The sequence below is a fragment of the Amblyomma maculatum genome, chromosome 3 (assembly GCF_055883805.1).
Source record: "Amblyomma maculatum isolate TAMU_Amacu chromosome 3, ASM5588380v1, whole genome shotgun sequence".
NCBI classification, from domain to species: domain Eukaryota; kingdom Metazoa; phylum Arthropoda; class Arachnida; order Ixodida; family Ixodidae; genus Amblyomma; species Amblyomma maculatum.
The window spans coordinates 159,237,334-159,309,422 of record NC_139346.1 but is presented as its reverse complement, the minus strand read 5'-3'; the positions used below and the strand labels follow the sequence as shown (position 1 = coordinate 159,309,422).

Here is a 72,089-nt window from a genome sequence, read left to right as displayed (position 1 = left end):
TTTAGTGGTTGTCTTTCTTCACCGCGAAGACTCGGATCCCATTTTCCTCCTTGTCTCTGTCTTTGTAAAGTGGGCTTCCTCTCGAGCTCTTGTGCAAATGCGGCTGCCAGCTTGGAGGTGAAGGACGCTAAGAGTGGAGTGCTGTGTTTTTTTCTTTCCCGGCTATTTATGCACCAGAACCTAAAAGTCTATGAAGGACGCGATTTTTTGTTTAATGTTTTATTCGTTATATTGTTGGTAAATGACTCAGTGGTGACCCCTTTAGCGTCACCTTTCGTGCCGCTGTTTTAAAGTCGGCCATCGCGTTTAGTGTAAGCCAGTATACTGGTAGCACACTAGCTTTTGTGAGTTTCCTATGCAGTCTAGCTGTCAGGAACGTGGAATGTGTATTTTCTAGTAATAGGAAGTGCTTTGACCAGCTTTTCCTATTTCACGTTTGCTGTCTTTCATCTGCTGTTCCTTTTGTCTTTCTTTGGTTCTTTTTTGTTGTTGTTCTTATGAATCGATTGAAGATATGAGCATTCCCATATTAAATAGGGGTCTAGTGGGCGCCAACAAGGTCAGCATTTAATTACATCAATATCGCTGGTAACAGCACACCTAGCTGTATTGCAGAGTTGGCGATAGAGCAACCAAATCGCACTGATTGGTCAGAATTAAATCCCCTGAAAGATTGAACCTGCTGTGAGTGAGTGAGTGAGTGAGTGAGTGAGTGAGTGAGTGAGTGAGTGAGTGAGTGAGTGAGTGAGTGAGTGAGTGAGTGAGTGAGTGAGTGAGTGAGTGAGTGAGTGAGTGAGTGAGTGAGTGAGTGAGTGAGTGAGTGAGTGAGTGAGTGAGTGAGTGAGTGAGTGAGTGAGTGAGTGAGTGAGTGAGCGAGCGAGCGAGTGAAATAAAAAGAGAGAGAGAGAGAGATGGGTTTGTGAGGTGGTGATCAAGTGACAGGATGGGTTTAGTAGTGACTGAGTAAGCGGATGAGCGAGTGAGGGCGTAACGCCCAAAGGCGCTCTTCTCATCTTGTCTAACTTTGTTGCACGCCCCGGCTATCGCAAGAACGGACAGTGCTCTCAATATTAACATTGCATTCTACAAACGCGTTCTGCTACTTACATGGCTGTGGGCTTCTTGAGAATTGAGTGTCAACGGGTTTATTCCTAACTCGGTTCCTTTTGCTTCTCTGTAAAGTTCTCCACATTTAGCTGCACTTCTTTGACACGACATTTCGAGCAGTTGCGAAGCGAGATTGAACCTGCTGTGCAAAAAGTTGAGCGTGGCTTAACTTGCGCTAACCCTGGTTAGTCATGCGTAATCACTAATGCTCTTTATCATACAGTCGTATTATGCGATGGTTTAGCATCTTATGCGAAAGACCACCGAAATAGATAAAAAGCCGACCACCAGTCTGTGCCGGCCCATGCCAGGTGACAGCTGCCACCTCCCGGAGTCCCACCGACGCTTGGCGTCACGGCCGTAATCAATCAATCAATCAATCAATCAAATAATAATAATAATAATAATAATAATAATAATAATAATAATAATAATAATAATAATAATAATAATAATAATAATAATAATAATAAACTAGACAAGAAGTATGGCTGATGAGTGCTTTAATTTGTGCCAATATGCTTAACGTCTCTCGTGAGTTCATCGTATTTCAGGCCGCCAACTTGGTTCATCTCACTTCCTGCACGTTGAAATACCTACGCGAAAGTTATAAACTCGCCGCAAAGTCTTCCTATAACACCAAAGCAGGCGTTGGTTTTTCCACATAATCTAGGGCTGTGTGCCACGGACAGTGAAAATCAGGGACAATACACATCATGATATTAAGGAAAACGCTGGCACTATCAGCAGGAGCGGGTTTATATGTGGCTTTGGGAAGGCGCGGCCGAGAGATAGTTCCCGAACTGAATCACGGATTTCTATTTTGCTTCTCTACAACTAGCTATTGAGGGCGGCAAGCGGTTCATTACCCCCCCCCCCCCCCCCCGCCCTTCCTCCTCCACCACCGTCTGACACGAAGGTGGCAGGAGGGGAGGGGGAGCTGCAGGCGTATGTAGCAATTAAAGAACGATGCTTATATATATCCAGTTCCATATTTTTAAACGCTATGAACTCTCCTAATCGAAAGCCAAGCTGAGGCCCCTCACTCTCGTAGAGCTATAATAATATCGTGTCCGCTGCCTTACTTACAGGCTGCACCGTTCAGTCACTCATACTTTCTTTTGCTCGTTTGCATCTCGCCACGGCGAGCCCAAATTGTGCGTGCGCTGAAACACATTACCGCTCGTTGCTACGTGGAAAACTGTCAACGAAGGCAATAGCTAAAGAAGAAATCCCGTCGCACGACCGATGAAAATGCGAAACAAGAAAAGTAGTAAGGGAAAACGTAATGAAAGATGCAAGCCGTTTTAGCGTCTTAGCCGACGGGAAATAAGGGAAAGAGAATGGGGAAGGAAGGCGAGTTATAGGAGATGCGCGTGCTCTTGTACTAAACTATGACGGGGATGACGCGGACGCCGCGACGACGAGCGTTTTTCTCTCTTGTCGCTTACGATAACTTTTAGCGCTTCTAGCGCTCTTAGTTTCTCATCTCTTTCTTTCGCCCCCCCCCCCCCCGCCCCCCTCTTTTCCTTTTTTTTTTTATTTTTTTGCTCGTGTAGTCGTTGCCGAGGGCTAGAGCGTTCGAGCTCTGAGAGACAGCGTCAGCAGCGTCGGCTGCCTTTAATGAAAAGCGCGGAGACCACTCTGTGGAAGCCGGCGCGAGCTCGGCGCAAAGCTGCGTTTCGCTCACGCTCGTCACCCTGTTCACCCATTACTACCCCCCTCCAGTTCCTCCTCCAAGCCAGCGTCGTCGGCGGCGTTTGAAAAGCAACCGCTCGCCGGTCGCTCGCGCGTTAGCCTCGGCTTGCGTGCTGCCTCTACCAGAGGCGAGCGCAGAACGAACCAAGCAAGGCTGCAGAACAGCAACAACAATCAAGAGAAAAGTTCCTCATCTTGTGGCTTTTTTTCCAGCTTATTTTCTTATTTTCTCTCGTTTTTTTTTCCCTCGCGTCTTTTGCTTAGCATCGTCGTTGCCGTGGTAGAGTCGCGCAGCAGCCGCAGCAAAGGCAACAGCAGCGGTGGCTCTGCAACCACCGACGCTGTCGCAATCAGAGCGGAACCCCTTTCGTTGCTTTAGTTTTTCTAATTTTTTTTTTTTTTTTTGTACTTCCCCGCCTCGACGTTATTTTCGTTTTCGTCTGGGTGAGCCGCTGCTCTTCCTCTCTGTCGCTCTCTCTTCTTTTCTTGCATCTTTTCGTCACCGTTCGCCTTCTTGCCTTTTTTTTTTCTTCTTTTTTCTTCGTTTGTCCTTGGTGTCGTTACGGCGTGGAATCAACATTTCTACTACGTTCCGCATTCTGTTTGTCTTTTTCTCCCTAGAAACTTGGCCGCGTAGCCCTCTCTCGCCCTTGCTAGCCCCCTCATTCAACGCCCCTCAACCCGCCATCCCAGTCCCTTTGAGCGCTGTTTTAGTCTAGTTGAGTCGGGTGATAGTTTAGCTCACGCGTTGTTCTAGAAACGACGCCAGAGGAAAGGCTGGAAGCGTTCAGGAGAAAGGAGCGCGGGCGAAAGTTTGTGTAGGCAACATTCGTCGCTTTCGTCAATCTTCTATTCTTTTGTCGTCGTTGTTTTCGGGACCTGTATGCGCATGCGTGTCTGCATCCATGTTCACAACGCTTAGGTGAAGCGAGGAAAAGATAACAATAATTCCGGTGCGGATATATATATTTTTTTTACTCATGCACAAGCGAGCGTGATGTGTCACTGGCTGAGGCACGCTAGTAAAGAGAGAGAGAGAGAGAGAGAGAGAGAGAGGGGGGGGGGGGGGGGGGGGGGGAGGATAAGGTTATGAACGACAGCGCTGGCGCGGAAAATTTGTTTCTGAGCTTCGCGTTCTCTCGTCGTCATTGACGCGCTGAACAAGTGTCGTCCGACAAACTGCAAGCGCCTTGTTTAAAGTCTTTCTACCTCGTGCGCGAACAAACTTAAATGAAGCAAATGTATCACAGCATAAACAGGCAGGGTATGCGAATGAGTCTACCTGGTGTCCTTGTCCAAAAAAGGAGGAAAAGGAAAATTAGGCAGAAAGGTTCACTTGTGAAAACGCAGCTGATGGGGCTGGGACAGGTAGGTCACCGCTGCTTGCGGCGGGGGTTAGCCTGTCCGAATTTTTATCTGTTGTAGGCCGTCATTGCACCCGCCACCGCTTCGGTGGTGGAAGACGGCTGTTGCTGCAGCGCGCACCTTTCTTTCCCTCTTTCTATTCTTTCTTCTCTGTTTTCTGTTCTGTCTGCTCGAGGTAGCGGAGGTGGCTCAGCTACAGAGCCAGTAGCAGGCCCGTGTATTTTCTTTTCCTTCTTCTTACAGCCACAACAACAACAACAACAACAAGCGCAGTTTGTGCGCGCGTAAGATAGCGCGTGTGTGTATCTAAAATAGATTTGGTGGTGATCACAAAACTACCTTTATAGAACTGCCGAGTCACTTTCCAATGGCTTCCAGGACACAGCGGCATAGCGGGCAATCTTCGGGCGGACGAGGTCGCACGAATAGCTCACCAAGACGGCGATTGTGTGTTGATTCCCTTTTCCAGGGCAGACGCAGAGGGCAGGCTTCGCGCACTTGCGCGGGAACACACGCTCTCCTTGTGGAATTTTGGCCAGTTTGCGAACTGCCGCTTAAAATTCCTCGACCCTGACCTGAAGCTCCGGCTTCCACCTGGCCTACCCCGACGCGAAGAAACTTTGCTGTGCCGCCTGTGGGTTGGTGTAGCATTCACAAACTCGTATTCTTTTATGATAGGCATGGCAAACAGCCCTGCATGTACAAACTGTGGATGTGACGAGTCTATAGGCCACATTCTTTGTGAGTGCTCCATATACAGTGAGGAAAGACAGTGTCTGTGCCGTACGCTGGAGCATCTAGATGGACGCCCATTGACTGAAATTAGGATTTTAGGTCCATGGCCACGGCGATCGTCTCAGTCTGTGTTGAAGGCCTTCCAGGCACTGCTCCGCTTTATGAAAAGAACAGGCCTAATCGAAAGACTATGAGTTTGCTGTTATGTTACGTGATATGACTGTGACGTGATGTGGCATGTCTGTGATGTGACTGTACTAACTTCAACCGTCCCTCCCTCACAACTTTTATATCCACTCACCTCCTTCCCCCAGTGCAGGGTAGCAAACCGGTTGCTTTTACGAGTTAACCTCCCTGCCTTTTCTCCTCGTCTTCCTCCTTCCACCTTTTTTACACGATTAAATTTTCGTGTCTGCAGGTGACGGACCGAACCTGGTGAAGACAGGCTTGCTTGTTCATGTCCAAAACATGTGCGGTCCAACGTCGCGATGGCCGAGAATGCGCAGTCACCAGTATGAAAGCGTGCCTTCTCTGTAGCAGAGATCAGACATCTTTAGGATGTCGGCAAGATATTGACGCAATTGACAGTGAAGCAGATAAAACTCAAGTCTGCTGCTAATATTTGAATCCCCACTCGTAACTCCTTCAATCCCAGCAGAACTGCTGAGTGTTGGCTTTGCCAGCGTAGAGAACGCACAGGCGTTTCCTCTATTACAGCTTCGTGTATAGCTCGGCAAAGAGCAAAATAGTTTCCTCAATTTCGATACTAGTCCCACCAATACGCCACTTCATAAATAGCGCGCGAATGCAGCGAGGAACAGCGTACGTCCCAGCCACGCCAACATACACTCTACAACTGAGCGGCACACAAACTTTTGTCTGTGTTTGCGTCCACCTAAAGAAACTGGTATAGAAACAGGAGGTAAGCGTGTACAGACAACCGAGCACAAAAATTTGACCGTGCTTGTCGTCGCCTGCGAAGAAAAAAATGCGAAGAGAGATTGGGAGAGAGGAAAGCGCTTCGTTTCCCATTGGACTGCAAAAAGTCCTCCGAGTTTCCCCTGTCTAGCCGTGGCGAGTGTCGTTTCTTCTGTATGCCTTATCACCGCACAGCGGCGTGCAGGGCAGATCTCGCGCTCGCACCGCAAGGCCCCGGCGCTTGCGAGCGTTCCAAAGTCCATTTGATAAAGAAAGAAAACTGCCCAAAAACTAAAGATACAAAAAAAAAAATAACAATAACGCACATCAGGAGAGTACGTGTGTGTGAGCGCGCCGATGGTGGCAGCAAAACTTGTAAGAAAACCCTCTCAAACTTTTTCGATCTCGGAAGCATCTCATGGAGCCGCCTCGGGCTACATTACTGGACGCCCAATACTCCTTCAATCCTGAGGCTTTTCGCTTTTTTCCACATTACTTTTTCCGTTCGGCCCTTTGGAAGTATATATCTGTATAAATATAACTGGGAAAAGGCGATACGAGAAAAGAAGTAGTGAAAAAAAAAAAAAAAAAAAAAAAACCTTCGCCGGAAAGTAAAGAGGGTGAGTTGGTGGGCAGGATGAACACAGGTGTTTCGCTGTGTGTTTCGTATCCCGGCGCCTCTAGCTGACTGGCTGGCCCGCTGGCTGAGGGTAGGACGCTCGGAAAACAGATAAAACTCCTAGCGAAAAGACACAGCGGACGAAAAAAAAAAATTCTATAAACTGAAAAAAAAAACAAAACAAAAAAAGTGAGATAGGTCTCCTTCGGCCGAAGCAGGGCGTCCATTTTTCCAGGAGCGCTGCTTGCGCAGCGTTCCACCGGTTATTTTCCTCGTCCGTCTCCAGCGGCGGGGGGATAAGCGAAATAGGGAGACGCCAGCCGAGAGAGGGTCACTCGGCCTACGACGCCGTCCCCTGCTAGAAAAGAGCGCGCCTCCTCGGAAGCGGGGCGATGCAAGCTTGAAAATAAAAATAAAATGACGCCATGAAAGAGACAGAAAGTTGAAAAAAGTAAGAATAGGTAAAGAAAGAGAAAGGCTCGCGCGACAAGCGCGCGGTGCGGGAGGACGGGGATGGCGGCAGCACGGCGGTGGCGACCAGCGACAGCGGGTCTGCAGAGAACCGAGGGACGTTGAGGCGGGGAAAAGAAGAAAGAAAAAAATGGGAGCCAAGTACCGCAGCTTTGAAAAGATTGCCGGCGCGCAAGGTAGGGTGACACCAACGCCGTCGAGAGGACAGTACAGAGAGTAGAAGGAAGGAAAAAGAAAAACGCGAGTCTTGGGAAGAAGGCAAAGCTGCCACGGGGACCTTTCGCTTCCCACTTTCCCCCTTCTCGGTGCCCGAAACTTCCCTGCAAGAAGGAGAATAAAGGAAAGAACGAAAAAAGAATGCCATGATGAAACGAGCTGCGGGCCAGCATCGTCGGAGCAACACTAGAGCACCGCACGGAGGATCGCGACGAGAAAAAGACGTAAGAAAAAAAGAACTTGCCACGAACAACGAAGCAGTATCCCCTCTCTCGCACCACGTTCGCCGCCTCTACCGTTGCATGGGGTCCGTAGATATTTTCTTCCCCTATTTTTCCTCAACGCAGGCCAGGCACATAGCGCGTCCCTTCGTGTTCACCCCTCCTCTTTCTCCCGCCGCAACCCCCGGTTCCTACGACCAGCTAGCGAGAGCGCGCGCCTTTCTTTTCCCGGGCGCCCCGCCGCCGACGACGACCGCTCTTTCGCGCGCGCGGGCGCGCGCGCGCGCGCTTTGTTACGCTTGTGTTTTTTTGGCGCGTGCGACGGCGGCGGGCGCCGAGCGAGCGAAACGCGGCGGCGCGCCCGCCTGTGTGTGCGTGCGAGAGCGCGCGCGCGCGCGCGCCTCTTTTTATTTTTCCTTTGCTGCCGCGCTGCTCTCCCCTCCCTTCCGCTGGCGGCGGCGGTCTAATCCGCGCGCGTGACCTCCTCGCCCTCGAAGTCTCTCGGTCCCTCGCTTCCTCCTCCGCCATGGAGCTGCGCGTCGGGTCTCGCCTCCTCTCCAGCGCATGGCAGCGGGAGGAGGAGGTGACGCCGAGCGCGCCCTCGGAACTCGGACCCTCCGCCGGCGGCGAGGAACGAACGCAGCAAGGCCGGGGCTGCCAGAGCGCGGCGTGCTATACACGAACGGACCGACCCAACCAACGCGCTGGCACCAGGCGCCGCGTGGCTCGGCGGCGCTTTTCACCCCACCTCTTCTTCTTCCCCCCGGGTTCGAGCGAGAGTGCCTCGAACGGCCAGCCACCGCCGTCGACGCCGACGCCGCCGTGGTCCCGCCGCCCCACAGAGATGCGTCGTCGTGTCGCCTGAAGGGACGTGCGGCGACGAGCTCGCGCGGCCCGCACGAATTTACCTCTTCCATCCCTTCCTTATTCGCGATCCCGAGCTCTCATCTCGCTCTTCCCGACTCCCGATAAACGTGTCCTTCTGTGTGCGTGTGTGGAGAGCGAGTGTCATCGTCGTGATTTCTGTTTAGCTTTGTAAACGGTGCTCGGAAGAGACGACGAAGCTGCCGGCAATCACTGCCACCCACTCTTTTCCGTCGTCGTGAGTGCGGTTTCAACGGTGGTGGCCGTGATTTTGTTTTGGCGAACAGAGATTGTGCTGTTCTGTGTTAGATGTGAACAAGCGCGCGTCGCGACAATTTGTAAAGCCGTGTCATCCGACGTATTTCCGTGTTCTCGCTGGACGCGAGAACGGCTGTGACGGACCTTTGTACGCCTGTGGAGACAACTCGAGGGAAGTGCCGCGTTAAGTTCCCGTCTCGGTGGTGAGGTGTCATCTCGCTTCACGTTCAGTCACCCATTAGAGCAATAGGACGTCGGCAGTATTAAGATCTTATCGTCAACGGCGACCACGTGACGCGAAGGAAACGCTGTGTTCGTTCCGAAACTTCTCAAGAACGTGGTCGCCCTTCAAGTACGTCCACTTCGGATTTCTCGGGGCTGTCTCCTAAAAGAGAGGGTGATGTGCGGCGTTCATTAAGGAAAGTCGCGGGCAACGACGCGCAATAAGTCGCGCCTCTTGCCGTGCTTGTAACGAAGGGGCAGCCAGCAAGCGTATTGGCGGCGCGTGATCGCGACAACACGCGAGTACGACGTTAAAGTGACAGCAGGCAAACGCGATGTATCGGGACGGCGAAGTGATCCTCGAAGTGGAATGTGGCGGCAACAAGGGACTGCTGTACCTGTCGCGCCTATGCCAGGGATCCAAGGGGCCCTGCATTCTCTTCAGGGATACCTGGCTGACCCCGAACGAGTTCCAATACGTGAGCGGACGTGAAACGGCCAAGGACTGGAAGCGCAGTATTCGCCACCACGGCAAGTCGATGAAGTTGCTGCTCGCCAAAGGCGTGCTGTCGGTGCACCCGCCCGTCTGCGACTGCTCGGGCTGCAGAATCGGATCACCCCTGGTGAGTAGAACCTTCCTTTTTTTGCCTTTTTTTTTTTTGTTTTTACTGCGCAGCTGACGTGCACGGCGTAGTCGATGCGACGCGCTGCTTTGCGAATCTGAATCGAGCCGACGCGATGCGTCTAAACGCCGTGCGGGGATGATTGCGAAGTTGGGCCCCATCGTTGTGAATGATGTGGACGGGATGCGCGAACGCGCTCAACGAGCCTGTTTTCGAGATATGTTTGGAGAACACGAATCGTGTGACTGCTACACTCAGCCGACGCGTTTCGAGGCAAAGACCACGTTGTTTTTACCAGCGCAAGTCTGAATCAACCCTACACGTTTTGTGCATAGCTGCGAAGATTGCTTAGTGAATCGCATTCGAGTGAATACGACACGTCGTCCTGTGTAAAACTTAGACGACAAGCTTGTTCCACTTTCTGGTAAGTAAGCTTCGTTGCCGGGTTGCACCATGAGTAAAGACAAGACGTGTGAAGATCTAGATGAGGATTTCAGCTCATTAGCATTACTATTCGACGTCTTGCGTAGTCCACAATCGAGTGTTTGCACTCTAACTTTAGAAGAAGCGCGAGACAAAGCTGAAATTTGCTACGCCAATTAGGATGTAATTGTTGTACGGCTTCTTATGCCTCCTGTGAGGTGTGACATTGCTCACTCGACTTTTACTTCATGAATAAAATACGAGAGCATCCAGGAACCTCGGTTGAAGTCAGGTAAGGTAACTAGTCTGAAAACTGTAATGATTTACCGCTATTCTTAACTGCTACGAGCACTGAACATGCTTTAGCCATATTTACAGGCACCCTTGGAACAATGAAATTTGTTTATTTCATTCGACGTTTCCTACTGAAAACCCGTGATTGCAGTGGAGAACATAAAGGAGCCAAAATCCACAGCGTTATTTTCCGCATACATATTGACTGTGCGTTCCACCATGCTTCAAGTAACTGCGTCTCTGAATTAACTGTCTAAAGAGAGCAGTTTTGGTACAAAGCGATCACAACAGGCGCGACCACATGCGGCGTTAAAGAAAACGCATCACTCTAGCTTGGAGCGCGTTCCTCTCGCACATGTCGGACGAGCTCGAGAACGCAAGATGCCACATCGTCTCCCGCGCCGCTGCTCTCCACGTGGTCTGAAGGGAGGTGTTTTCATTTTTAGAAATCTCCCGCCTAAATCGACGATTCTCTTTTCCTTTCTCTTTCCCTTTCCAAACTGCGCGCGCAAGCGTCCGACATCCCATAGTCGGCGCTCAGTTCGGGCGAGAGAACGTGCACTCTTGCCTCTGCGCGGAAACGCACTGGAACCCCTTTCTTTTCGCGCGCAAACGAATGATGACGTCACTGATTTCGATTCTCTTACCCGAGGGGTGTGGTGGAAGTGGGCATAACTAAGTGGTCGAAAGAAAGCGGTGGCTGCAGCGGCACGACTTCACTCATTCGCCCATCGACACAAAGGCAGGCGCAGTCTTCGACGCTGCGCGCGGAGAAAAAAAAAAAAAAAAAAAAAGTGGGGAGAAAAATCCCCGTGCACTTTTCGCCTTTCTGTAGCGAACTTTGTCGTCCCGGCCCGTCTGTCGCCGTCGGCCCTGCTACTCCCTCCCCTTCTCCGTTTCGCTTTATTGTTATTTCTTCTTTGCGTCGCGCGCTCCGTGACGCAGTTGCGCTGTATATCGACGGCTAGGTGCGTTGCTTATGCGTGCCTCCCTCCCGTGCCGAAGATCCGTCTTTCTTTTTTTTTTTTTTTTTTTATTTTCCTTCCCGCCTCGAAAGGCTGTTGCTGTCGTCGCTGTGCGCTGCCACGAGCCGATACGTTTTCGACCCTTTTCTAAGCCACGGCAGCGTCACACCGTGGGGCTCTCTCTCCGAGAGCTAGGATAACTTCGGGGCGTCACCTTTCCTGCGCCGTCGGGCTGGCATGCTGCCTTCGTGCGCGGCTGTTGCAGGCGTCCGCCAACTCGCCGTTACATTGAGAAGAGCGGCTGTCACCGAGAAAGCGGTGACGGAAAGGATAGCCTCTCCGTCCCCGTCGCCTGTGCTCTGCTCTCGAGTTGTTGTGATTGTTTGTACTTCAATGAGAGAAGCTGTATCTGATTTTGACTGCAGGAATGGATCGCCTCAAGCAGGCCAAGTAGACGCGTGGGGGGATATTTTATTGCGTCATCTGCACTTGGCGGGGGTGTTTCGTTTCAATGCGGGGCCCAAGAGAGTGAGTCTGCGAAAAAAATAAATGGAAGGAAGGAAGGAAGGAAGGAAGGAAGGAAGGAAGGAAGGAAGGAAGGAAGGAAGGAAGGAAGGAAGGAAGGAAGGAAGGAAGGAAGGAAGGAAGGAAGGAAGGAAGGAAGGAAAGAAAGAAAGAAAGAAAGAAAAACAAATATTTGGGTATGCTTTTCGGGGCCTAAATTTTAGCACTTCCATGAACAACGAGTCTCGAGGACTGGGAACTGACGCCTTTCAAGGAGCACGGTTCGAGCCTTTTGTCCCTTTTCGTCGGCATCGCGACTAACTACAAATTGGAGTCGTAACTAATGTAACATATACCAAGATGTCCTAGTGAACGCCGATTCACGGATTCCTGTTGGCCATTAAACTCATGAGGACGCATATGGTACAAAGTTCATAATTCGCGACGGCAACGTGAAAACGGTCGCACCACAAACGGATTAAAATTCAGTCTTTAACGATGACCTCTCGAGAGGAGGTCATTTTTGTGCTGGAAAGATGGCCTCTTTCTATATGAAGCTGCAGGTGTTCAGACACCGTCAATGCATCTGATTCTCTCCCGCCATCGCCTCTTCTATCACTGATTTGACAGACCATCCTTGGTTATTTCCATATACAAAACGTATATAAACCCCACTCCCCTCTCTCAAAACCTTCAATGCTTTTTTTCGCAATTAGTGCATGTTACTCGCGTTTTATCCTCACGGTTGCCCCCGTTAATTCCCAAATAGTTCACTGTGCGATGCTATAATCAAGAAACTTCGTAGTACAGGTAAACGCGATTACCTTGCCAGGTGCGGACATGGTTGGCGACTCGGCCGTAAAAAGTGCAATTCAGAGCAACATTCACCAGCGTGCTTTTCTCGGTCCTTCGTTCAGGCGTAGCTCAATTTCTCATTTAACCATTCGATCAAACATTGCTCCACTGACTACGCTCTACCAATTCGACTCCTGAACGCCCTGCCACACTGTGGCTCAGTTTTTACGGCGCTCGACTGCTCAACACAAGGACGCGCGCGGGATCTATTCGTGTCCTCGGCGGCCGTTTTTCGATGGCGGCGAAAAGCAAGGCGCCCGTGTACTGCGCGATGTCAGTGCACGTTAAAGAACCCGAGGCCGTCGAAATTTTCGGAGCCCTCCACTATGCGGCGTACTTCATAGGCTGATACATTTTGGGACATCGAAACCTGTATAATCCAAACCAAATCGACTCATGAATCTTTTCTGTATTTCGCGAAGACAAAAAAAAAAAAAAAAAAGACATGAGGCCATCGTTTTAATTTTGGTTGATCGGCTCAAAAACTCGCATTTGAACGAAATTATTTCTGCGCCAAGGAGACGGTAGAGAGTTTTAGAATAGGGTGACCCTATCGGTTATGGGAGTAAGGTAATAACGGAGCGCGAGTGCGCATGCTCAAAGTAATTGCCGCACGCCTTGCTCATTCATGCTGCATTCTACGCATTGCCGCCCCGCTATTGCCCTATCCCCCTAATTGTTTGGGCGCCTCTATTCTATAGTTTCTGGTGCTTGACGTCACAAAACAACGCGCAATGACGGTGTCTGTAGGAAATGATGACACCACCGAAACTTGCCGTTTTGATGATTTCCCTGGTTCTAAGCATGTAATAGAGTTATATATATATATATATATATATATATATATATATATATATATATATATATATATATATATATATATATATATATATATATATATATATATATATATAAACAAGGCTATAGCGAGGCAGCGGCCGATAAATTAAAGAGCACTGAGGGCGAACTGAATTTGTCTTGTATCGATAGACTACGGGATTTCAACGAAGAGACTACACTGTTGCTGAAAACAAATGTTCGAAGGGGAAATTCGAGCGTCCCCACTACCGTGCGTTTTCACAAGCTAATAGCGGGACGTCAAATCACTTTTTCATCACGGGTGTTCGAGGCTAGCCCATTCCGGCAATCGCATCAAATTTTTAATCGAATTTTCTGAGTGATAGATGTTTTCTTTCCTTCCAAAAAAACACCATCTCTATTAGAAAGAGCCATTGAATCGATTTTTTTACCACCGCTCTACGGAGTTGTCCTTACCATCCCTTTTACCTTTTCCTTATCGTAGTGCTGAAAAGCGCTTGGCGGTGTCTCCCGCGGTTCTTCGCGCTGGCTGTATTTTGTCACGCCAAAGATTCGATTCGTTGCTAAAATCGGCGAATGCCTTGAAATCTGGGCCCTCTGTATGTCGCAGTTGTCGGAACAGGTTCAGTGAAAGTAGCAAAGCTGTGGCAGCTTCTTCAAATGGTCTGAGCAGCAGTGTGGCGTAATACAACGATGTTGTTTTGATTACGTTAAATTCCATTTCTTTTTATTTATTTTTCTGTACAAGCGACACCACGCCTTCAGTGTGCTTTAAACACTGAGAAATAGGGGGAAAATGTGGCATAAATTACTTGGGCCTCGCACAAATATACAAAATAGCACGGAGTAGTTGAAAATGAATCTCTATATGCATATACTATAGACTCGGTTCAATAGGCGTATCTCGCAGACCAAGACAAATCGCTTGTCCTGTCTTCTCAGGATGCGCTGAGTTGTCCAGTGACGTCCCGCCGCGCTACAAGGTTTCAATTCTTTGAAACAAAGATGCATATCTACTCTGTCCCATTCTTACTCTGAATAACGAAACAAGCATACAGCCTAATGGGCTATAATATATGTAATACGTCTTGCACTCCTGAGCATATCTGTCAAGTTAAGCAACTAGGCTTTTCGTGCAGAAATGGTGTCTAACCAATTTACCGCTCTTAAAGCTGCCTTTGGTTTGTCGGCGGCATTGCAGAGGTGGTAATGGTTATCTGTATTAAAATAATTGAGAAGGAAGATATTTGAGGGCCAGGTAGAACGAAATAAAGACAGGGCACTTCGCTAAGAACAGTAGCGGTAAAGAAAGCTGCTTATACAGACCAAAAGACCAGGTTTTCTAATTTAATTCCCAAAAAGTAATGCACAGTGGGAGGAGAAAATCGGATCTGCGGCGAGTGCGGAGGAGCTTGCTCCAAGCTGCATGTAAAAATGGTACTGTCGAGATTTTCTTTATGCAAACCAACTTCTTATCAATGCAAATTGTACTCAGTTTCTGATGCATTTATACGTTAAAAGCCGCAATATTTCTGTTAGGGGCATTTTTGTAGTTATGGAAATCAAGTTGTTGCTTTGTTGATCAGATCGTTTTTACAGTGCGTTGCCGATTTTTACTTATTCCTCTTTCGTCCAAATATCTTTGTTTTTTTTCTCTCTGTCTGTGCCTTCATATTACATAACTCGACAAAACAAATAATGAATTGAATGAGGAAGATAAAGTTCTGCGGCAAACAGTTTGTGAAGTGTACTAGCAGCCAAATCTAGAAATGCCTCTAGGAGGGTTCCGAGGGTACAATTGGAGTTTCAGTTAAGGTAACTCTGAGGCGTGTTAACTACAAAATTGCTGTTATAAAAGCAATAAAGCAAGTCTTTCAGGGTTTGTTTAGACAGTCAGCTGACGAATGAACTTTTATGGCCGGAGTGAGGCTTGAGTAGTTTTTCACTGTGAATAGCTGTTTGAGAAAAAAAAAAAAAAAAGACCTCAGCAATTTACCTTGGCTGTTGCCATTGGGCCACAAAGATACCGAAACGAATTCTGCATTAGGCAGAGTTCGTAACATTCCTGAATGCCTATTAAGGTTTGGCTTGGTTTGGTTTTATGGGGTTTAACGTCCCAAAGCGACTCGGGCTATGAGAGACGCCGTAGTGGAGGACTCCGGAAAATTTCGACCACCTGGGATTCTTTAACGTGCACTGACATCGCACAGCACACGGGCGCCTGGCTTTTCGCTTCCATTGAAAAGCGGTCGCTGCGGCCGGTATTCGATCCCGCATCCTTGGGAACAGTAGCTGCGCCTTAACCACTTTACCTGCACGCAGAGGCGAATGTCTATTAAGGATGTCTGAAAGAGATGCTACCCAGAGGTGGGCCAGGTAAGCCAAGATAGGACTTTATAGCAAAAGCTAGCTTGATAACAGGCCTTTGCTTCTTGTATCCCGTCGTCCTTTCTACAAGACTTCACGTAACAGTGGTATAATAGCAGCTCTAATTGGTGTGAGGAACAGATGAGTGAATAGAGTGGGCGTTTTTCTTATATCACTTTGTGAAATAAATTCGGTAAAATGCAATACGTTAAGACTTTCCCTTACCATGCAAAGAATCGATTCATGGTTGTTCTTGGTACAAAGGAAGTCCGATGATCTGCTCCTGTCCGATCTACTGCTTCATTGAGATGCGTACTACACCAGTTCGACATTATGAAGCTACGGCATAGTTTCGATATATCTAGAGCTGAATGAAGGAAACACAAAGAAGAAAGCTTCGTTTTTTTTTTTTGTTTTTGTTTTAACGGCGAGAAAAAGTGTTTTCTCTGCCAACCGCACAAGTAACGCAGGGAATGAGTATTACCTACTTTGTTGCTTCGAACCACCGTTGTCAAATGCTCTATTGGATTCATTGAAACACTTATTTTATTTAAAATCCTGAATGTGCATTTTTACTTCAGGCATCTTTTGTTCTCAGCTATATTTTGCTTCAGATCATCGCTTCCTCGCAGTTTTTTTGAAGGCTGAAGGTTCCAACAGGTATGTTTAGTTACCCGCAATGGTGGGAAGTGCGTTCGGCGTGGTTGATATTTTGCGTGCTGCATCTCGAGCCTCGACGTTGACTCATTCGTCGCCTTTAGTGCCTTCGTTTGCAGGCATCCAGTAAATCGTTGCTGTAACGTTAAACTGTAGAATGAGGTCATAAACTGTCACAAATAAATCGCCGATTATTCTAGGGCAGGTCCCCGGACTCACGCTCACTTCGGCACTCTTCATACGCGTCATACCAATGGCACATCATGTGGGACTGTGCCAGATTCCCGATCGAAGTTATATGTATACATCCAAGACATACCCACCCGAACTTCAAAATGCTGTGCAAAGTACAGACAAGGACATCCAACTATGGGCCGTCCAACAGGCCCGGGGTGCGCTCGAAAAGCACAAGCCTCACGGCCCACCACAAACGGGCCAAAATGAGGTAGTGCAGAGTAGGGCATAACCCCGGGTCGACGCTTGTCCAGCGTCACGACGCATTAAACCGTCGTTTGTCGGCACCTCAATAAAGTTATACATACATACATACATACATACATACATACATACATACATACATACATACATACATACATACATACATACATACATACATACATACATACATACATACATACATACATACATACATACATACGTACGTACGTACGTAGGTACGTACGTACGTACGTACGTACGTACGTACACATACATACATACATACATACGTACGTACACACACATACATACATACATACATACATACATACATACATACATACATACATACATACATACATACATACATACATACATACATACATACATACATACATACATACATACATACATACATACATACATACATACATACATACATACATACATACATACATAAGCGGAAACGTTTGTGTAGTATTTTATTCATGTCTTTGTAAACCAAAGCAACATACCTCTAGAATGTCTCAGTTTGCCCGATCATAAGCACTACTTCGCCTAGAAGCATTTGGAACGGACACTTCCGTTACTACCTCAAAAACGAATAGCGCACGCCAATAGCATTCATAACACCGAACTAACAGTTCTTCGAAATGGATCATAGTTATATAAGATAATTATTAGCGACAGGGCATCGAAAGTCAAAGAGCGTTATAATCTTACGTATTTTAGAAAATGGAGCAAACTCATTTTTATTGCTGAAGCCTATACGGGTCGGTATGGGCTCAATTGGTGCTGCGTCGGAATACTGCTTTTAACGAAGTGTAAAAGTCGTAAACAGCGCTTCGGTTCTATTTTTGGTATCGCTGTAGTGTTTTCATACACGGCAGATTTGTTCGTGACGTCACGGTTTTGCGTCACAAGCCACAGTGTACCCTTTTCTTTATCCAGTGTCTTCCGCACTGACAAGCTGATTTTTTTTTTTTTTTTTTTGCGTATCGGTATAGTTTTTATGAGCTGCGCGCGATCACAATTTTCCCTTTATTAACAAACCCTTTAAAAATGAACGCGAACTAGCAGTGCGTTGCAGCTGGAAATAGCGCCTATATATAAGCGGCGTTAAGCTTTCACTACATTATTAATTACCCCCGGAAACGCGTTTCGACGTGTATTACTGGCTGTTGCAGGTCGCCCGATTACCCGTCGCAGCGGATAAGTGGCTAAGACACTCTGTTGCTGACGCAAGGTGGTGCTTTCTCCGATCGCATACGTACTGGCGGCAATTATATCGATGAAAGCGAGCTGCATCAATGGGCCATGTATACTGGGACTTTGGAGCACGCGATCAAAATTAATCCTGACACTGTCTCTACAGCCGCACAATCAGGGCACGTATAGAACTTGATTTATTTAGCCTCTCTTTAACATTCTATCTCCAAAATCACGCCTGTCGTCCCAGGTTGCTAATTAGGCCTTCTAACCAAAGTGTTTCAAGCATAATTCTGATTCGTACAGGTGCGCGCAGCGGTTGCAGAAAAAACATTTGCGGTGCTCAGCGTGCCAGTGCAGAGACGATGCTTTGCTCTGAGGTGCCTACTGCTTGTTATATAGCTATAAACACTCTAGATAGTGGAAAAACAACAACAGTGTACTTATAGTTTCTAAACTATTCCTTATGGATCGCTTTTCCAGTGGTTCCACCGTGTGGAGTTTCGCGCACTTGGCCAGGAGACTCTCATGTACCGTCTTTGTCCAAAGTAATTAATCAACTGTGTTTCTTTCTCAGCTCTGTAGTGGAGCCCCTACAAGACCTTAACGACCGAATAGATGCGTGAGGTGGGAACGACGGTTATCTTCACCTTGTAGAGATCTTAAAGTTTAATGGATGCCATAATTGCTCCTGTACGTGACTGAGATACAAATCTCTCGTCACTTGCTTGCTTTTGGCAAAGACGACGACTCACAAGTAATAATAATAATAATAATAATAATAATAATAATAATAATAATAATAATAATAATAATAATAATAATAATAATAATAATAATAATAATAATAATAATAATAATAATAATATTAATAATCAATCTTTATTTATTGTGAGCAGGAACAACCATGTGGTATTCGTGCTGCAGCACAAATAAAAAACAAAAACAAAAATGAAAATGCACCAACATGTTTACACACACACACAGAGAACACAAAAAAAGAAATAAATAATACATGAAATGAAACTGAGACGAAAAGTATCACGGAAAGTAAGCAAACAATGAGTAGCATCACTTATATACACAGTGAGAGAAGTTTTTAGCACACCAGGAAATAAAGAAAAAAAAAAAAAGAACGGTAGATAGAAGAAAAAAAAAACAAATAACTGACATTGATTATAGTAATATAGAAATATACATAAAATAAACAACCATTCCAGACGCAACAAGTGCATGGTACTTAAAACACAGGATAGAAATACAGAATAATACAATAAAGAAGTAGAATTGAACAAGGGACAGTAAGATTCGAATATAAAGTTTAAAGTAAGTAAGAAACGGATAAAAAGTAGTTCAAGATACAGACAGCATTGAACAGGAGAAAAAGCAAAAAGTGAAGTAAATACAATATTAAGGCTAGAAAGTTGGAGTTATGTGATAAGGTACTATTTAGAATACAACGCTACGAACATCCAATGTAAATGAACAGAGCGAGTTTTGGAAGATGTCAAGGTGAGGACAAAAAGAGTTAAATAACCACTGCATCCTGCCCAGAGGGGAGTGGGAATGAAGAGGAGAAACCTGAAATGGTCTGAATTCCCTCATGCTCTTTCGCGGAACGCGCAGTAGGATGTACTCTAAGAGCTGAGGGCACGTAATGTGGCCATGAAGGAGTTTGTACAGAAATATGATATCAAGTCTGATACGACGGCAGTGAAGAGAAGGAAGATTCAGTTGGGCGCTCCTGGTGGAGCGAGAGGGGGAATTTGCGCAAGAAAAGCGATAATGAAATATCCGTAAAAATTTTTTTTGTACTCTGTCAACCTTGTCCAAGTTCGATTTGCAAGTGCCATTCCAAACAACCGACGCATACTCCAAGAGCGGCAAGCATATGGACAGGTACAGTTTTAGGAACGGAAGTGGAGTATGGAACTCTCTCGAAAGTCTGCAAACGAATCCGAGTGTGCGCATAGCCCGCTGAGCAATGCGTTTAGTGTGAAAGGAGAAGCTGAGGGTGCGGTCAAAAAGTACACCAAGGTCATTAATTTCATCAACCCTGTCCAACAGTACAGAATTCACAGAATAATGGTAGAGAAAGCTATGTGTTTTACGAGTAAAGGACACAACCCTAGTTTTGGAAGAATTGAGGGTAAGTCGGTTCTTCGCAAACCAAACAGAAAAAGCAGATATGTCCGATTGCAACAACAAGCAATCTTGAAAAGAATGTATTACTTTGAATATTTTTATATCATCAGCATAAAGAAGAAACGAGGAGTTCTTTATCGCCGAGGAAACATCATTAATAAAAACGGAGAAGAGAAGCGGGCCTAGTACTGAACCTTGAGGAACTCCACTCGTTGCAGGGTAAACGAAAGAAGTCTGTCCATTGACACTGACAAAGCAGAAGCGATCAAGGAGATAGTTGCGTAGGAGGGCTACGAGTGAGACTTCAACGCCAGAGAGTAGAAGTTTTTCAAGAAGTAGTGAGTAACAACGTCGAAAGCTTTACTCATATCACAGTACACAGTGTCAACCTGACTCCTCTGAAGGACTGCTGCAGAGGCATACGTCATAAACGTGACTAGGTTGGTAGAAGTAGAGCGACCCGACATGAAGCCATGTTGATTCGGTACTATGATATGTTTGAGATGGAAGGAAAGTACGTTGTGCAAAGCTAATTCGAAAAGCTTAGAGGTTGCACATAGAAGAGAAATCGGACGATAATTGGAAACATCAGATTTGTTTCCAGACTTGAAGACAGGAAACACGCGTGCCATTTTCCACGCGCGAGGAAAGGCAGCATTTTTTAAAGTTATTAGATATGGCAGTCAGTACTGGTACAAAGATATAACTGAAGGCTTTTATTATGGCAGCTGGAATACCATCAGGTCCAGGAGACTAAGATGGTCTCAGACGCTTAAGACTCTCAGTTATCAACTCCTCGTCAAAGAGAATGGAATTAGATAGTGCACCAGATGGGAGGCAAACGGAATCACAATGTGGATGTTTGTAAACGGAGGAAAAATGTTGGGCAAAACTGTCGGGAACATCCCGAATTTCCGAACCCTGAGAGTCAACTAAGCTGATACTTAAATCTGATTTAATGGAACGCTTGCGAACGTAACGCCAGAACTGACTAGGACGATTTGAGGCACTCCTCTCTAAAGACTCAAGATAGGAGTCGTAGTCCCGCTTGTATAAGCGTTTGCAAAGAGAACGCACACGGCGAAACTCATCTGCCCAATTGTGAAACCCAGGGCGTTTCGCTTTACGATGGGCCCGTTCCATGAGTTTTAACGCCGGTATTAGTTCCCTTGAAAACCAGGAAGGAAACTTCCTACGCGTAGGGGTATGCAAAGGTATGTACCGACGCATACCATCAAGAACTATTTCTCTAAAGCGACTGACTTGTCCATCTGAATCATTAATGTCATTTAAAAGGGACCAGTCGACGGAAGAGAAGAAATTGAAAAGACCGACATAATCACCACGTGCATACGCGAAACGGGGCGAATTCCAAACCCGATCTGAATTAGTAGAAGGTGAGGCAGAGACAGCAGTAGTAACTAGAAGCGGAGGGTGAAATTTGTCACAGCGAGTAAGCGGTATGTCTGAACTCGAGACTCGAACACTTTCAAAATTCGATAGACAGATGTCAAGAATATTACCACAGCAGTTTTCAGTGAAATTGTGTTGCTGCAAAGAGTTAAAGGCTATAAAATCAAGTAGAGCGTTACACTTACTTAATATGTAATGGTTGTTGTGAGAAGAAATAAATGAGTTCCAGTTGATACCAGGAGTATTAAAATCGCCTAAAATAAGAAGTTTGTGTTTGCTATGACGGGTTATAACATGTTCGATTGAGAGCAGAACATCATCATAGGCTGGAGGAGGAAGATTCGGAGGAATGCAGAAAGCTGCAAGAAAAGGTTTTTCATGTCGATTTAAAGTGAGCTCGAGCCACACACATTCTTCAACAGTTTCCAGATCGGAACGTCGAACACACTTCACAAAACTGTCAATAGCAATGAGCACTCCACCTCCTCTTGATTTGGGACCTGTTTCAGGGCGGTCGCTACGAAAAACAGAGTAATTATTTGGAAAGAAATCATTGGAAGGAATATCACTTGACAGCCAGGTTTCGGTAACCACAACAGCGGTATAACAAGAGGACAAGACGCTAGAAAAAAATTCAGATCCCTTATAATAATAATAATAATAATAATAATAATAATAATAATAATAATAATAATAATAATAATAATAATAATAATAATAATAATAATAATAATAATAATAATAATAATAATAATAATAACAGCGGTGGTTTGTAGCAATGAAATAATGATCCGCATGCATTAGTCACAATGTATTTCGAAGGCAGCATCGTAAACTTCTAAAAAAAAATGTGATAGCATCCAAGCATAAGAAGAGTGGCAAGGCTTCTCGGAGCCCTCCACTACGGCTCTCTTCATAGCCCGAGTCGCTTAAGAAAGTTAGACCCCGCAAGCCAAAGCGAACCAAATTAATTTCTACGATCAAGGTTTTTTCATTAGAAGACATATCTGAACAAAACTGCGTATTTACTACTGATGGAGATAAGTTGCTACTAGAACTTCAGAGACGGAAATTCATCGAGAAGTTAGGGTATATACCGCATGCCCCGGTGATGCATCGTAAAAGAAATGGAGAGAAGGATTTTACATTCTAGCAAAGCATTCTAGTTAAAGCTCAACTACTTTGGTCATCTGATGACAAGAGAGGAGTCGCTGGAGAAATATTTGAGTTCGGGAGAGGCTGAGGATCACCGGAGAAGGGGTAGGCAGCGAACGCGATGGTTAGATGGCATCCTCGAGGCGCTGCAGATGAAGTTATGTGATGTTAGGAAGATAGTGAGAGACCGGAAAGCATGGCGTGATATGGTCCATAGGGTCACGAAGAGTCGGACACGACTGAACGACTGAACTGAACTGAACTGAAAGCACCACGTGCAATAATTCTGCGGTTTTTAGGAAGCAAACCGTAATCCTTCTCACTTCATTCTTTTTTTTTTTTTCCCCTTCTTCCAGTTCATAAGCCACTGTTCCGCGTGCCAGCGTCATAGTGTGTGCATCGGGCTGCAATTAGGTTTCCGTAATCTTAGCGCTGGTTTTATGAAGCTTGACCGGATGCGGCCCTATAGATTCTTTACACGGCACAGTGCTGCGTGTTCATCGCATTTGATCGTATACCATCTTATCTCGAGGTTCCCTCGTTACAACGTGCTTCAAAAGTCATTCATTTGTGCCGTGCAGTCCGCGGGCATCCAGACGGGCTCTATCTCCCTCGCGGTGAGGCACCTGTCTTTTCTTCCACGCAACGTCCACAAACTTTTTGGCTCCTTTCTGCGTTTCGCTCTTGAAACGCCGCCAACGGATCTGGCGAAGAGCGTCTATACCTTTTTTTTTTTTATTTCAATTCCTTTCATTCCCGTCGATCGCTCACTGAGAGGTTGCTTGAAATCAGACTATATGAAATATGGACGGATGACAGGACGGATATCGCTCTCGACTAAAAGGCCTCGCGATTTCTCGCTTTAATTTTTCCTCGTTATATGCATTCTTTTCTTAGCGTGCATATTTCGCTCACGTTGGTGAAAAATGGTCTATCGATGCCGAAAGTCGTCGGGTTGTTCTCCAGTTGTCGTGCCTTCCGTGGTTTGTCACTGCCTCGGTCTTCCTCCGCGCGGGATTCTATATATATACGCGACGGGCCAAGTGTCTAATTGATGTTTTTTTCCGCGGCTTCAAAGGGTCACGATTCTCTGTAAAGCAAAGAAAAGAAGAGAAAGCAGTGTAAGCCATAGTGCCCGCGATGCTAAATGTGTCGCGCCGGCGCGGAAGGAGTATGCAAAAGAGAGAGGGGGCGCGAGATTTATGTACGTGCATTCATCCAGGAAGAGGTAAGTGATCGAGTTGGGAACAACTGGTTGCGCTGCCAAATCTTCCTGTACGGTCTTCGATGTTCAACGCCGACGGAGTCTACTGCAAGCTAATAACTCGTTGGGGTTGGCCACTTTTTTTTTTATGTCTTGTGAAACGGCCAAATTAATATATTGCCGCCATGCGTCTAAAGAGCTCCTTGCTATAATTAGCTCATTAGGAAGGATGGTCAATATGCAAAACCCGTTAAGTGACCCATACCACTTTAACGGGCTTACTCATAAGCTTGTTAAAAGTTGTGTGAAACGTGCAAATTAGTAGGGTAAAAAAAAAAAAAAAAAACATTTACTCCTAATTCCTCGAGCTGTAAACCAGCGCTGAAGGCGCCGCATGCTCCCTGATTTTTCGATTCGCTTTTTGCTAACGTGTCAGTGGAGTCCGTTACTGTGATTTAAATGTCTTTCAGCGATAAACTGGAATCCTGATTCATGCTGTAGGATATCTGAGATGTCGCGAAATAATCACAGTTCACTTTTCTCGCTACTCTAAGGATTTCATATGCACGATCAGACAAGATGCGTCCAGATTTACAAGACTAGCAGTTAACGTGGCTAGCCTGGCCATGAAGCTCTTCCACTGATGTGCTTCTGGGAATGAACTTCGTTTGAAGCGCCTTCCACGTTTAACTTACTTTTCGGGACAGTTTCGCTGAGAAAAACCTTCGGATTATATTCGGCCTAAACAAATGCTCGCATTTGTGGAGAATGACATGTGATATGAAGTGCTGAGAAAAAAAAAATCCGTCTTTCGTTCTTGCTCATTTTCGATTTCAGCTGGTTCACGAAACAGACTATCCTACCCAGCATAAAAACGAAGTTACGAAGGCAATTTCTAAGGAACAAGTCAACACTTGAAACTTGTCACAAAGATGTTAAAAAAACGTTTATGATAGAGATAGCTTAAAGTATGAATGTGCAACATTTCGTGATTTCCATGCTTTAGAAACTTGGGCCCGTTTGCCTCCCTCCCCTTCCCTTCAAAAACAAAAACAAAAACAAAAAAAAACACAACATCGCTCGTACGCCAAGAAAACAAACAAACAAACCTATTATACATAAACTACTCGCTTGTTCATTCACTCCACAGCTCCATGAAAATCATTTCATACTATTATTGAGGAGAGTTCCAGCCGGAATACGCCCTGTACATAAAGCACGCACGAGGAAAGCTCACTTTTCTAACGCCATTTAGCGGCAATCTTTTCCAGCTTCCATACGGATTGCGGACCATTATGCGCCCTCTTAACCGGAAACACAAACGGATCTGTTATGTAACGACCACTCAGAGAGTGCGATTACGAAGTCGCAGACACAGGAATGAAGACAAATAACGCTCCTCTGCAGACAAGCGAAAGAGTAGGAAATAGAAGAAAAATAAAGGAAAGTCGGCAAAAAAGAAACGGCAGCTTATTAAACAAATAGTAGCGTAAAAAGGGGGGCAAAACGGAAAACGGGAGAGGGAGCAAGGAAAAACGAGTAATTTCCTCGATGTTAAACCCCTTTCGGGATCAAATTCCAGCCTCCGAAAACCGTTTATGCGAGTAGCGACACACGTACAGACAGCTCAGGAACTAACCGCTTCCCCCTCCCTCCATTCTCTCTGCTTCCCAATTCTCGACAGTGAGTCGCACAGAGAAGGCACTCAGCGAACAGCGTTTCCCTTTTATTTTCCCCTCCGCAAATGCCCGGCAAGCCGACTGCGCGGTGCGGTAGTAGACATACATACGTACAACCCAATAAAACCGCTTGCTTTTTTTCTCCGTTTTGCTCCATTTGATCATTTTCTTCCTTTTGCTTCCCTCAGTGCTCTCCCGTTTTCTCCCTTTCCCTGTTTGGCTTCATGGTGGCTGAGTCAGTCTTCCTCCTCGAAAGGGGAAGAGAAAGATCGAGAAGAGGGGGCGGCGAAATGCACCTCTGTACAATTTCTCCTACTTCGCCTCCTCAGCATCCATCTCTCTCGACTCCCCCGCAACTTCTTGCGTCGTCGCTCTCCGACGCTCTCTTTCCCTCCTTGAGGTCGAAATAACAAAAGAAGGAAACAGGGAAAATGTATAAGGAGTCGCCAGTGAGGAGAAAGCGGCCACATATACAGAAGGGAATGCCGCGCTGAGTAGACCAAGGTCGATTACACTCGCCGGGCCTTACAAGCCGCCTCTCTTTTGCTCGGCCAGTGAGAGAGGAGAAAGGAGGGTTTTCGGCTAGGAGCTATATGGCACGCTGCTCTATCTTTTGTAGTTGCGCCCGACTTTATGTACACTTATGGGAGTCGATGGCACAGGGAGAGAAATGACAAGGCTCGCTCGCTCCGCGCCGAGAAGGGGGAACTGGGATCAAGAGGCTGGCGGTGTTTCTGGGGAGAAAGAGGTGCTCCTCTGGCGTCAAAATAGGGAAAGCAAAGGAAAAGACATCTGGGTCTATATATATACAGCAGATCGCCTGTCTGTTTGCCTGGAAAAAGAGGATAACTGGAACGGCTGGTGATCTGGGGAAAAATGAATGGGATAGAAGGGAAACGAGGGAAAGCTTGAGGTACAGAGAGATATGACGCGATCAGAACGAGGTGATGTAACAGGGACAGGTCGTCGACGCGACACATCTTGACGTATGCGGTTGGATGATGACGGAGAGAGAGAAAACAAAAAGAGAAATGAACGAGGATGATGGAGACGACAACATACAATGGAGTGCCGCAGAGATGGAAGACAAACGGACTATGTTATTGACTCGGTAACGAGCCTGTTTATTGCTGAGAAGTGCGACCTCCTCCTGTAAACATGGCTGTGGGAAAAATGAGACGAGCACATGCGGCATAGAAACTTTGCAAGTTTAATAAAGGATCTTCTGGCGTAGACTCAGTTCAGATCCTTTCATTCTGTTTATTCTTCGAGTTGATATTTTACTTAATTTTAACAGCTTCCGCGTTCGGCGTTTCTCAAGTAATCGCACTTCTCAATTCTCCCATCGTAACAGGTGTCTGTTGGATATTTTCTTTCATTGGTTGAATATATTGATTAAAATTTTAGTCTAACTTTCACTGTTTTAAGGTTCAGTGTTTAAAGAGGGATTTTGTCTCAGAGTTTGGTCCTGTCAAGACTGATGTTCCTTAATTTCAATTCAGAATACTATTTGCTTCCATTCACTTACGCTTCTCCCGAATTCAGGCTTGGGACATTGTCAGCTACTGTGCCTTTCTCGCCCTCCATGAAAACCTGTATTATTTTTCACCGCTCGTATTACCCACCTTCCTAAAAAATAAAACCTAGCCGTCACTTTTGACGATAGCACCTCATCTTTTTTTTTTTTATGTTCCAATTAGTCTCAACTGTGTACGCTTTCGTTTAGCCCTCTTACTTCTCTATAAAGTTTTTTTTAAGTGTTATTTTCACACGTGGGGCTCTTGTCCAGGCGTGTTACTGATTCGTCCGCGCACTGCGACGCGATGAACATGACCTCCCTCGCGAAACCCCCTCACACACACACACACACACACACACACACACACACACACACACACACACACACACACACACACACACACACACACACACACACACACACACACACACACACACACACACACACACACACACACACACACACACACACACACACACACACACACACACACACACACACACACACACACACACACACACACACACACACACACACACACACACACACACACACACACACACACACACACACACACACACACACACACACACACACACACACACACACACACACACACACACACACACACACACACACACACACACACACACACACACACACACACACACACACACACACACACACACACACACACACACACACACACACACACACACACACACACACACACACACACACACACACACACACACACACACACACACACACACACACACACACACACACACACACACACACACACACACACACACACACACACACACACACACACACACACACACACACACACACACACACACACACACACACACACACACACACACACACACACACACACACACACACACACACACACACACACACACACACACACACACACACACAATAAACGAAGGGTAGTGCGATATCCAGGGACGGCTTAAGATGAAAGGAGAGACGAATGAGGCCACCAGGGAGCGTGGATTGTTCGGCGAAACATATTAGAGCGAGCAGCCGGCTATATAGACTGCGCGAGACGCATGACGGGGCGAAAGGGAGGAAAAGCCTGGTGAGCAGCTCTTCCCTCGTTCCCCTTCTCCCCCTTTTTCTCATCCCTTCTCGAGCTCCGCTTGCTTGACACGGAGTAGGTACTTCAGCCGCTTTTAGCGTTTCCGGGCTTTTATGAATGGGCGTAGGTCGTTGGCGCTGTGTCGTTTTATTTATGCCCGTTCTTATTCTTTGCTTTCATAATTTCACATTTCTTTACTGCTCTCTCCTCTCTTTATCTGCGTGAGCTCAGGGGCTTATAGAGCTCCCGCGGTTACGCTTTATTTGAGCGCGTCGAAAAGTGGCGGCGAGAAGTATTTGTGGTCATATTTTTCCCCGTCGCCCTTCTAGTCGCTTGTTTGGAGCGTTTAACGGATAGGAAGCCGACACGTGTTTCCATTACGCCGTCGCGGTCTGAAGGTTGACACCATTGGTTTACGGTGTGTGTGTGTGTGTGTGTGTGTGTGTGTGTGTGTGTGTGTGTGTGTGTGTGTGTGTGTGTGTTTGTGTGTGTGTGTGTGTGTGTGTGTGTGTGTGTGTGTGTGTGTGTGTGTGTGTGTGTGTGTGTGTGTGTGTGTGTGTGTGTGTGTGTGTGTGTGTGTGTGTGTGTGTGTGTGTGTGTGTGTGTGTGTGTGTGTGTGTGTTGTGTGTGTGTGTGTGTGTGTGTGTGTGTGTGTGTGTGTGTGTGTGTGTGTGTGTGTGTGTGTGTGTGTGTGTGTGTGTGTGTGTGTGTGTGTGTGTGTGTGTGTGTGTGTGTGTGTGTGTGTGTGTGTGTGTGTGTGTGTGTGTGTGTGTGTGTGTGTGTGTGTTGGCGGACGTTCGTCTGGATTCTTCTGGGCGTCAGCGCTTACCTGATATCGCTCAGAAGCGAATATTTTAGTGGGATATTGAGGCTTCTGAGTTATGAGTAGTTTATCTGAAGTTTAGGTGAGCAGAGAAATCCCTTTCTCTCTCTTCCTCTCTCTCTCTCTCTCTCTATCTATCTCTATTCCGCGCTGAATGTAGTACTTTGAAGGGACTAGTGAAAGATATATGGCGCGTGATATTTTTGCAGTCCCCGAGTGAAAAAAGAGAGCGGGTTGCGAGTAGAACCTGAACGTCACTTCATAAAATAAAAAGTGAATGTTATACGTAGCAAACGCGACTTGTATTGCGCGTTGGGGAAGATACGCTATCTAGATCTATTTCGCTCGACATTGTCGAGAATGAGATTCGAAGATAATATTCTGATAAGATGGTTCCATCTGCTGAAAAAGGAAGTGTCTGAGACGTAGAGCGCTGTTGCGATATAGTACCTACTCTCAGTGAAAGATCGGTCTCGTATATTTTCCATTCTGCATATCGGAACTGTCACGAGGGGGCCTCTTTATGCTTCCCCATCCCCAAAAAGTTTGGTTAAACATTATCGAAACATTTATTCTTTTACCTGATCTTCCAACCTGAGCTGGCTTTGCAATAAGATTTTCTCAGCTATATACAGGCAGGTTGTGTTGAGCCCAGGCCGCAACGTGTGGTGCGTGGTTGTGAGGTGAACGTATTGAGAGCGTTACCTGCCAAAGTCAGCAAAGAGAGGGTGATGCCCGTGGGCACCACTAAACTACAGGTTTTCCCTCTGAATTTAATCCTAGCGCCAGCGGAAATAATCTGAGCGCCGACTGATATAATCTAAGTGCCGTGCAATATAATTCGAGTGCCAAGTATTTAATCATAGCGCCAGCATATTTAATCCAAGCGCCAACTCGAATAATGTCCGCGCCAACCAATTTAATCCGAGTGCCAACGCAATTAATACAAGCGCCAGCGAATTTAATCCGGGTGCCAACCAATTTAATCCACATGTGGAAAATCAATGTGGTGGAGGGCTCCAAAGCACAAAACATGAATTCGAGAAATAAATAGTAATTGAGATCACATTCCAGACCATGCGACGAGTAAGCGTCCCATCTGCATGCGCTATTTCGCTTTGTTCTTATATTTTTGCAACAACCAAGAACCATATGTGCAGCTGAAAAAAAAAAAAAAAAAAAGCGGTTTGTGACACGTCTCTTGCAGCTTTTAGCTCAGACGCATGGCAAGTGAATAAATATACCTGTCAGCTTCTAATTGTTTGGTTAAGCACTGCTTATCATGGGTTGTCTTATGCACTGAATCTGCATGCTGATGGCAAGTGCGGTCTTCACACAACAAATTGCAACTGGTGCAGAAATGTATTTGGGTTTCTAATCATGATTTAACACCACTAGCAGAAAAGGATCAGCGTAACACACAGTTGGTTTCGGCGTGAAGACTTAGAGCAACGCTACCACGGAAAGAGAGAGCGCGCCCCTGCATTCAGTCTGGCCGCGACACGGTAGAGTGAATGATACTATGTACAGCGGAGCTTACAACTGAGACCAGGAATAGCTACTGGCTTCGCACTATGGTCACCTTAGCAGCAGTACTTAATTTGCCTGGGCGGCAATCCTAGCAGCGTAGGTTGCCAGCAAACTACAAGCACGTACAAGCACAGAAGCAGCCGACTGAAATGCAATTTTATTTTCTAGGAGACATTAGGCAGGTCTAAGTATAACTCAGAACGTTTTACATATCGTCTTCATGCAAAGCTGCCCGTATAAAAGAAAAGTTATGGCGGTCAAAAGCAGCACACTCTACCCTTTGTATTTGCTGCATAGAGTGTCGGGCAGCGTCTAGCAACAAACTGCGCCGATGGTCCTTTTTAGTCATTCCGGGAGGAGGGATTAGCACCAGGTCTCTCCGCTCGCTGAGGAAAGCTTTGACTTCCGACTTGAACTTCGAAAAGACTTCCTCTATAGGGTTGAAAAATGGACTATATGGAGGCAGCCGCTTGATCGAGTGCGTCTGACTGGCCAGGCTTGCCTGTTCCGCACGGCTGTGAGCTGGAGCGTTGTCAAAAATAAAAACCGCTTCAGAACCAGGCTCTTCACTTTCGACACGGGCTGATATGTCGCTCAAAAATTAATTGAAAACGACCCAGTGAACCTTTTCTACGGCCGTCCAATGAATGACACCATTTGCGGACATGCAGGCGAGAATGTTAAGGTTTGCTCCTTTGGTGCCAGTCGTCGTCTGCACCGCAGGCTGTCCCTTCACTGCACGGCCCAAGCTCCTTGAACACCATATGGTATAGTTGGTCTCATCGATGTAAAACCTGCGCAAGCGAGGTCCTTCACACTGCAACCATTGCGCGCATGTTTTGCGGCTGCGTTTCACGTCGTCTCTGTTGCGGTCAATGGGCCTCTGAGTCATCAACTTCATAGCGTAACCGTGCGAATCCAGTAGGCGATCAATGCTACTTGTGCTGATGGCGATTCCCGGCAATTCTTCTTCCACTGCTTGCTTTATTTGCTTTAGCGTGAAAGCAGGGTTGTTGTCCACAATATTCTTTAGAGCCGTTACTACCTCATTTCCGAATTTCTTCGATGTTCCGCCTTTCTTCAACGCTTCTCTATCGCTCGCTGCAATGGATCTCGCCGTCTTTAAATTGATGCCCAGCGTGTCTGCCAATTTTTTCACATCTCCTCCACGCCTCGACACTTCGAGAATTCTGGCCCTGTCATGCTCGGAGACTTTGCTGTTCTTTCTTTTTGGTGCACCTGGAGGCTTGAACGGCGGTCCCCGTTTTCGGTGCCCGATTAGGATGTCAGGGCACTGCTCATCAGCTTCCATGGAAGAAAATAATGCGCGTTAAAGTTAATGCAAAATTAATGAAAACACGTAGACTACCACCTGCCTATAATATACGAGTACGCACCACCACCGTCCGGCTCTACTCCGTCGTGCAAATGCAGACGACAACGCGGCACACACAACGGAGGCGCGAAGATTGCCGCCTGCTTTGAAATCTCTTGTCTTCTGCGTTTCTAGCAGTTTTTGTTTTATGCTCTTGAGAAAACATTTCTATTTCTTGCAAAAGAAAGTACGCCTATTTCTAATAGTGAATTCACGTGTCTGTGCTTTCATCCATTCTCCTAGCATAGCGCAAAAACAGACGACAATTCGGCATCGAGTAAACGGAGGCGGAAAACTTGCCGTCTGCTTTGGAACTTTTTGGCATTGGGTGTGTAATGTTTGGCTGATGAAATTACATATAGCTAAATTAGATACGATTGATTAAAACGTTTTTTAATTGTGTGATAAAATAATTGTGTTTCATCGAAGACATTTTAATTCTGTATATATTCTGTAATCAGCAGTGCGCACATTTCTGGGATAAACTGTCCTCTTGGAATATAGAGCCAGTGCGCCACAGCTCTGGGACCCTTCAGTATTTCAGTGCCGAAATTGTGCGTTTGTCATAATATTGACGAAAGTCATCCAATAAGCTAACGCTTCGCTTACTCGTCGCGTGGTCTGGAATGTGATCTCAATTTCTATTTATTTCTGGAATTCATGTTTCATGCTTTGGAGCCCTCCACCACATTCATTTTTCACATGTGGATTAATTTGGTTGGCACCCGGATTAAATTTGCTGGCGCTTGTATTAATTGCGTTGGCACTCGGATTAAATTGGTTGGCGCGGACATTATTCGAGTTGGCGCTTGGATTAAATGTGCTGGCGCTATGGTTAAATGCTTGGCATTCGAATTATATTGCATGGCGCTTAGATTATATCAGTATGCGCTCAGATTATTTCCGCTGGCGCTAGGATTAAATTCAGAGGGAAAACCTGTAGGTGTCATCTCTATTCCGTGGCGTCATAGGTCGTAGCAGCCGCTCGAGCCTGTTGGACCAGAACTATTTGCTCCTCGGTATTCCGGTGCTGCTGAGCAGAGTCGCCTCCCAATCACTTCGAGAAGACTGGAGAATAGGGGATAGTTGGAGATTTTGTTAAAAGACCCAGACCACGTGATAGGCATAGTACAAAATGGGGCCAGCATTATTTTTTTTTTAACGCGACAACGTATGCTACTCATTCGGTCAAAGAAAAGGCGTTGCCGTCATCCTCAATTGAGAAAAATGTACTGAAAGAAATTCGCAGGTGATCTCGTATCACAAATGTGGCGCAACAGTTCTTTGTACCGTGTTCAGGATCGTGTCATACTATTTCACTTCCCATTTGACATCTATCTGCTACTCACATTGACGGCTAGCTTTCAATACGAGTTCAAACCTCCAGTTGTATGCCACTCATGAGTGTAGTCGTCCACCAAGAAATGAATCGGATGCTGCAGCTTTCCTTAAGGCTCAAGTGAATAAGGGATCGGTAATTCAGCGAGAAAGGACCGCATGCATGTGAACGAGCAAAACCAAGTATAAGGAATGCAATGTCTAGCCGCGGACGGAGGTCATTAACGATATTGTATCACACCTTAAAGGCGGAACTTGAGCATCGCCCATATACCCCCCCCCCCCCTCCCCCTCTTTATTTCTAACAGTAACAAGGCCCCCAATGAAGTTTCAGCTGAATATGCCAGATGTGTGTGTCGCCGAGATCTTTCCTTAAACTAGATCACCGGAGTGTATATATGCTTGTGGCGCGATCGACGTGAGTAATGGAACTTATCCGTGCCTATACCTGGCCGTGAAGCGAAACTTTCTGCTGTATCTTCGACAGATCTGCGGTCCCATAACAGGTGGACGGTGCGCTTTATTTCTGCGATGTGTTCAAAATGAATTGAAAAATGAGTACTATTTGCATTTGCATAAGTATTTGAGTATTTGCATAACTGTGCCAATTGCCCTGGAATGGCACCTTAAAGTTGTGATTTCTCTCGTCACCTTCTGTTGCCGGTGGCTATCCTCGGTGCAGTGGCTGAGCTCACTATAGGACGCCTGATATTTAGTATCGCTACTACAAGATTATAAAAAGCCTTTGTTAAATGTGAATGGTTCCACCCTTAAGCTTATTCATATTTTTCCAGTTATTTACAGAAACGACGCCATGTCCCGCATTTCTTGCGAATCGGTTTGATAATCTAATGCCGTTAACAATGCAAATATTAGTGCCTTTAACTCTGCTTTCTGGTTTTTCAGGACATCAGGCGTCTCTTGTACAAATTATGTAGGAACAAAATAACGGCCGTAGTGCTTACTGCTTTCTATATCACGTGGCTTCGCTTGCTTTTCACGCCGTGCTACACAGCCACGCTGTAGGCATTAGTGACCTCGCATGACGGAGAGACCCGTTCTTTTCGCGGATGGCAGCGTGGGAACAGCACACGTAGCAATAATGTAAATCTCCGGTGAAATATTTGCTGGACATTCGCCACCGAGTGGTTCAGAACCGGTTGCGAACGTTCGCTCTAAAGGGAACCTCTGTTGCCTCCGCCCGACAAAATAGCGAGGTCTGGACTTCGCTGTTGGGTCCGGGCACCGCGGGGGCGAGGGACTGAACAGAGGAGGAGGTGGCTGGGCCTCGTTGGCTAGCGGGCCTTTTGTGGCGGAGTCGGGCGGACCGTTCCCGTATTACCATTGTCGAAAGTTGTTTGCCCCTGAAAAGGCGACGGGCTTGTCCATGGACCGAAACACAAAGGCAGACGTCGAATACGGGAGTTCCCGTTTCTGCTGGAGGTATATACGCTGGCATCTTTATATTGGTAGTGAGCATTCATTTTTATAGCTTGCTTTCCCCCTCTGGTATGGTTTTACCTCTCCCTCCTCGTGCTAACATTTTTGTTCTGTTTGGTGTGTTTTTGTTTCATTGACAGATTACATTTTTATTAGCAGAACAATTTAAAGTAAACTTTGTGACACGGTGTAAACAAGCAATCACCGTCAGCGGTTTCGCCGTTATATGCGTGTGCTTGTGGAGCGCCGTCAACCGGCTGTTTTCTGTGCGCTCGACTACTGTTCCCAAGGATGCGGGATCGAATCCCGGCCTCGGCGGCCGCTTTTCGATGGAGGCGAAAAGCAAGGCGCCCGTGTGCTGTACGATGTCAGTGCACGTTAAAGAACCCCAGGTGGTCGAAATTTCCAGAGTCCTCCACTACGGCGTCTCTCATAGCCTGAGTTGCTTTGGGACGTTAAACCCCACAAACCAAACCAAACCAAACCATCTGTGCAGTATAACGTGGCAGATTACAACTCTTTTCTCTATGGCAACATAACAAAAAGGCGTTATTGCAACAGATGCAAAAGCGGAATTAAAAAAATGCAAACTCGTGTACCTCTGTTGATTTGAAGCTCCTCATGTAGCAAATAACTACGCTAGCACGCCATCGAACGTTTATATAGCTATTGTATCCTTTTCACACTCGCTGCACCTCCCCAGGCTTTTGCTATGAAAAACTTCCCTTGGCTCAAGTTTTCGCGGTACCCAGGAATAAGTTGTGTACAAACCACGACTAGGGAAGTGCGCTCACCTGACGAAACCTGGCAGTGCTATTAGTTACACTATTGTTATTATCAGTCTTATCAATTATTAATTTAGTGAATATACCTTGGTGTTTCAAATGACAGCAAAAAGGGAGGCATTGCCGCTCACGTAAGCGATCCACAACGACAGCGTTCATTGTTTAAGAGCCAGTCGCAAGCCTTATTTACAGCCGTCGTTAGAACCAATAAGGTCAATCACCAACACTTCCCACCCTCGCAATCAACAACAACGGCATTTGGAATTAACAAAGTGTAGCGAGGTCTCCAAGATGTAGTGCAAATCAAAATGTGTCTATTTGAAGAAGCAAAGTTCAGCAGCCTCGTGCTTGATCTGCAGCGGCTGTCAGAAAGAAACGATTTCCCTATTAAGGCGTTAGTCGGCATTGATGTTTCGATCAATTTCCAATTGGACGTCACCTCTTTATTTTGTTTCGGTGACATCACGCAGCTTCGTTTGAATGTCGTGTGGATACAAGTTTATGCTTACGAGCGATAGTATTTATAGCGCGGTACCTACGCGAATTCCGACCAAGATGGCTCCATCTAAAGTGTCCATCTAGACCGGCCACGCGGTACCTACGCGAACTGCTGACCAAGATGGCTTCATTTAAAGTGTCCATCTAGACCGGCCACGCGGTACCTACGCGAACTGCCGACCAAGATGGCTACATTTAAAGTGTCCATCTAGACCGGCCACGCGGTACCTACGCGAACTGCCGACCAAGATGGCTACATTTAAAGTGTCCATCTAGACCGGCCACGCGGTACCTACGCGAACTGCCGACCAAGATGGCTACATTTAAAGTGTCCATCTAGACCGGCCACGCGGTACCTACGCGAACTGCCGACCAAGATGGCTACATTTAAAGTGTCCATCTAGACCGGCCACGCGGTACCTACGCGAACTGCCGACCAAGATGGCTACATTTAAAGTGTCCATCTAGACCGGCCACGCGGTACCTACGCGAACTGCCGACCAAGATGGCTACATTTAAAGTGTCTATCTAGACTGGCCAGGGTGCGCTCGTAGGTTAAACCATAGCTTCATTAATTTTCTCGGGAAGATTCGAGCATCGGTTTTGAGACCAAATAACTCCGGACGGTGACAAAAATAAAGGGAAGAGGAGCTTTATTTAGAAAGCCCGAGAGGTAGGTCTGAACGATGGTTTTTCAACCTCCTACTCGGAACTGAGCAAGAGCGAATAAAGAACTTTTATCGGTTGCCATCCGCAGAAAACAGAGGGTAAAATTAGAGCTAGCAACGGCTGCTTCTGTTGTACAAGTGTAGGCGTTCATCTCTGCCTGTTGGAAGCGCAACACTACCGTCTTTTTTCGAACATTTATAAAAAGAAATCACTTAACAGCACCCTTCCACTGACTGAACACGGCAGTTAATAAGTAAGGCAAAAGTGACATACCAGAGTCCATTACACCGAAACTTCGGTTCTGCAGTGCATGTGCAAGCAATTGTTTAGTCCAGTGTACCTTTGTGAAAGTGAAGAGTGCGCTGGTTGGTTTCAGTAAGCCTGGCTCGTGAAAAACGATATTTAACACTCTCACCGACGCTTCCAGGTCCATTGTGACCCATGGGTCACAATGGCAGTAACGAGACGGGTTTCTGTTCGTCGCCGGCCACGGCGCCTACACCTTGCTCTGTACACTTTATTGCCGACCACTCGAGCTGCATATCGTACGGCAGAAGAGCAGATGACTATGACAGCTAACGAAGAGCGAACTTGACAATTTGCTAGTCAATGTCAACTCCACTGCAGCTAACGTGATAGGCTGAAACTTAGAGCAAAAAGACCTTCAGTCCCTTTCACTTTTCCCGGACGACCTTGCGCCCTCCCAATCCCACGTTCGCAGCGCCGAGTTAGGAACGCCGCCAGGCTCAACAAATTACCCGCCAAATCCGCTTGCACCCTCTTGTCTACTCTTCGTACGGCAGTGTTTCTCGGCAGGCTTCGCCTTTTTTGCTTCCCGCCTTGTTCCCTATTTCTTGGGCTTATGCCGCCATCTTTATAGGAGAGGACGAGCATGAAAGAAATAAGCAAGTGCGTCGGAACTTGGAAGCGGGGATGTAAATAACCTATGTCGCGACTCTTTCAGCTCGAGCTTGTTTACGTCCCTATTCCTTAGCAGTGAATAACTTCTTTTCTTTATTTTGCTATCGTTGTGCCGGGCAAACTAAGACTAACGTGGCGCCGGCGACGCTGCTTCCGCCCTGGTTAGGTTTTTTGTTATCTTCTTGACGTACCGCATAAGAGATCAGATGGCGGTGAGTTGCGTATACGAAGGCGATAGCACACGGACGTCATTAAGATAATGGCAAAAAAAAGGTAGGAAGAAAAACAATAGCAACAAAACAAGAAAAATGGAGAGACTGTCGCGTCGAGTTGATGTCGCCATACCAAGGTATTGGATACGGCGTGTGAAATGGCACCGGAGGACCTTACGGAGCGGAAATAAATAAACTAGGAGTAGACTCGAGGACAGGCTCCGGAGGACTATTTCCAAGGTACGTTTCGAGTGACCTTACACTAATAAAAAGAAAGGAGGGGGGGGGGGGGATATAAGGGAGACATTCTGCGCAGCAGAAGGCAAGAAAACTAAAAAGAAAAGATTTCATATTCCTATTTCATTGAGGTAACGTCGCAGTTGCGGACGCCAGGTACTAAAACGAGTTTTTCATATCGAATAGCTGTAAAGTTGGTCGAAGGAAAAGAATGCCAGGAAGGTGCCCTTTTGTTTTCTTCTTTCCGGAGTGAAAAGGGTCAGTTTCGGACACTGGGAGAGGGAAAAAAGAAGGAAGTTGGAGACATGCACCTATCCGAAGAGGCAGATAGGCAGGTTAAGAAAGAAAAAGAGAACTTTGCCAACTACAGGAATCGAAACGGGGAGAGGACAGGGGAAGAAAAAGTGGGGACGCTGGAGGACAGGAACTGTAGGAGAAGCAATGGGACAGCAAAAAAGCAAAGGTGCATAAAAAGAAAATAGAAAGGAAGCCAAGGGTCAGGAAGAAAGTTGGCCCAACGACGACGCCGCCGAAGACGCCTCGAGCCTCGATGGGCCGAAAGTCAAAAAAAGAAAAAGAAGAAGAACGGCGGGCGACGCGCAGAAGCCGTGACGCAGGAAGCCCCGGCCGCCGCTACTGCTGCTGCTGCTGTCGCTTGTGCTGTTGGCTGCTTTGCGAGTGGCAGAAAGGAAGAAGCGCTCGACGGCGCGAGATCACCAGCAAGGAGCGCTGGGGCTAGCTAGCTGCTGGTCGCTCAGTTGTCCCCCCCCCCCCCCCCCCCCCCCCCCCTGTACGCTCGCCTGGTCCCGGCGCGAGCTAGGATCCGTTCCTGCTGCTACCGTGGCGTCGGCAGCAGCGCTGCCTTTCTCCTCCTTCCTTGCTGGCCCTGAAGTCACAAACTGCCAGGACGGCCCTTCCCAAGTACGCAGACACACGCACGCACGCACGAGCAGGCTCTTTCGTTGGCTCGCGCCCACGCGTCCGCTGCTGCTGCCTCACGGACAGCTGAGTAGGGGAAGAAAGGAAAAAAAAGGGAAAAGTTTGGCAGATGGAGAAAGAAGTTTAGCGTCGGCGTCGCCGAAAGTAAGGGAAAGAAATCGCCGTGGGCCGGACGCCTGGAAAGTAGGATGGAGAGATGGAAGGTGGGGATATAGGCTCGCTGGAGAAAAAAAAAGAAAGTCGCGGGATAGAAGGGCGGGACAGAAAAAGAAAAAAGTGTGCGGGCTGCCTGGATAGCGGAAGAAAAAATAAGGAAAGCAAAGATGCAGGAAAGCGTTCGAGCAGGAGAGAAGCGAGGGACGGTCGGCGGGCGCGTCGGCGGCGGTGGCGGCCAGCCGACGGGTCCGAAAGAGGAGATCGAGCGGGCCGAAAAAAATATAAGGAAAAAAGGTGAACAACAAGAGGAGGAAACTTCCTTCCGAAACCCCCTGAGGGAAGCCGAGACTCGACGAAGATTCTCTTTCTTGCAGCGCTGTAGTTTGTTATGTAGGTTGGCTATTCGATATTTTTTTTTTGTTCCTGTAGGTCCCATCCTTCCTTTTTTTTCTGCGCTAGGGCCCTACTTCCAACGTCGTGGCTTCTTTTGCTCCTTCTTGCTTAGTCCGATGCCTAGTTTTTTTCCCTATTTCTTTTTCTTCCCTTCTTTGCTCCCGAGTTCCTCGCTAGGGAGATGGTGTGGACCGTACGGACGGACGCCGTGAGGGAGCAAAGCGCTCGGCGAACCGGCCACGGCCGGAGAGGCAAAAGAGCGGCAGAACTTGTTGTTGCTCAAGCCTTGACTCGGCTGCCTGCCTCCTTTCTTTCTTTCTACCTTCCATCCCGTCTCACTTTTCCTCTTTTTCTCCGAGCTTTACTTTCTTTCCCTCCTTTATTTTGTACCCCTAGGTTCTTGCTCTTCTCCATCCTATACCCTCTTTTTTTGCACTTCACAAGTCTCTTCCCTTGGCTCGTTGGCCCGCACGAGCCTTTATTTTTTTTCTTTTCATTTTTTATATTTGTATCTCCTTTTCTTTCGGCCTTGTTTGGCCCATGTGCTGCTTCCTCAGCTCATGGTGAAGAGCTCCGAGGCATGGGAGAGGGTGTGGCATGGTAGCGCGTGCCGAACACGGGCGTGCGCTCGCGCCAGCTCGCATCGAGCCCGTCGCTGCTGCCCGCTCTTTTGCCGCCGCCGCCGCCGGCACGGCTTGAATCCCCTTTCGCGCTCCGCACGCTCCCGCATCTCACTTTTCTTCCTCTTTATAGCTTTTCTTTTCTTGTCTGCCCCAACTTTCACATTCTGCGTTTTTGTTTTTCTCGGCCTTGTTTCTCGTCTCGCTCGAAGAGCGCTGAGCGGTTCTTGCCTAGATTTCGTTTTTCTTTTTCCTTTCACCTCCCTCTCCCTGTCTCTCTATCCGCCTCTGCTCTCGTCGCCAAGGCTTTCGCGGCGTTAGTTTTATCTCATTACTTCGAGCGTGAAGCAAAAAGAGGCAGAGGAGTGATTTCTTTCGTCCGCGCTGCGCAACACTCACTTTTTCTTCCTCTCTCTGCGTCCCCCCTTTTATTTTTTTCTCTCTCCGAAGTTCCGTCCACTCCTGCTTCCGAAAGAACGCACCCACATTCCCCCCCTGCCTCTTCCCCCAGATCTCGTACTGCCTCCTGTTCCCTGCTCCGACGCCACGACCGTCGAACCTCGCCTCACTCCTTGCTTTCTTTTTTTGATGCCATTTTTTCCCCCTCTGAGCTTGATTGTTTCTGTTTCGGTTCCTCGCTGCCTCGTTTGCTTCCTCCTGCGCGACGGGCTTCGTTACAGCACGTTTTGGTCGTGCTGGGCAACCTTCAGCTTACACTCCTCCCCTTTCTTCTTCTCTTCCCTCGCCATCTTTTGAGGGAAAAGTTGGGAAGAATATAAGGAAAGACGACTTTGAGAAGAAGCGCCCGACTTTTGCATCGCTCATGCGCTTGGTCAACGATGTACGCTTTGGCTGGCGCAGCTGAACCTACACACCGATGTCTGTGCGTGTGGATTGGGTGAGAAGGGACGTCCACTCCGGCTGCCATGGAAAAACGCCTCGTTTGACTAGGCAAAGCATTTTACCGTCTATTCTTGTCTCCATAACTTTCACCTTAGCTTTAAAATTTATTCTTGCGTTATTTAACGCAGGCGGCTTTTATTTCGTAACATCTTTTCTTTTTTTTTTCTTTCGCTCTTTTTCCGCTGCGCGATTATTGGGGTGCTCTTGTTAAGTCCACTCGCTTCTTTGATCCACGTGGCACTTACCGTAACTTTGCGGAGAATCGGTGCAGTTCTAATCCTGTTGCTATTGGTTCTTCTTAGCCTTTCCGCCTCAGCAGGTCTCTCGTATTTCTCACCTTAAAGCGCGCGAGTGCGGTCGTCAGTGCCTGTCTTGCTTATTCCGGACCCTCAAATTTTTTTCCCCCCTTTATTATCAGTATATTGCACGGACGCGGAGACGATTTCCAAACCGCTTCTTTCCCGAGCTCTTTTCATCCCCTTCTCTTCCAGCTGCTTGAACTCCTTGCGACCGTCTACACGGCCGCGTTGCTGTCTTAGTTTCGCTCAGTTGGCACGCTCCCGCCCGCATGGTTGCTGCTGCACAGCCTGTGTGTCCGACGGGCCCCAGAACGCTGGCGTTGTAGATACGACGCCTGCTCCTCTTTTAGTTCCATTTTAACGCTTTTTTTTTTTTTACATTTCCGTTGGCAGAGCTTTCTCTCAAACTTTGCGCCGTTTGCCGTGCTGCGTCTTTATTTTTTCCGTCTATTTTCCTGCGGGCGCGATGCTTTATGAGAGCGCCCTGCTTGGCTTGCCGGCGGTAGTGGGCCACGACGCCCGCTTCGTTGACCGCCGCCAACGTAGCGTCGCGTCGGTGGTCGCTGGTCCGAAACCCGCCGGTCTCCTCCGGCTCTGGCTGAGAACAAACGTCTATGTCTTCCCTTTTTTATGTGTGCTTGCTACTCCTTCATTTTATCCTCGTTGTATTTTTTTTTTTTTTTGTTCACACGGTCTTCGTTCGCTGCTCAGTTTTATTTTCTTGAGCGCGATCACCTTTGCAACATTCGTCCCGAGTATTTGTCTATGTGCTTGGTCTCGGAAATCTTTGTTTTTAGAATGTGTACTGTCTCCGAGACGGCAGAGCGTTAAGGAGAAGGGAACAAGAGAAAGTGCGTAATGGCTTGAGCGTGTCGCGTGTGCATTGATCTCGAAGAGGAAAGAAGCTATAGTCTGAAACAATGCCGCATTCAGGGCGGTGCGCGTTTTTTGTTTCGCCTTATTCGCCGTGTTCGTGACGGCGTCAACAAATGGAGCAGAACGACGACTCGCAGAAGTAAGATGGAGCCCTACGGCACTGCGAGAATCGTAGTGCTTCGTCGTGTAGGGGGCCTTCTTGCCGTATCACCATCATGCCGCTGCTGCTGTCATGTTCTCATCTCGGCGTCAGGGTCCGACGGCCTCGTGTGCCGGATACTTCGCGCTTACGCCTGCTTTAAGGGGCATCACGCACAGCAAAGTGCCATGACATATTAGTCAAAGGCGCACGTGGCTCACGTATACAGTTATTTAAATGCTCAATTAATTCGATCTGTTAATCTTCCATCGCAACTGAGAATCCGGGAACATTTTCTGTGATGATGATGATGATGATGTCCTGAGACAAATTGGCACACACCCACGGCGGGGGATTGGCCAAGGTGCATTGTAGTTTGTAAATAATTATGTTCAAGGACTGGAGTATTCAGATAAATATAGATCTTTAACTAGAATTTGGAAAAAATAAAAATGAAAAGAAAAGTTGAAATCGTACCTAGCATAGGAATCTACCTGTTTAAATTATGTAATCATGAATGAAATCGCAAACTGGTTTTAAGGCGTATCCCTTGACGCTTGCTCCGAAGGAGAGGAGAACTGTAATGGTTAGTGGAAGGCCTAATCTCTAAAGGGGAATTGCTAAGTAAATTATGCGGAGAGATGCGAACCGCCGGCAGAAGAGGAAACAATGATCTATGGATTCACTTTCTTTGCAAGACTCACAGAGGTTAGTAGCGGATAGCCCCGAACGACATAAATACAGATTTAGTTTCGGTAATCTGCAGCGCAAGAGTCATGTGACACTTTGTTCTTCCATATTCTTCTTCTTCTTCCTTGATATTTGGCACATACCCACGAAGGGGGATTGGCCAGGGTTCAGTGTGGACTGCCAAATGTTCTACACAAACTGACGCCTGCTCCTCCGCAACTACGCAAGCGTTTTTTTCAAACTGGAATTTATTAAATTTATTAAGGTGAAAGCTTTACTATTCTACGCTGGAGATGGAAATGTCGCAAAATGTGTCGCAAGGTGGTCCCCTCGGGACGTCATCAGCTAGTGAAGTCATCAGTCAATAACCGGATGAAAGTTTTAAGTCATGGTATGAAGAAGTGCTGTATCATTAACGAATCGAGATCAGTCATGTGACATGAAAGTGTCGAGTCACGTAATTATGAGTCATCGGACAAAAAAAAGTGCTGAGACACATCGCTGAGTGGTAACTGAGCGGGTAAGATCTAGAAAGGCGTATAGTATGAGCCAACAACATCGCGCCAGCACTAATGCTTTCGCATTTTCCCGATGCACTTTCTGCAGTGATCTATATTTTTTAATAATAATAATAGCTTTATTTTCCATCATGTTGATGGGGGAGGCAGGGATAAAAAGCCGAGCAATCGGCTTGATGAGCTCCGCCCCCTCCCCCCCTTCCCGAAGAAAATACAAAGTAAAAATACATAGGCAGAGCAGATAGCGTCCACACACAAAAAAAAAAAAGTAAAATAAAATAAAATAAAAATACAAGTACATTAGACGTGGCATCGCGCTCAATGATAGCGTATAAAAAATTGACAACAACCAGCACTTTATTGCACATGAACAGAGTCGGTAACAAAGAATAGAAAAGCGATATCGCAGTAAGATCAGGCAAAGTAAAACAACAAAAAAGTACCAATTTCTTTCCATATAGCAGTAGTAATAATAGCAGTGTCAGCAATGCTGCAGTGACAGTAATGATAATAGCAGTGTCAAACTGTCGCACACAGAAAAGAAGAAGAGAAGACAGCAAAACCTTCAAAAATTGAGTTCTTAACAAAAGAAAACAATCGCAATTAATTCCCGTCACAAAGGTAGTACATCAAGATAACAACTTTGAAGGCTTCAAATATCATATCAAAGACAAACAGGTTCAGTCTCTGATAAAACTACTCTGATGTCATCTTTCGATGGTTGTTCCAGTTGAAAATCATGCTTATGCAGCGAATTTAACGATTTTGGAAGGCGACATGGAATCATCTGCTTACCATAATTTGTGCGACATTGAAATTCGTTCCATATGTCCGAGTGCGGAGTGGAACTGGAAGAAAAAAGAAAGAATGAGCTCACATCAGTGAAATTGAAACTTCAAACTGCGCACGCACGGGTCATGTGGTAAACATGAAAAAGGCGTGCAAAGCAGCGCAAGTTTGCACACTTATACAACTTCACTGTGTTGTTCACGCTTTTCTATACCTTTCATTTCTAACGATTTCAAGACGAGGAACTCTTTAGACGGATATACTAAGCTTAATGCCAGTCTAAATCCAATTTCTCGCTTGACTAGAGTGATGGTCGAATAGTGAGGGGTCTCCCAAGGTGGAGGACTCCTAACGAAGCGAAATATGAGCATTTCACGCTCTGGTGATTTTTTTCAAAAGGATGAAGCTTTTCAGTCTTCGTTAAATTATGGGAGGTAATATGGCTTATCGCTAGAGATCATAACGGCCTCTATCCTAAACATTCGGCACGTAAGCATCCAACGAGTTTGCCGTTCGCCACATCATGCTATCGCTGTATACGTCATTGAACGCACTGCGTCATTCATTGAGTACTTACGTCCGTCAGTAAAGTGTGATTGCGCTTCGCAACTATACATTTTTCGACTTTGTAGCACGGCAACAGCGTGAAACGATTTGACGAACATGTACAGGGCTTGCAAAAGTCCCAGTGCCACAAAATGCTACCCTGTGGTCTTGGAACTTTACCAAATATGGGCTCCGCTGCGATTTAATGTACTAATATGAATTAAAGCAGTGATTGACTTCAATGTGTCGTAGTCAGGCAAAAATTGATTTTTTTTTCTTGGCACTATTCGCGTTTTATGTTAGCCTGACAATATAATTGTGTGATTCTCATTCACAGCCAGCATAATTCCAGGTACATTGAACGCCTTCATTTTGTGGTTATGTGCTAAAGCAGTGGAGGAAAAAGCAAATAAGTAGTAGCTGAACTTCACTTACACCACAGCTACTCACTTTGGCTCAGTCGGGCACTTGATCGCTATACTCATTCAAACACTTATAACCCACTTGCACTTTTACTCTCACCACAAACTTATCTGTTTACTAACCCCCTCAGTCACCAGCGCTGTCTCTCACAGACATACACTCCACTCCCTCAGTCACTAATGCTGTGGCTCACTTTCTCGTTCGCCCAATCTCTCGCTCACCTCGTTGGCAGCACGCCTCAACCGCCACACTAATGCCTGGAAAAGGGGAGACGCTGCCTGGAAGGGCTTCTCGGTGAGGCCGACGACGGCCCTCGCTTTCCCTGTGCTGCCCACCACCAGGCCTTCGCTGAGCGCCTCCTAATTTCGCCCGCGACGCTTCGCCTCCCCCCTTTTTCCTCCCGTGTCCTTCCACGCTCGCTCGTCGGCGCCGGGGAGGCTCGGGGCGCGAAACTATTCGCTAAGTTTCCACGCTGCTTGCTTTGTCTCGGGCGGCGCTCGCCCTTCCTCCGCTTATCCCTCGACCCGTGGTCGGCGACGGGTTGCTGGTCAATCAAGCCCGCCTTCCCTCCCCTTCTCCGCTTCCTTTCTTCCCGAATGCCGCCCCGCTGTGTGCGTGCGTGCTGCCGTGGCGCCTGCGCGGTCTGCACACCGGGTGCCGACGAGGTCACGGTGGCCTTTGCAGCAGCTCGCTTGCGCGGCGATGTCGGCGCGAAAGAAATCGAGAGTGCAGCCAGCGTCGGGTTCCTTCCGAGAAACTCTCTTCCTTCCATCCTCTCTACCCTATCGAAGACGCGGTTCGGCGGGTCACCTTGCGTCCTGCGCAATCCTCTCCATCTCCATCGCCGCCACTCGAAGGGGATCCAGAGACCGGTGTAGTTTTCGACATTCCGGAGTTCCCAGCTATAGCCGGCGAGTCAAGGGCGCGTGGAGGCTACCTTTAATGTGAAAGTTCGGCGCGCTTGAAGGAACGGTTGCGCGAGCTCGTCGTTGCGGGTGCCTAGCTCACGCTGAGAAACCAGCCGCCGAGGTTTCAAACCTTCTAATGCAAGTCCATGACCCGGAGAAATCGCGGTGCGATCGGGTTGCTACTGGCTGTCCCTGACTGCCTCACGACCAAAGCATGGTTTGAGCGAGGCGGAGCTACTGTATAGCGGAGCTTGCTTTTATTAAGCGTTTTATGATACGTCACAATCCACTTCTGCCTTATTACTTGTGTGAGTACACGGCAAGCGTGACGTACACGTACATGTCGCGAGCTGGGCTGCAGTTCGCCTTTATTCTACTTTTTAGTGGGACAGATCCAAGGAATGCCGTAAAGTAAAAATTCTGACGCAAGTTGTAAATCACTCAGCTTAAAACGACGGTAAAGGCTGGTCAGAAGAACGAGATAGCGGTGGAATTCAAAGTACGACGGCTAACTGAGGAGGTTTCTTTGCGGAGAGTCACCGCGAAAAAAAAACACCTCGTTCGAAAAACAACGTGATGGGTTCAAAAGATAAGCGAATAACTTACAACAGTCGGAAAGCGAAGGGGATCAGAAGCTCAAAAGTACAAACAGGCTCTTAGGCCGCAGGTTCGCAGCAAGATATAAGCGAAGAAAGTGATTAGGTTATCTGTTCCTCCCGCAAGCCACTCTATTCGCCCGCACCTGCGTATTAGAAAAGAAGGAAAAAAAAATGGAAAGCGAGGAGTTTTGCCAGGGCTGCAAAACCTGAGTGCGTATACCAGACACAACAAACTAGTATCTCCGTATGCCTTTTACGCCCTTATAAAGGGTAAACAAAAAAGAAAGAAAAAAGGGTAAAATAAAAGCAAAAATGTGGGTTATTCGTAGATTTCCCGAACACTTGTCCTCTTTTGGCATTTTCAGGGCGATAGCACAAGGAACGAAGAAATAAGCGCGCGAACTGGGAGGCCACGCGACGGAGCGAGAAATGTTTCGCCGTGACAAATTGCGCGCCGAGGTCCGGCGGCCGGCTGTCATTTAGGAGACGCCGAGGGGGTTGTCCCCGACCTCGGGCAACGACGGCTGGTGCTCCTTTCCGATGAGCAAGCCGTGCCTGCACTTTGGTGGCGGCGACGCGTAGATTGAGCGTCGGCACGACGTCTACCCTGTCTGCCGGCGCCTCCGTACATTGCGGAGCAGTTAGGCTTTTGTTGATGGTTAGCGCCGCTCCGAGGGGGAGTCAAAAGGGAAGATCAGGAGGCACGGTACTCGACTATTTCTTTTTTTTTTTTTATCTGTAGAAACGAGCAAAGCGGCCTTCTCACAAGGTTGGATATCTGATCATATATATTAAAGCAAAAAAAAAAAAGGAAAAATGCCACTGCAATTAATCTTTCTCCTTTTGACCAGCGCAGTTGTCTGTGTTTTGGCTACTCGTGCACTCGTGACGTCACCAACCCGCTAACAGCTATGTGGAGCGCGGCCGGAGTGTTGGAACGTGACGTCGCCGGCCACGTGACGTGTTACGACAACATTTGACGGCGATGACTTTTACGCATATGCTGGGCACGAAATAAGTGGGTCTTATCAAGTAATTAGTGGATACTGCAGCGTAAAGTTTGCAAACAAGAGTTCATTTTCATCATGGTATTGGTAGGCCACTAGGCAGCGTCATAATCTAGCAATGACCCTTTCCGCACAAATACTCATTTTTGCCAGCAACTGTACTTCACTGACTGGAATTTACGGACCAAGATTCAAGTTATGCAGCCATCCTTGAAATTATATGTATGCCATCTGTAGGTCTTCTGTAAGGTTTTGTCAAGATATGTTCACTGGGCTTGATGCTAGCGTGTTTTGCGCTGTTGAAACATGCTGTTTTTTTTTATTTGTCCCACTCCCATGAATTGTATTAATTATTTACCTATGTATTCGAACCCTGCTAAAATCCCTCCGTGGTATTGCAGTATATATAAACAAATAAATTAGTTAATTAACAGCTTTTACTGCGAGATTCAAGAGAGGGTGAAATAAGGTCTTGGTACACCCGTAGAAGAAAACGACTAGTAGGTGAAGCGGAAAAGGGGAGAGTTCATTCATCCAGTGGGGTGAACTGGCACAACAACGCCTGTCTGGGCACAACATTTCTTTGGTCTACAAGGGGTTATTCTTTAGTTCTTGTAGTGATCGTTGACACGAAGAATGCTTTACGTTATATTAAATATTGTCAGAGCGTACGGTGTTATTCAGCCCGCATAGCAGCGCATTTTGCGCCGTAGCACGTGTCTGAGTGTGAAACAAAGTCTGTAGTTTTGTTGTTGTTGTTGTTTTTTTCGCGCACAGGAACCCTTCATGGCTGAAAAGTCAGAAATTTGTTCCTACCTTAGATAAAGGAGAAAGAAAGGTGAGTGGATTAACCAAAGACGGTACCAGTTCGGTACCATACACTGGAGGAAAGGGTTGGGGAAGCGGACGTGTAATTGGGAAACTTGACATAGTAGAAAATAAGTTTGAATAATATAGTAACAGAATTAAACAGCGAAGAACTGTGACAACAATGTCAGTAAGAGCATTATACTAACAGAATCACAAGGTAACAAAACGCCTACGATGAAACGAACGGTGGATTCGTTCTTTTCCTTATTTACAATTAGCACTCTGCTTGAACACGAAAAAGCAAGGAAACATTCTTAGATAAGTTATGTTAATAAGAGCGAGTTGGTGGGCTAGTTAGTTATGCATGGTGAGGGAAAAGTGCAAGCGGAGGGTCACAATGAAACGAGAAAATACATACACAGGCGCTGACTATCGACTCAGCAAGTTGATACCCGTCGCTTGCGCTGTTCCATCACCACCGCTATGTTATGTTAACTCTTGCTCTGCTGTTTGCAGTGAGCCTCTTGAACGCTACTTGTAACTTTCTAACAAGGGAATACGATTTCCTTGTGCTCTTCGATTAAACAAGTTTCGAGACATGTTCTTGAGCTCAGTGGGACGACAGGATCAGGTTCAACCTCCGAACCAGGGAATGCATCAGCTGACGCTATCGACGTAGATGGGCGCTGCTCTACCGTAAAGGTGATATAAAACGACAAAAGAGCAAGAGACGTAGGCCGAGAACTGCTGAGATGGTGCCAGACGAGGAGAGTGACGCTTAGAAATAAGTTGACGAAAGTTGTGCGCTTCGAAAGAGATTGTTCGGGAGCGATCACGCGGAGAAACTCGAAGTTGGGGGCGGCTGGTCGGTGGGATTCTGCGCGAGAAGCACACACACTGGTCGAAGTCGCGACTTTCGCCGCAACCTCGTAGAAACAAGTGCCGCAGCCCGACGAGAAATTGTGGAGAGTGTGAAGGGAATCGGGAGAGAAGGGAAGAAATTTTTGTCGAAGGGAACAAGGGAAAGTGGGAAAAGAACAAGAGGGGGCAGCGAGTTTTTGGGGCGTCGCCGCCGCTGCTGCCACACAGTGTGTGTGTGTGTGCGTTTGTGCTGTCCTGCAGCATACACGGTGCGACGGTGCGTCAGCGGCCCGGAAAGACGAGAGTGAGAGTGAGTTGGCTCGTTCGCTGGCCGTGCGTGTGCGTGGTGGTGGTGGACGCCGGGGGTGTCCGCCATTAACGGCCGGCCCGGCGGCGTCGGTTGCCGCGCACGAGAGAAGGAGCTTGGACCCCTGGCTCATCGATCATTGGCCGCTACGCACCTTCGATCGACCGTGGCAACCCCCCGAAGCGCTCACCCCGACGACGACGGCGGCGACGACGACAAAATAAAAGCCAACAAATGCGGACCCGCGCTGCCCCGAAGCTGTGCAGCGAGCAACACAATCCCAACGGCAGCAACAGCAGCGGCGCGCTGGCGTGGCAGCGAGGCCTTCGCCAGGCGCGTGCGGTCCGGCGAGGGACGGCCCTTCCCTGGCCCTGCTCCCGGCGACAGCAGCAGCAGCAGGCGCAAACAGGAAGGAAGCAAATAGAAAGAAAGAGTGCCGGGGGAAGTTGTGCAGCAGCAGCACCACCACCAACAGCTGCATAAAAACGAGCCAAAGTACAAGAACAGCGCGGAAAGCAGGAAACACAAACAGGGAAAGAAGCGAAAAAAGTCTGCAGTGTAGGTTAGGGAACAGGGAGGCCGGGACTAAGGGAAGAGGTGGAAGGGGGCAGTGAGCGACACCGGCGGCGGCGAGCGACCAGGGCATCAGCAGCGGCAAGGCAGCAGCAGCAGAGGCGGCGGCGGACCGACCCTTCTTTCCCGAAAGCTTGCTCCCCAATCGGGAAAAGCGTCGGCAGCGGGCAATAAAAGGAGAAAGTAAAAGGCAGCGGCGGCAAAAGCGAGACGTGGCCGACGCGCGGGAGCGCGTTTCGCGCGCGCCCTTCTCGAGCGAGCGAGGGCGAGATGGGGAGAAGGAGGAGAACGCGGCCCTGGGACGAGATGAGTTCCGAAAAGTTCCTCCGAACTCGGATCCCCCAAAGGCAAGCGAGGAGGAGGAAACGCGGTAAGGGAGGGCGTTCTGCGCCGTGCTTGCTGCTGCTGGCGCTAGCCGCCGTGTCGCTGTTGGCTGCTGCTGCTGCTGCACTCACGCCGGCAGCCAGCCGGGAAAAGGAGGAAGAGGAGGGAAGAAGGATGAGGATCTCTCTGGATCGCCGCCGCTACCGCGGCCGGTGAGCGGCGGGGATTCTCAGCGGCTCTGAGTCAGAATTGCCGCCGTTGCCTCCGTCCCCCTAGGGGAGGTCAGAGGAGCCGGGACACGGCTCGCCGGTGGGGAGAAGGAGAAGAGGACGTCGCAACACGGCAAGGGACACTCTGACGTCAGCTGGCTGATGCTGCCGTTGCTGCCCGTTACCTTGGGGCGGTGTCGGCGCCGTCGTTAGGAGACTCTCGTTAGGGCACCGCCTGAGCGTCGCGGACGTTTTGCTTTACCCGATACTCTTGCCGCCCCGCTATCCTTGATATCAGCGAGCAGATTGCCGGGCTTCTACTTTTGCTACTGTTCTTTTTCCTGTTTGGTTCTGCTGTCCGGCGGGTTTCGTAACGCTGTACTCGGTTGATCTTTATCGTTACGGTTCTGTTTTTACTTGACCCCACGAGAGAGGATCGAGCGACGACACTCTCGACAGCTTGGTTTTCTCCATCTCGCTGCTTGTTGATTCTGCGTGAGGAACCTGTCGAGCGCATAACATAATTTAGCTGCCGGAGGACGGCCGGCAAACCGGGATGCTCGTCGTGCTTGGGCTGGGCTTAGCTGAGCTGTCGCTGTCTAAACATGTTCGCCTGTCAAGTACTGCTGCCTCTTAACAGCTTGTCAGAACTACCTTCGTCGTTCTCAGTCCAGAATGTAACAAGTCTGTCGTATCTCGCCAGCATATCCTGACAGGCTTATTTTGGGCGTTGGAAAAAGCACAATCCTCTGTTAAATTACGGGCATGTCGTACAATCGCTTTTCGTATAAAATGTCTACATAATACGACAGTAGATAATTGAAATGAAGTCGCAGTAGAGAGAACTGTAGCGTTGGCTTCTTGAGTTTTAAGAGCAAAGCATTTCTTCAAGAACTCTTAAAAGAACTTAGATAGAGTACGTAGTGTTTTGAAGCGCATAAGTTGACCAAATAGTTTTCTCCGTAGACGCAGTTTCCCTAAGCAGATGTTGCACACAGCGACTTTGACGTTTTGTGTGAATACTAGGCCTCTTTTTTCGTTTTTTTTGTTTGTTTTTGCTGTTGTCGTAGCAGGTAGCCTAGGCAGTATGCAGGCATTAGCAGTTGAGTATAAGTCTCAACAATCTTAATGCGGCGGCAGTAAAGGCCCAACGGAAAATCAAGGGTGCGCAATGTGAGAAAAAACACACGAAAATGCACCTGACAGGTGGTAGTATACACTTGACAGGTGACATGGCCGGGCACTGAATGGTCAATGAATCAATCAATTACTTTATTTTCACATACAATGTACAGCGAAAAAGGGTGACAGGAGAAAAAAACTGCTTTCAGCTTGTCTGAGCTCCAGTCACGCAGCAGCATTGACGAACGATGCAATATTTACATTTATACACACGGCTGGTTGTGCGACGCCAAGATTTTGGCCGAGATGACAGGTGCAGACCCATTTAGATGAGAAGGTATAAGGTGGGAATGGAACCCTCCGGCACTCCAGATTCCCGAATCACTGCAGACTCGCTGCCCCTAGATCTATTTGGTTAAGCGGGTAGCACAGTGCATGTAAGCGTAAGATGATAAGCAAGACAAAAGCTGACGTTGCCAGCATTGCGACTGAAAAATCGCGGGCATAACTTTGGCAAGTGGCGGTTGGTAGGTGAAGCGGCTTAGCTGTATGATGTCCCGAGGCCACATGACATAGATGGCAGGAGCTGCCAACTCGAACAGCTCCTTTCAGATGGGAAGGTGAGAAGGAACGTACGTGAGTGAGGATGTGTTATGGCTCACATGCAGTGCACTGCTTCCACTATTGTCGCGCTTCGGTACGGAGCCGTGTTTCACCGCACTCCGCGCAACCTATACCGGGATCTTCCACTCGAGACACGGGTGAAGACAGCGAGAAAAATGCACAGAAGTTTTGAAAAAATTCTAATTTGAAAGCAATGTCGCATAGGTTTCTGTCGCCTATCTTTGTGTCATTGACACCAATGAAATCTCTTCTTTTACTAATGTTCTTGTCCCATGAGTGACGTCCGCACAATGTATCTGCAGAGTGCGTGGACAGAGCCTGTCAACAGAGCGTGTCTGCATGAATTGGCAGTAAAGATAGTAAGCTTGTCTACGTCAGGAACCGAACCTCCATCCTTCCGTTCCCCAGCAGAGCGCGCTAGCCACTGTTCTATGCGAACTTCCTGCTAACGTAGCCTTGTCTAGCGTTGAGGGGCCTAAACAACTAAAAACATAAAAAAAAAACATATAATAATGAATTCTGAAAAATAAAAAAATAAAAAGACGCTTAATGCTTTCGCTTTACTGCACCTAAGAGCACGGAATTGTTGATTGGCTGCGTGACTGCAGCGCTATACTGAGGACTATTGCCGTTGCTTCGGTAACACATTGGTCTTAAAACTAAATTGAACCGCAGTTGAGATTGTTGGTTTATCATCTCTAATAAAGATATTAGGGGGGGGGGGGGATTGTAGAAAAGAAGCAGTTTTTGAAGAGCTTGACGGGTCTACAAATGCCTTCATAACATATGCGTATGCATACACTTCACATACGCATATATACATACATGCATAGTATATAAGAGAAATGCGCAACAACTTAGACAGGACACAGGAAGAAACACATACAACAGTTCACGAGCGCAACTACCAACTGTTTAATGGGGTGAAGCAACAACAGCATATACACAAAAAAGCAGAGCATGCGTAAAGGTAGAGCAGGCACACACATCACAAACACCGCAATTTTACACAAACGCATCAAGATATGAAACTTCAGCATCATAGATCTGCAACGAAGCATCACTTACGCAGCGACATACATATTTAGCACCATACTAATGCAGTACTACTCACTATGCAATACAAGATTTTTTCAGATTAGCAGCTTCCTGATTGATACATTCCCATCACGAAGATTGAAGCGAAGAGAATAACTGTCGCATTGTAGCAGATGAGGAAGTGAAAGCTAATTTTTTTTACACGCATCTACTTTCCAGGGCAGATAGTACAAAAATATATTTCACTCATATAGTTTAATGAAAGGAAATAGAAATACGATAGCCGCCCCTGCTTCAAGGAGAGCGTCGGTGAGTTCCTCTTGACGGTTTATAATAGGAAGGCGCTCAGCTGCTGTTTGGCGGTAATGAAGCATTGAACAAGCTTTTGGCATGAATGACGAATCCATTCGGAAGTTATTGGTCTTATACTCCGCGTTTAGAAGATGAAAGGGCAGAGGAATAATGTGAGAGGTTTGAAAAAAAAAAAAAAAAGAATGCTAAATGTTAGCCGAGTTCAGTTGATAAAATTCAGCCTTGAAGAAAAAAGTCAAAGTCAATATTCATGACAATCATGACCCAGCGGTTACATGATGTGGAGTCTATGCATGGTTTTATTTATTTATTTATTACAGATTTATTACAGATTCCTGCAGCGCCCGAAGGCATTATTGCAGGGGGGGGGGGGGGGGGTGACAAATAACATTGCTAGAAACGCCAGTAGTAAGATAGTCTAAGGGAGTAAAGTAAGGTCGTCTAGTAAGATCGTCTAAGGGAGTAAAGAAGGAGTAAAATGTCCTTTATCGTACTCCCTATTAAAAGTAGAGTGTGCTTCCCGAGCCCCCTTACAGATTTCGATTAGCAAATAACGGAACGTTATACTGCTGGAAACGGAGGCACCTCAAATTATGCAGTTAACAATAAAGGCAGACATTGGAACACCGCGCTAGAGGTCTTAATGTTAGCATTAAGAAATCTTGGTTGAAATCTTGTTAACTGCTAGAGCCTCTTGTATTATGAATGAGAGCCTACTTTCGTTGTCGAATATAGGTAATCTGTATTTTTAGTGATGACAGTCTACCCCAGGGCTTGGGATCAATACTCTGCCACTGCAGGGAGTGAGCTAGAAGACATATTACTTCGTTTGAACTCCCTTGATTGTAGGGTAATCCGTGTTTAGAGTGACATAAATTACGCTGTGCTAAAGTAGAGGAAGAATAAAGCCTGATAGCCTATGGCGTAGTGAGAGGGTGTACGTGCCGCTTGATTAAGCAAAACTGTTGCGAACTTAGGTTTAGAGGTATCTACAAAGTGGGAGACTCCATCACGCCGCCAGATGCCGTGTGGTGCTAGCTTAATCCTGTTCACTGTCATCATCCGCTTAGGGGGAGCCACTTGGTTAAAGGCCCACTGTCCACCCTCCGGTCGAAAATATTTTCTTCCCCGGTGACTGTGAGACTTCGGCCCTAGAACGCAAGGCCGCAAAATGTTTTTGAAAAGAGTAACTAATAACGCAGTTACAGCCACCGCAATCACCCAATTCTGTCATGCCTCTCTCCTTCCATTCCCTCGCAAAGGTTTTTCACTCTCCTGCCCGAGGTCGTCTAGCCTCCGCAATACAAATTCCCCTTCCTCCTCCGCGTTTGGCGGGAGGTGGGGCGTGGCTCTCCGCGAGCGCAAAAAAAAAAAAAAAAAAAAAAGAGAAACGGTCGAGGGAGCGCGCGCCGCTGGATTCAACGATTCAACCTGGCCGTGGCGAGGGAAAAGCGCGCTGCGAGCGGTAGACACCCATCCTTCTCCCGTCAGTCAGCGAGACGGACCAATTCACGTCGTTCCCGGTACGTACGTCATTATCGTGGTCCGTCGAGCCAGCGCAGGAAACGGGGAATCTGGCTTCCCGGAGGAGAGCATGAGATAGCTTTGAATTGTATTTTCGATGCTTTGCGGCGCGCGTGTCACTGTAGCATTTTGCACAGACTATCTCCGGTACCCGATCGAAACACTGGGTTCCTTTGCTTAAAAGGGCCTTCCCTGGACAGTGGCCCTTTAAGCACATTCCTCCATTGTATTTAAGGCGCTCGAAACCTTGTGTAAATGTCGTACAAAGCCGTCTTGTTCTGGTTACCGCTATAATTCCACGGCAGTTTAATCGCTGTAGTTAGCACGCTCACCATTCAATTCTCCACGTTCTTACAGAATAGCCTCACTGCATGATAAGTTGGTAACGAGAAAACCTTTCTTTTATAAACTACCTTCCACTCCAATTTTTGGTCAACAGTTCGATCAAAAAAATTTCCGTATAGCAAAAACTGAACCCAAAATGCGTTGGAGGTAGTGGTTATGACAACATAATAATGAAAGTGGAAAACTCACGTAGTGATAATATGATTAGTGATAATGAATTAGTAAAATAATTAGTAATAAGGAACATAGTGATAATGAAATCAGTAATAAAATAATTAGTGCTAAAAAAGTAGTAATCAGAAAACTAGTCATAAGTTAACTAGTGGTAAGGACATTAATGACAAGAAAATTAGTGAGAAGAAAAGTAGAATTAGTGATGAGAAAATTGATGATAAAGAATCAAGAATGCGTTTGCCATTCCCTAATGCGGTTTATACAGTGATATAATGTTTTTTATAACTTTTCCTTGTGCAAATAAAAAGTACTGTAAGTGCTTTACCAGTAATTCATTATTATTACTGCTCTAAGTAGTGGGAAATTGCATGCTCAGACTGTCAGAATAAAATAAAAAAAGTTGCTAGATAAGCTCCATTTGACAATTGACCGTACACCACACATATGATAAAGAATGAAAGCCTGCACTAAATCGGTGGGAATTGATATTCGGCGGAAAAAGAACCATAGAACTGCGTTACGAAATGAATACTGGAAGATGCCCGTCGAATTTTTAGTAACATGAAAACCGAAAAGAGAGACCCCTAAATATATGCTGATATTTCTTCGTTCCCTTTTGCGGTGTCAAATACTCCTGGACGGCACCACGGTCGACAGAACCCCCTGAAAAGGGACCGACGCGAAGGTGTCGGACCTTTAATCAGCAGCTCTACAGTTCTTTTTCTTTTTTTAGATAGAACGACGAAAGAAAGAGCCAGGCGTAGTGAAAATTGCTGCTTGCGCAACTATAGTAACTAGTCGCGACTTTAAGGAAGCAAACATGTTCTTACAACACCCCGTGGTCGGCTCCGATATAAATGAGCCTCAACCCCACCCCTCGTCTTCTTATCCCCGTACAAGTATGCAGTAACCTGTTTGTTGTTGTTGTTTTTTCATTTTTATTCTTCCTTACGCATTTTATTGCTGGTCATATTTAAACGTCACCAAAGATTGCCTCGTCAATTTTATTCGGAACTCGCTAGCGACGAATTATGAGGTGCACCTGGATTTCGCATAAACGAGATGATGCCCACGTTTCGTGTTGGCATTGTTTTTGACGTACGCAGGTTTGCATTGAGAAGTATACACGCGCGCAAAAAGACGTGCACAGGCATCAACGTTTGGATCAGACCCGACGTATTCATTGTGTCACGCTGCGAAAGCTGCCCACGCGGCGCTGTAAATTTTCTTCGTGCAGCGGCATAGGCTCTAAATATTGTGAATCACATTTCGAATTATGAATGGGTAATTTAATTAAGAAAACACTGGAGGTGTGGTCGTAAATGTACATCGAATTTCTTCTGACAGAGAGTTTGTAAGGAAAGAGAGGCGAAGTAGCGAGGCTAGTTTATGCCTGGAGATCTGGCACTGAATACGTCAACTTTGCCTCATAAAATAACAACAAAAATTCTGAAAGGATGATTATGAAACTCGGATTCGAGAACGGCTGGATTAACCGGCGATGATTGCCTTCATGCTCATAATTTAATGATGTTTTTATGCCCTAACCGACGCTTAAAACGTGCGAACTAATTCTTCTGGAGGGAGGGAGGAAGCGAATGGCTGTCGCTCCTTCAGGGTGGACGTGAGCCAAGGGTGAGCCAAGGGATGGGTTGGGCACCTGTGTCGGGAGGTGGCCGGTATTGTGGTGCTTCCACATCAGGACTGGTTCGCCTCACCCCTGCGCTTCTGAGTTCGGTTCCACCGATGCTTTTTCGTTTGGCTGCTGAGCGGGCTTCTAGTGGAGAGTTGTTCTGAAGGATGGAGGCTTCGCCCACATATTGTCATACTCATATACTGCTGCTGCGGTAACGCCTCTCAAAATACGAGAATACGAGAATAAAAAGAAAACACAGAATCTCAGCACTGCATAGCGCATCGATACGCAAGAATCATCAAAATTGGACACGCACATCAATAAAAGCACGGCGCGTTATGAACAAGTGGAAGTGGCCGCGGCATTATTTATGACAGCATATCAGATCATCGGGTTGTTTCAAGCTGTCGTAGTATGGTGCCTTGTGTGCAGGCTTCTTTTTTTTCTTCGACAAGAGTGCACTGTGCGAGTTGGCGGTGCGGGCAGGGCAATCTTACTATTTTTCTTTCGCAATAAGAAAAAAAAAAAAAAGATGACGAAACGGAAGTTCACAGCGCAGTACAGCTGCAATTGCCAATCGAAAATAAAACGAAACGAATTGGCTTGATATATATTTACTTTTCCTTTTGAGCGAATTCACAAACAGCTTATTTATTTATTTATTTATTTATTTATTTATTTATTTATTTATTTATTTATTTATTTATTTATTTATTTATTTATTTATTTATTCATTCATTCATTCATTCATTCATTCATTCATTCATTCATTATGTATACTTAATACAGTCACAGCATCTGTTTGGCATCATCGCGAAGAAGTCATTTACAAATACAAAGACAAGAAAAATGCATAAGAATGATACGGCATGAAAACTACAAGCAGTATTTATCATAATCAAACAGGCAGATAACGAATTTAAAAGCAAGCATAAAGCACCCAATGCAGATTTTCGTACACAGTGTATAAAACAGTGCAATGGAAGCATAAGGTGTAACACGCAGGTGATGTCTATGGCAGACGAAAATAGGGCGCCAAAATTACCTCATAGAGAAGGGAATTCTATTTTGCCTTTTTATTTTTCTTGTGGGAAAAAAAAAAGAAGAAGAAAACCTGTGTACAATATATGTATGCGACTTTGGTATGGCCTGGTTTCTTCGAATTGTTTCGTCTCGGGGGGTAATAATGCGGTTATATAAAGCATGTTATCTTTTTATGCCCAATTTGTGTGCTGTCGGGGTGAGGTTTGTGCAAAAACTTTCTTGAAAGTACTTATTTGCAAGGGCAAGCTCTGGTATGCAGCTACGCGAGCTGAAGTTTCTTTTTTATACGCTAGCAGAAATGTGCTGTAACTTTTATTAGGAGCTCTAGTTCCTGGAGTATCAGCAGGGGAGAGAATTTGTAGTTTCTTTTTCGTTGCGCATTATTCACTTATGCGATCTTTGTCCTTCACTCTCAAGAAGGCCAGCCATCATCGGTTATGTGCAACATCGCAATTCGTGACACGTGCTACTAACTTCGCGTTGGAACATACACTCTTAAGTAATTAGGAAATGGTAGACAAGCATAATATATGAAACCGGCTGATTGATTGTCTCGCGCTACCGCTAGAATTTTCATAATATATGAGAAGCTGCTGAACAACTGCCAGGTTTTTAGATACATTTATCACTTTGTATGCATATTTAGTCGGAGAGAGTTTTTAATTTCTTACATTTATAATAATAAAAATATGTTTTGGTTCTCATATGAGAGGAGGCTTATTTCTTGGTAACGTTTTTAGGTGCATGTATCTAGAAAGAAAAAAGGAAAGAATATGGCATATAATTTGCACCTCTGGTTTATTATAGGAATCAGTCACCCTCCAAACCTTTTGTACACGCCTTTGTGCAGCGTACGGTCGTTTATGGTTAGGAGTGCTGGCTGTTTATCAAACATAATTTGCTATTATTCATTTGTTTGAAATGTTGGTTCCGTAATTTATGCGACGGTTTTATGCGGGGTACTGTTCGACGAAAACGTCAGGTTACATTAGCGCACTTTCTTAACCTTGCCCTCGACGTCGCCGTGCCCTGCGCAGTAGATGCGGCAGATTTAAACTTCAATGATCCACGAATGTCAGAACCTCTGGAAAGATGGTGGATGCCTGCAGACAAAAGCGGGTGGAATGCGACAAAACTAAAAATGAAAGGCGGCCCTCTCAGCGCGATAGGTTCCCCCCTCTCTCCCCGGCCCTTTCTTTCGGCCGCCGCGGCTTTCTTTTATCTTGCTGTCGGACCCGCGTTGGACGGACGCTATTTCCTTTGGCTCTTTGCTATCTCGTGCCCTCAGCCCACTCACGTCCTGTGCCCCGCAGCTACTTTAAGTGCGGCCTCCGACTTTTCTCTTTTATCCTTCTCTTCCGATCTCTCGCACCCGTCAGACCTTCTTTTCCTTCTTACCTTCCTAGTCCCGTCCCTTTTCCCCTGACCAAGTTGTGCTGTGTCGCTCTGTCTAGACGCTTTGTCTTTAGCGGTTATTGGACACCGGCGTAGAGTCCTTCTTCTTACTTCTTTCGCTGTCGCGTGCTACACGCCCGAGAGGAGACACGCTGGCAGAGGAATATCTCGCCTCTCTCTCTTCGTCTTCTTTGTCTCCCGGTTTATTCGGCCCGCTTGCTTCTCTCCTTTCCCGCTTTCCCTTCCATTCTCCCGTCTTGCCATCGCAGCAGGAGGAATAGCTGCGCGTTTATCCGCCGCCGCTCTCCTTAGATCCGCCGCGGGCGAAGCAGGCAACAACGCGGCGTACGTACGCGGAGGCAGCCAGGAAAGACAGCGGCTCGTGGCAGCAGCACTAGCAACAGCGCTACCAGCGCCGTCGAAACAGGCACCGAAAAGCACGAAAGTAGAAGCAGACTGTGAGGCAGGGTAGCCGGGCCTCAGCTCAGGGTAACTGCGCACGAAACCCGGGCTGAACGTGCGGCTCGAACAACGTAGCACACGCACAGACTGGCGCACTCAACAACAACAAAAAAAGTAGAAGCAAACAAGTGGTTTTAGTAAGGTTCACACAACAACCTCGGGCAGCGGGCCGAGCAAGAACAAAAGAGCTCGTGCAGCACCGTCGTGTTAGGGCTGGAAGAAAGTTAGAAAACAAAAGCCAGCAAGAAAAAGAAAACATCTAGAAAAGAATGAAAACAAAGAAGGCAAAGCCCGGAGGGAAGGAGAGGGGGTTGCCCGAGCGCCGCTGCTGGGGCTGGGCTTGTGTGAGCGCTCGCGCACCACAGCGCAACGCCCACGACTAAGCAGCAGCAGTAGCGGCGTCGGCGACGAACGTAGTACAGCCACGACGCACACACGCGCGCCTGTCCCCCTTTCCCTTTTCCTCATCCTTACTTGAGCGCACGCACAAGTTCGGGTGAGCGCTCGCGCGCGCGGTACGGCGCTCTCGACGCCAAAAGCAAGCGCACGCCGTCGCCGGCTTTGCTGCTGCCTCTGCTGCTGTAGCGACGGCGGGCGAACTGCGCGCGCGAAACTGGGAGCGAAAAAGTAAAGCGCGCCAAAGAGGGTCGCCGCAGCCGCCGACGAATAGGAGGACGGGACCGTATGAAAAAGGAGCGAGGAAGAAAAAAAGGCGATCCATGCGAAAGAAAGAAATAAAAATAAAAAAAAGGTATTAAAGGACCGCGAGGGACGAACCCGGTGCCAAGGCGAAAGAGCGGACAGAAACGAGCCGCCTGCCCGCCCGGCCGACCGCCCGCCCGCCGTTGCCGACGGCGAAGAAAGAATGTAAAAAGAAAGAAGAGACGATGAACTAAAGAAAGGACGCGAAAGCAAGCGCGGGCGCGCGCGCGCGAGCAAGTAAGCAAAAGATCGACGCGCATGGGGCCAGAACTAAGCTAACGGGGCGGAGAAAAGCTACAACTAAACGTACAAGCGAGGTGCAAAAAAAAATAAAACGCCGAACGGGAGCGGCGGCGTGGGGATAAAAAAGAGCGGGAAAGGCGACGGCGTACCGAGGGCGGCTATCTCCGGATAGAAGTCTCCCTAAGCGGAAGGCCAGGAGGGTGCGAGAGAGCGCGTGAGGAAAGAAAAAAGTTTGGGGGACGGCGAATAAAAAAAAAAAAAGGTGCTCGCGTTACAGAACCTAAGGCGAGCGAGAAAAAAAAAAAATCAGGAAAACAAGAAACTAAGCGAGTCAGCGGTGGAGACCGACGGCGGCGTCGGCGTGATAGCCGGCCACCCTCTTGTGCCGGGAATATATATTTGTTTTTTGTTTTCATTCGGTTCGGCCCATCTCTGTCCATCCTTCTTCTTTCTTCGCTCATTTTTTCCCCTGCTGCGTCGGGGGTTGTTGTCGGCTCCCTCGGCCCCGTCGCCCGTGCCACCGGCCGTGCCAGCAGCGGCGAGCGTCTGCCGGAGATGAACAGCATCAACGCAAGAAGGGAGCGCGGCACGCCAAGGGGCCGGCGGCGCAAGCAGCAGCAAAGAGGAAGCGCGTCGTGTGCGCGGAGGATGCGGCGGATGCGAGGAAGGAAGATGGGGAGCAGCGCCAGCAGCCGGATTGGAAGAGGAGAGCCGTCGTCCCGCTGCTGTTGCGATGGATCGCTTCAGCGGTGGCGGCTACACTGTGTGTCTGTGGGTCCGGAAAGGAAGTGAAGGGCGAAAGGCCGTTGGCGGCGGCGGTCGGTATCCGTTCGAAAGAGCAGGCGGGGATTAGTGCCGGCATACGCGACGCTCGCTCGTAATGGGAGGATGGCCCGGAGGATTGTAATCTGTCGACTTTCGGGGAGAGAAGTACCGTGTCGCTTTGACGCTCTGCCTCACTCTCTATTTCTTCTTTTTTTTTCTCTCTCTCTCTCTCTCTCTTCGTCTCCCTCTTACTAAGTCTTTCTGGGGCTCTACCTAATATTTTCCCTTCGTTTTGACCGCTCAAACAGGCTGCGTATCATTGCTCTGTGGTTTGCGAACTTTAGCGATTCCAGAGGCGTATTCTATGTGCTGAAACTCATACTGCGTCAGTAAAGTACTCGAGAGTATCTGTTTTTGTTTTTCAATGTCGTCATCCTTGCGTTTTATTAGGCTCTATTAAATGCATTCGTGATTTGTGGTCGCGCCGAATCTCAGCAACTGCGATACGGCGCTCCTCCTCTTGCCACAGTCCAAAAGAGGTCGCAGTAGCAGTGTAGATTCGACCACTTGAGATGTGAAAGGCATCGAAGTGATGAAATAATCTCGAGTAAAAATAGGGATTCCAGCGCACAAAGGCGTATGTAGTGGCCGGTATTTGTGTTGGCTACGCGAACTAGAAGAAAAGCGTTATAAGGAAACACGAAAACTAAAGACCCGAAGATAAATGTTTAGGAAGGGGCAACTTATTTTGTTCCTTTTTTAAGTTTTTTTTTTTTCGTGAGCTGAAGCTGCGATACGCTTATGGGTCCTTCTATACAGCTAAGCTACGGCGCTTAATGTGATCACTACGGTACGGCATGATGCATATATTTTCCTTTCAATTCTATTCCATCTTTGTCGCCGACCATGCTGACCGGTAGGTTCTGCTTAAACTTGGGCAAGCCATCCTCTAAGGCGCTGAAAAAAAGAAAAAGAAGATAGCTATTTTATCACTCACCAATCCTGAAGATGATGCATTCACTATCAACACCAGAAAGAAAGAGAGATTCGAAATATAGGAAATATGTTTTAGCCCAAATGTAGTGGATAACCAACCGGATGGATCTGCATAATCTGAAGCAAGCTTGCGAGCTTCTCCAGCTTGTTGCTGCATCGGAAACCTATCCAAGTGTGATTTCCGCTACTTGCTACAATGCATATACCTCACCGAAAGGTTGATTTATTGAGGATCAAACTAGCATTGATGCTGTATTTCCCTGTATGGTAAGGAGTGAATAGTCTCCTATAACAATTTAATAAACTGAAGTTGAGGGTGCGAGCTTAAGGTGCACACATCAAAGGTAACTGGGGCAAAGAAAGGAAATTTGACGCGAACATTGACCACCTGATATTTCGTTAGTTATGTCAGATGCGAAAACAAATAAACAAACGAGCAAACGAAATGACACACAATGGTGCCAGCTGCAGTAAATGAGGTAGAAGCAATAGCTGACGCAAAGCATTTCAGGTGGCGACCCGGGTTAAGCTTCCACGTGGAGCAACCTTGTGTCACCGCTTATTCTGCCCCGATCTGATCGCGCTTACCGTAACAGCAGAGACGACAACGACCTCAGAGGAGCATTGGGCTCGAAGCGATGTCGCAAGATTGTTATGGCGGTTAGGAAAAGTTGACCCTATTGAAGAGTAAAAGAAAAAAAAATATTATCGGAGATGTTTGGAACCGACCGAGCGCATCCAACAAAGGGAGAGGACATTGCGAAAGCGAGTATTGATCCTTCCGCAGAAATTTTCTCGCCCCCCTGCATCCGCCTCTTCTCCGCTCAGTTGATAACCACTCGGTTTTCCCGATCGCTTGGGTCCAGTAAGGATTTCACTTTTTCTTTTTGGCCGACGTGAGGAATCATAAAGAGCGAAAGGAGAGAGTAAGAAGGGGCGCACGGTGAAAAAAAAAAAATGCTTAGAATCTCTCTTTCTCCTTTTTCCGCCTGCTTAGGTTAGGGCTACTTCTCGGCCAGGCGGCACACACAAGTGAGATCCCCGTAAAACTGTGTGATGCGCGCAGGGGCACCGTGGCGGCTAGCACATTCCTGAATGGTCTTTCCGCAACGCGATGCGGTGTGCACTTCAAATTTCCGTGGTCGCCCAACGCTGCGAGGAAAGCTCTCCTTTTCTTATTCAAAAGTTCCATTCAGATTCAAAAGAAGGGGAAAAAAAAAAAGAAAGTAAAAGCACGTATCATGGTAGAGCGCTCGGCCCTTGGAAGACACGTTCGTCTATCCTGGGCTCGCGAAGCATTGAGAAGGCAAGCTCCCGTAAAAAGGGGGTTGGTTGCGCGATCGAGCTCGGGAGCTTGGGAAGTATAAACGCGAAGCGCTGTAAAGGCACCGGGGGGGGGTGACTAGGCGAGGCTGGGAAGAGAGGAGGAGGTGCTGTTTCGCGGTGTGTTTCCGTTGCGCGCTTAAACGCCCACCTTCTTTTCATCGCCCCGAGCCCTTGCCTCCCATTTAAGCCCCTCCCCACTTTCTCCTTCTTCCACCCGATTCCTTTTAGGCCAGCGAGAATCCCCACCATCTTTGGATAAAGTTAATACTTTTCTTATCCTTTTTTCCCCCTTTCACGCTATTGGTTGTTACGCTCCCTCCCGAACTGCATCTTTCATCCCCCGCCGTCTATATTTCCCGCTTTCTTTTTTTCTCAATCGAACTGCCGTAGCGCATACTCCTACTTCTATTCTTCCGTCGTCGGAAAGCTCTTTGTTTTCTTTGTCGATCAATCCGTCCCCCCCCCCCCCCCCCCCCCCACACACACACACTTTTTCCTACTTTTTAGGTTGTCAACCAAATTTGTTGGAAGATTGAGACGGGGAAAAGGTGAAGTGGCTGGAGCCAGAGGCGGCATGAAAGAAGAAGGGGCGACAAAACACGCGCTCCCGCAAGACGCGCTATCAGGTAGAGCGATGCGCACCCCGTTCTAGTGGATAATGGATTAAACGGTGGAATGGGTGGCCCAGTAAGTAAAGGATCGAGAAGGTCCTTGCTCCCCCCTAGTAACCATGCAACCACCTCTTTCCATCAGGCGATTGACCCGTGGGAAGCAGTAGCTACGAAAATCATATAGCTAGATCAATGCCTTCTCTCTCTCTCTCTCTAAAAAAAAAATCATTGTTCCTTCTTTTACCGAAGCATCTTTTGAGCAATCGGCGTCCACGGCCCTGTGTCGTGTTTTATTTTGGCTTCGAGGGAAAGAGTGCCCTGGAGGGGAGCACCTTAAAGAAAAAGAGAAAAAGAAAAAGAAACGAAATGACGTTCCCTTAGCCTCGTGGTAGACGTTAACAAAGCCGCAGAACCTTGAAACATGCGAAGAAAATGTACAAGGCGCGTTTTTGCGGTTATGGCTCGAACTCTTTGTTCGCCAGGGCATTCGCAAAGAGCCTCGTCGAAGCGTGAGTTTTAGGACGTTGTACAAGTTGCCTACTACCCGGCCCTCTCAATCGCCGGTAAATGTCCCCGGTCGCAAGCTGATATTACAGTCTTCCCTATAGTCGGTGTTCCAAAATGCCCGAGAGTTTGAGATCGGCAGTATATGATAGGTAGCAAGGCGCTGTTCTACACGTTTCGCGTGCTTCTTTCCCCGAAAAAAAAAAAAAAAAAAACATAAAAAAAACTCTTTCGGTGTTGATCTGTAGTGCCATGCCACTCACGTGCGTATTTACGACAGCTGTCATAAAGCTATTCACATGCGCACATGCTAACCATCTTCGCCATTCATGCGTTTCCCCTGATGTGGGCGCAACACTGACTTCGAGAGAGCATGAATTTAGGCGGCGCTTTCTCTGTTGTATTTGTATGCGTGTGCATAGAAAAAAAACATAAATGCCCTTGTAACGAGTTTTCCTTGATTGACTGTAATCACTAGGATTTACTAAGTCCATTATTGAGAGCAAGCAACACAACAATTTTTTGTAAGAATTTTAGCATAAAATTGTCGCACTTAAAACAGCTTCATGGCCATATATTTTCCCCCCGAGATTCTGGAGCCGAGAGAGCACAGGGACTATTGAAAGCGATGCGGGAAAGCTTACAGTTGTCTGATACCCGTGAAACTGCGGCGAAATTACGTTTATAAGTGAAGCGTAGAAAGGGCGGGCGTGTTGCTTGTATATATCATTTCAGCGGTATCAAGTGAGTTTATTATTTCATTCGTACGCCCTCTCTTATCTTTCTGGGTACTTTATTATTTTCTTTATTCTTTATTCAATGATTACCCCGCTTAACCCGATTCTTTGATTCTGGGCATTCTTATGCGCAGAAAATAGCAGAAACATTCCGAATTCGACAAATTCTAGCGTCGGCATCAAAGTGCAAAAATCTTCAATAAGAGCAAAAGGTTAGCTAAGAGGCTGTTCGTCCGCCCGTGCGAGCACCGGAGCAACAACAACAACAAATAAAGGCGACGGTAAAATAAAATTAAACGGCGCATTGGTAAAGCAGCCGGTGCAAAAGCGAAGTGTGGAACCATTAGTCGGCCAAAGTAAGTTTTTCGCATCGCCATAGTGTAAGCTCCGGGTATCCTTGTTGGCTCGACTTCTCTAGTCCCGTCAGTCGCCACTATCCCCGCGCCTCCTGTCCTTTCTGGCTTCGTAGAAGTCCTGTTGACTCTCACTGTGCCATATTATTAAGGCGAAATCTTTACTGGGCTATTTTGAGGAAAAAACGTATCCACAGAACGTGGAAGCAAAAATTGGAAGCAAGCCATGGAAGCCAAATGTAATGTATGACGTGACATCACATTAAAATGAGGCTGGTAGTCATGAACTTATAAGCCCGCCTATTTTCTGCCGTCAGTGCCCCAAGCCAAGATTAGAGGAACTATAGGGCACTATCATTGTCGAAAATCGAAACAGTAAAAAAAGTAAAAAATAAAATTAAAGGCACCCTGCTTTTACAGCTTCGCGGCATCAATAAGTAGCATCAGTACGTCGTTTGTTTTTTTTTTAAATTATTCTTGCCTCTGTAGTTTGGACGGGCAGTCCCTAAATCTAAAATCCATGCCTTTTGTTTTTACTATATAGAACTGTAAGCGATCTTTGTAGCTTTGTGTAGTTTCGTTGGTTTTAGCGCTCACTACGTAGTTGAGGCAACCTTTTTCACAGGTACGGCGTACTCGTTGCGTACGCCGCTCTTACCTTGGCGCAACGCAGCGAATGTTTTTAAGTTATTGTAACATGTATAATGTGAACATATGGATGGCATATATCCAGACGTCCCTTTTGATTGTCCATTTCACAGTATGTAGCTCTGCGAATTCTCTGTGCCGATTAGCGTCTCCGTGTTGCTACGATTTTACCTGGTAAAATCAACTTTTTTTCATTTTATTTCAAACGGGTATTTTTCTGTTTAGAAGTGGCTGGCAGTGTGGCCGCTTATAGACCTCTATATATACTACTGTTCGGTCCCCTATACGCAGCCTATTTTGTTTCAGCTATTTTGTTTCAAAAAGTGTACAAAGAAGGCATCGGCTTTCATTTATGTTCTATGGTACCCTTTTGAAAGCCACGCGATTCGTTTCTTGTGCTGTTATACCATACTGAAATCAAAATTTGACTTCTCGAAATAATTTATCACTTGTCTTCATACGCAGCTGGACCTACAGTGTATATTGTTGTATAGAAACATTTCTGTCTGGCGCAGACCATAAACTCGCGTGCCAGGAAGAAAGAGTTGTCAGCGTAGTTCAACAGCTAGTAAACACGCATTTAGGTGGAGATACGCACACGGGAACACAAAAAACTTGACACCGGCATAAAAGAGTAATCGAGATATAAATGAGATGCAATCATAGCCGCACTCGCTGTCATCGTTCATCGGGAGGAAAGCGATCCCGTGTGCGGGGCTTGGCAGCGCTCCAGGGGTAAGCGGAAGCAGTCCCAAAAATAAACGAGCGCTAATTTTAAGAGCAGCTTAGCAACAAAGAGTTCGATGCAACAGCAATAAATCACGCACTGGGAGCTGAACGAGGTGTATCGATGTTTTAGAGGCGCTTGTGTACTGCTACTGTTTCGAGCGTTCCAAACGCTTTTGATTCCCTCTCTGATGGCAGCGCTGTTCAAGTTGTTGGCTACAGGTCTTTTAATTTTAAATCGTAATCATTGTTGTTCTTTTTTTTTTTTTTGCGATGTGAATTTAAGCGTTTCAAAATCACTGTTTTGTGTAATAGTCTGCAGTGTGCGGAGCTTGGCCACTGCTGAACCGCACCGCAGTCATCGGAGAAATGATTTTTCGCCCTCGTCAACTGAGCGTTTAAAGTTTATTGCCGCCCCTCTCACAGGGCGGGCTAAGCAGCTATCATTATATAAACTATAGTTGGCACATTTTGAAGGCGCCCTCTTCCCACGATAAAATCGTCACTGACAAGAAAATAATATTAAAAAAAAAGATAAAAGAGAGAGTTCTGTAATGGAAAAACAATTTTAACCAGGGTGCTTACGTATACACTTCGACGAACTACTCTGCTTAGGGGCACGGGGGCTGAAGGAGAAGATTTTTCTCTACTAATGTAATCGAAGTCAATTTCGATTTCGAAACATTGGTAGCCAAATTTCGGGCCCACAATGTTTACTTTAGCTCATGTCTTTGTCAGCAGCGTTGTGACTTTCGGCGGCCCCGTCTTTTCAAGGGCTGAGCGAATTAAGCGGCCGCCGAGAAATCTTCAATACTTCTATGTTTCTTTATGTTCGGCGTTTCTTACCATTGCTGTAACCTAGCGGTATTTAAAAAAAAAAAAAAAAAGAAAAGCAGCCTACCTCGTTGTTGAGAGCAGGCGCATGCATATAACGCAGGCGTAGTGCATTGTGGAATGGCTCCCTCCCAGAAACGTTGGCTTCGAGAGTGGCACGCGTTCCCCCGCTGGCTCTCGACGTTTTTATCAACAGTTGCGCTGACTCGGGAGCCACGTGGTAGCAGTGTTTTTAACACCGACAGAAATCATGAACTATTTGGCGACGTTTAACACTGTTCTGTTACAGGTACTCGGCGTCTATTCTTTTTTTAGTCCCAAGCAGCGGGGGACAAAACCTCTGCATCTGAGTCACCGTAACACGCAAAATGGTACCCGCTGCTGCCGGCAGTCTCGGGAATTTTCGCCGTCATTTAATAATTGCCGACGGCCCGAACGGTACGTTTCTGTTCGCGGTGCTCCGGTTTGTTTACGGAGCGCAGTTTCTCGACCCGCTGGATACGCCACTCGGGTGGTTTGGTTTGGTTTGGTGTGGTCTAACGTCCCAAAGCGACTCAGGCTATGCGAGAAGCCGTAGGGGAGGGCTCTGGAAATGTCGACCACTTAGGGTGCATGAACGTGCACTGACATCTCAAAGCACACAGTGGGCGCCTTCTTTTTGGCCTCCATCGAAAAGAGCGTCTTAACCACTGCGCCAAAGCGGCGGAGTGCCACTCTGATGGAGACCTTAAAGATGTTTCCGCGTGCTCCATGTTCAGTGTCAAGTTCGGCCTCCGGTTCACCGTAATTATCCCACAATGTACGCCTCAGTTTGGTAGGAATGAAAACTGGACGTATTTCATCCTAGTGCTTGAGCGCTGCATACTTGAACGAGCCCCCCCCCCTCCCTCCCTCTCTCCCTCTCTCTCTCTCTCTCTCTCTCTCTCTCTCTCTCTCTCTCTCTCTCTCTCTTTTCACCTGCTTGATTAAGGGAGTGTGTCAAGCGTACCTTCTTTAATTATCATATATCGTCGAATTGTTACTTGCTTTAATTGTTATCGGCTTTATTTCACAGGAGGCTGATGAAGGAAATTTGGCAAGAGTGACCACTATGCTTGTGCAATAAATAACAATTACACGCGTATGGCTGGCGCCTGTGTCCCTTCTTGCTAAAAACAATTCGTGATTTTGCATCGGCGCATTCTGCATTTCACAAGTGTATCTCCTTTAGTCTTTGGATGACTGAATGGGATCCAGAATAGAATATTTTTTCTCTGCATTTATTTCTTTTTTTTTTCTGCTTTTGTTTACACCTGACGCATACGTGCGTCTATTAAATGCGAATGTATGCGTGTCTGGGAATCTATGCATATTCGAATGCATTCATTCGCGGAAAATGAGGGCGTTCGTTACATGTGCCTCGTTCTCGTTTCAAGTTCTGTCGTGCGCATACGTTTTCACTGCATTTATTGAGCAATGCACAAATAATAAAGCAGACAGTGAGCAATAAAACAAAAAACAAAAACCCGCCCCGTATGCTACAAGCGTACATGTTCGCCGTTCCGCTCCCTCATCCTCCGGCAAACACAGACACAGACACACAAACACAACTGCGGACACACGAATAAGGAAGCTTATGGGGTGCGCACGTATATACCTCCGCCGGCCTTGGAGCTTTGGTGTATTCACTTCTGCTAAAGTTCTTCCTTCGCCAATGCGCACTTTTCCAGCTCGAGATGCGCATGGGAAAGAGGCAGGCAGGACCGAAACAGGGGAGGGGGTTAGTGTAGGCGCTCGGCCCCGCTCTCTGCTCTCTCCGGCGGCAGCCGACGCTTTCCTCGCTGACTCGTCGTCCATCGTCGTGTCGTGCTTTTCTCGGCGGCGGCGGCATCCGAAGCCTCGCCGCAGCCGCCGCCTCCGCAACATCTTCCGAGGCCCCCGCCGGCTTCGGTTGCTTCCACTCCACCCTTTCCCCTCCCCTCCGCCCCTAACCCGTCTTCTTCTAGCCTCCAGGAGAGCGACGGCACGTCAGTGTGCGTCGGCGGCCGACTCAGCGTCGGAGAGTTAGAGGGGAGAGGAGAGCTCCGGCGGAGGCGTTCTTAAGACGGAGCAGAGGTACTCCGATGCCTCACGCTTCTCCACGCGTGACAACGGTGATATTCGGACTATCACCGCGTCGCTTGTTGGCCGAGTGGTAACTTCCAATCAATTCCATTGTATGGTATGGTATGGTATGGTATGGTATGGTATGGTATGGTATGGTATGGTATGGTATGGTATGGTATGGTATGGTATGGTACTGTGAGGCACGGTGCGGTACAGCACTGTATGGTATCACATTGTATGGTAAGGGATGATGGTATGGTATAGTATGGTATGGCATGGTATGGTATATGGTATGATATGGCATGGTTTGGTATATGGTGTGGTATGGTATGGTATGGTATGGTATGGTATGGTATGGTATGGTATGGTATGGTATGGTATGGTATGGTATGGGCCTGACTTCCAAAGCGACATTCGAGCTTTGGGGTGTGCTGTAGTTGAAGGTTTCGAATTAATTTATACCACTTGAGTCTTTAATATGCACTGCTACTGACAGCACACAGGTTTTCTTGCGTTGCGCACTGATCGAAATACGACCTTGACGGCCGGGATTCGATCCCATGCATTTGGGCTCAGTGACCGAACACTAAAAGCACGAAAACACTGCTACGGGCCACTTTCAGTTAATTATTAATTAATTTATTAATTAATTAATCCATTGATTGATCAATAAAGAATTTACCGAAGGTAAAATGAAGATAGGGGAAGAGACTAAAAGCCAGCGACGCTTCACAGAGATCGGTCCGTCAATGTTAAGATAAAATCCAAGCGAATGCAAGATGATTACAAGTGCAAGAGACTCATAAGGAATAGATCAGAAATACTAACGTTTGTCAGGTAACTAAAATAATGAATGGGCAATTGGTCACAAGCAGCTTAACTATGCACGGGCAAATTTGGCAAGCACAAAATTGGCAACATGCATACATGGAACAGAGAACGAAACAAGAAAGCTAGATTTGCATAAGAGTGCCCTGTAAGAATAACCCTCATGGTCATCACATCTGTCGTCAAGTGTCGTCAGCAAACTTCAACAAAGGGACGACGCGGGTTAGCCGTGGGGCGATGTGTTATCAGTTCGGCATATTAGGG

The 72,089-nt window shown here is 47.0% G+C and overlaps 1 protein-coding gene and 1 pseudogene across 1 annotated transcript; one reads left to right on the top strand and one right to left on the bottom strand.

The window, feature by feature from the left end:
• Window positions 1–8,782: 8,782 nt before the first annotated feature.
• On the top strand, window positions 8,783–9,388 carry LOC146196631 (deformed epidermal autoregulatory factor 1-like). Its single transcript, XM_084597046.1, has 2 exons — window positions 8,783–9,317; window positions 9,371–9,388. The coding sequence occupies exons 1-2, from the start codon at window positions 9,030–9,032 to the stop codon at window positions 9,386–9,388; spliced, it is 306 nt and encodes a 101-aa protein (XP_084453172.1). The 5' UTR covers window positions 8,783–9,029.
• A 21,209-nt stretch (window positions 9,389–30,597) lies between these two features.
• LOC146196630 (uncharacterized) lies at window positions 30,598–32,050 on the bottom strand (annotated as a pseudogene).
• Window positions 32,051–72,089: the final 40,039 nt, after the last annotated feature.

Excerpts from the sequence above, each read along its gene's own strand:
- LOC146196631 (XM_084597046.1), top strand. The coding sequence starts at position 9,030 with ATGTATCGGGACGGCGAAGTGATCCTCGAAGTGGAATGTGGCGGCAAC.